Here is a 72089-nt window from a genome sequence, read left to right as displayed (position 1 = left end):
AGTCGAATGGGCTTGTTGAAAGGGCCAACGGCATTATAATGACAGGAATAATGAAGTTAATCTTCAATCAACCCAGGGGAAAGTGGCCAGACCAGTTAACCAAAGTGGTGTGGAGCCACAATACAACAGCATCAAGGTCTACAGGCTTTACCCCATTCAAGTTATTATTCGGAGACGAAGCAATAACCCCGGAAGAAGCCAAAGCTGGATCAATAAGAGTAGTAGCTTCGGCAGAATCAGGTCCCGAAGATGCTTGCCTTGTGGAAAAGGATGCTTTAGAAGGGACCAGGCTTCAGGCCGTGGAGAATATCAATAAATATCAGGCTGAAACAGTTAAATGGCGAGATAGAAAAGTCCGGCTAAAAAATATTGAGCCGGGACACTTGGTGCTTCGGAGAGTGGCTAACCCAGATACAGTGGGTAAGCTACAGTTGAAATGGGAAGGACCATTCTTAGTAGTATCTTCGTCAAGGCCTGGATCGTACAGATTGAAGGACATGGATGGCAACGAAATTCCAAGGTCTTGGAATGCGGATGAGCTTCGGCGATACTATGTATAACATGATGTAATTTTTTTATGTTTTTTCTTTTCTTTTTCATGGCACCCTTTTCCTTTCCGAAGGGGGAGAAAGGTTTTTAATGGGGCCATCATGTGTAATTTCCTTTTTTAGTCTTATAAGAGCAAAATCCCCCAAAAAATGTAAATGTAACAGCTGAGAACGCACCATCGAGTGCAGAAACTGAAAAAGAAAAAAGAGAAGAAGCTCCAAAGACGTCCCTAAGGGGATGCAGAGCTCTCAGCGAAAAGTCAACGCTGGTACCGTCTAAGTAAAAGACGAAGAAGCTCCAAAGACGTTCCTAAGGGAATGCAGAGCTTATACCGCCTAAGTAAAAGGCGAAGAAACTCCAAAGACGTTCCTAAGGGAATGCAGAGTTTATACCGTCTAAGTAAAAGACGAGGAAGCTCCAAAGTCGTTCCTAAGGGAATGCAGAGCTGATGTGTGGTTGATTCCAAGGAAATAATGGTTGAGTGTGGCTTCGGTTATATGTTTTGGACATTCATTCGCACAACTCATTACATCATAGCATTTGCATTCATAAGCATTCATTCATGGGATCTGTGTTACTAAGTGGTTGCTTCGGCAAAAAGGAGAAGTATTCTTTTATGTTTTGGAGTGTACAAAAAAGCAAAGCTTCCGCAGAAAGAAGAAGCAGTCTTTAATGCTTCGTTGTGTACGAAAAGAAGGGAAGGTGTTTTTTTCGCCTTCGGCTCAAAATATTGATTTCGTCCACATCAAAGCGTCTTAATAAAAGGGTAAGGATATATTACAAGGTATGAACAAAGTTCCTTGAGAACGGTTTAATTGTATTTACAACAAGTTGTTACAAATTTTCCTCAGTATTTTCTAGCCTACTACTACTAATCTTCTTCAGGCTTCCGCTTCGGCGGCATATTCTTTAATCACCTTCAGCTTCGTCATCCTACATGAATCCAGGTATCCAGAGTAAAAATCAAGTATGAAGGAGAAGGTAAGTACAAAGTAGGATTTCTTACTGGTTCAAGATGACTTCGAGCTTCGTCTCCAGCCTTCTCCCGCCCGCCTTTTGTCCATATCATTTTTATAAATCTATTTGAGATACTTCGGGCGAGGTCAGGTATGTCGTCCAGGATTGATGGAGACAGGGTGAAGTTGGGCCTGTTGACAATCTTTCCATGCTCGCAGCCAGCCTTCAGGAATGCTGCAGCAGTACCCCGAGAAGCTACCCAGGCACAGAAGTCACCGTGCCCAGCTATAACTTCGTCAAGTTCTTCAATTTCAGCTTCGATATGATCGAAGGCTTTTGGTAAATCTTCATCCGAAGGGGTAAATTTCCCGCTGCTGGCTCCAACTGAGTAAAAGATCTTCTTTAGTTGTTGGATACAATTGTTGCTAAAATTCAAACATTTATCCTGAAGGCTTGTTAATGATTTCTTCAAATTTGAGTTGGCTTGGACTTCGGCTTCAAGTTTAGAATTAAGCTCTAGCTTTTCTTGTTCAAACTGTTTTGATTGACCGATAAGCTTCGAATTCAATTCTGATATTTTAGCTTCGGTCTCTGCCAGCAAGCCTTCGGTTGATTGAAGTTCGAAGTCTTTCTTTTCGATGATGGCTGATTGTTCTTTTATTTTGCTCTCTAAATTTCCAATTATAGCTTCGTGTTTTTTGTCCTCCAAATCCTGCTGCATCTTCAGAGCTTTGCTCAGTAGCATGCTCTGCACAAAAACAGTTTTCGTTAGTAACATTTTCATTATCCAAAGCAATAAGGAACAGAGAAAAGATTGTTTACCTTGAAATTGGAATAAAATAAGCTGCCGACGATATGCTGTCGTCGGTAGCGGCTGATGTCTGTCTCTAGTTTCGGAAAACCGATACTCTTTGATAGAGTACCGATGACCTTAGCCCCAGCTGAGTCCCGGATGCAGCCCAGTTTTTCATCATCAATGCCTCCAAATAGAAGAGCTCCTGGCTTGTATCCGCAAGATTTGGCGTATTCCTTAAGCTCTTCTTTTTCGGCCTTCGACAGTTTTTGCCCGACTAAATTTTGAAATGAGTAGGCTTCGTCGTCCGAAGTGTCTTCGGCTATTTCTTTCCCTTTCCCAGGCACTGTGGCCATGGTTTCTTCAGCAGTGGTGGCAGCTTCTTCTGCAGCCATGTCTGTTAAAATTTTGTTGATGTCTTCAATAGTAGATTCTAAGTTTACATCTTCGGCTGTAGCGGCTTCGGTAGCCGCGATCTCCGAAGGTGCGACTTCGACATTTTCTGTGCCCTCAACAGCTGGTGTTTTCTGAATTGACGCCCTCGGTGGCGTCTTGTCAATAACTTCTGTTACGGCAATAATTCTTTGCCTTTTCGCTTTGGCTATCTTCGTTTTTTCCGGCTCCGCCACCTTTTGAAAAAGCTTCGTCAGTCGAGGCCCTAATGGACTTAGCTTCGTGGGCATGGGTTCAGTCATTACCTTTAGAATTTCCTCCACGTCGCTAGTAGAAGGTGGTGTGGGGGTCCCCTCTTCTTCGGATAGTTTTCGCTTTGGAGTTGATATTTTTCTCTTGACAATTTTCTTCTTTTTTGGTGGTTGTTCTTCATCCTTGTTTAAAGCTTCGGCCGCTCTTTTTCTTCTCTGGCCCTCAGCACCCTTGTTCAGCTGCGCATAGTCAGGATATTCGAAACCCAGTGCATCAAGCACTCGGTTCAGCCTTCGCTTCGGACGGGTGCCGAAGGCTGCTGTCATCAGTTGATCTTCTTTTTTCGAATAATTTCCAAGAATTTCATTACACATCACCTCAACTGTATCCAGCCACTCTTGGCAGGGCTTCTTAAAATATTTCTTGAATTTGAAGTGGTAAGGAAGCCTGACAAGATCCCCTTCCTTCTTCTCCCCCTTTAACTTTGGCATTTCCCATTTTTTCAGAGTAGGGAAGACTTTGAATGCTAAGAATTCTTGAACCAGATCCCTGGTACCAATATGCTCTGCAATGATTCTGAATTCATCCATTGCCCGTTGAGTTTGACCCTCTGGTGTCATGTTGCAGTGGGGTCGGGTTTCTCCGAAAGTTAGCTCGAGTGGACTTTGCACAAGCTTCTCCTTGTCCTCATCAACCTTGACATAGAACCATTCTGATTTCCAGCCTGCCGGCCATTTGCTTCGGTAGCTGATTACAGGAAACTTTGCGGTTTTCCGGTAGGCAAAATTGTAGCAACCGAAGTTTTCATGAAGCCCATCTTTTCTGGCCTTTGTTTGATAATGCAATTCATGAACTCGACAGAAACTGTCAGCAAAAGGCTCCACTGCTTGGCTTCGGAGGGCCCAAATATAAACGCTAAGCCTAACGATAGCGTTAGGAGTTAACTGGTGAAGGTAGATGCCAAACCTCTTCAATATCTCCGCAACAATCTCGTGAACAGGGAATCTTAGCCCAGCCTTTAAAAAGCTTTTGAAGATGACAACCTCGTCCTTCTCTGGCTTCGGGGTGGTCTCTTCTCCCCCGAAGCGAAGTAGCTTCTTCTGATCTTCACTGAAAAAACCTGCTTTCACCATCTTGGCGAGATCAACCTTTGAAACAGTCGATTTTCCGAAGTCTAGGTGGCTGGGTTTGCTGGGCATGGCAATACGGTAGTCATCTTCGGAGTCGGTTTCTTCAATGTTCCCTTCTCCTTCGGCAGCTGTCAGGTTTGCTTCGGCAGCAGGCATTTCTTCCGCAGTCACCAGTCCGGAGCGCTGCATCGCTTCGGAGATGGGCACAGTCTCCGAAGCTTCAGTTTCGTCCCCCTCACGCTCAACCCTAGCTGTAGAGCGAACTCTGGCCATTTAATTATGAACTTGTGAAACTTTGATACTTTTTTCTCCGAAGCAGGCTTCAAGATGGAGCTTCGTTCAAATCTGACAAACAAGCTTCGGCGATGGTTAAAAATTTTGGCAGCAAAACAGTGCAAATAGCAGTAAATGCTGTGGTAACTTCACACCTACTCGTCTGTTTATATAGTGCCGCAGGTAAGAAGGTGAAGTGCCAGGAGTTTTACACCAGGCGGACACCCGCTCGCACTCGCTGTACGGTGGACCGCAGTGACCGAACAGTAACTCTGCAAGGTGGGGCCGCTGCGCGCAGGGAAATCCAATCGTTTCTCGACAACGAGCTCAGGGAAGGTGTTTTTTGAGACCTTCGGCGCTCTGAAGCTTAAGAAACTTTTTTCACGGATCAAGCTCGTTACGAAAAACGATCTAGCACCGCGAAAGGGGCTACTGTTGGGTCTATGCTTCGTCGCCGAAGGTCTTATAGAAAGAAGTGATCCTCGGATGAAGCTGTTCGCACAAGATAGCCGAAGGTGCCTTTTCGCAGAGCTTCGGCATTACAAACCGACTTAAAGATAGAATGACCTTTTAGTCCATAAAGGTCTGAGTCAACGTTGTGAGTTCTTATAAGGGGCATACTTGTAATTCCTCACAGGCTGCGTCCTGTGCCTATAAATAGTGAACAGTATTCCGTTACTGTTCACGCATTTTTCTGACATTTGCAATCGCATTTCTCGGAATACAACCTTTGTCAAGGCATAGGTATCATTGTATTTTATGATTCAATATATTAAGTGAATATTATATAATCCATCTGTGAATCATTTATTCATTCTTACCTTTTATTTTACATTATTCTACAACGTTTATTGAAAGTTTATTACGAAGGTTCAACTTCGTAATAAGACGCTTATCAACCTTCGTCTAAGATCCATTATCCTCAAAGGAATAATGCTTCGCGGACGAAGGACAGTATCATTTAACATTCTATGTTTCCTTGTTCTTAATTCATAGCATTTGAGAACAAGTCCCCAACAACTGTCTCTCGTGCGATCGGCACGAACCATTTTGCTACAGTCGTTGACACCGTCCTACTCCTAGAAAACACCTTGAGGGGCAACCCCGGGTGTGCGGTCGGACCCAAAACACCGACAGCTGGCGCGCCAGGTAGGGGGTGTGTCGACGATCCAAGCTAGCTCAATGGCCGTCACCTTCCATAGCAAAATCGCCGTGCGTCCTGGATCTGTATTCTGCTTCGGGACAATCTCGTCCGTAGCAGATGAAGAAGGAATTCTACACCACCTCGCAGATCTGCCGGAACAGAAGTCTCCTCCAACAAACTCCGAAAATGCTGGAAAGACGCTACTTCCGGCTCTTCGGAAAAAGATCGTCTCCGGGGAAGCTGGAGCTAGAAGCTCGCTGACCCGGAAGAGTCCGCTGTCTACTTCCCCGACGAAAGAATGGACACGGGTCGTGAGAAAGAAGGAGACCAGGGAGAGGCAAATCGTTCTTCCCGTTCCTCCGATCTCAAAGGAGAACGGAAAGAAAGTCGCCGCGGCAGCAATGCCGTTCTACCCCGACGTCCTCTTCATCGGGAGAGCAGAGTCGCTCGTCGTCTCCGACGATGAACCGACCGCGCCTGGAGAAGAACCGCCTCAGCGAGAATCCCGCCGACGAAGGAACCGACGCAGGAACGTTCGACGACATCACGCGGCCGGAGAGCGGGATCCGGAGCAGCCTGTCTCGCGAGACGAGGTCTCGGAGGTAGGAGAAACTCCGGAAGAACGCGTCTTCAGGGAACGAAGGAACTCCCGACGACGTGATCGCCGACGGATTCAGGAGCAAGCCGAGCAAGATGCAAGGCAACGCCGGGAGAATCCGCTCTTCGGGCGCAACTTGAACCCCGACTTTGCTCGAGCTATGAACACGCCGAGCGAAGTCGGAGGCGTTCTAGCTCGGATAGCTGACGGACTTCCTCGGACTCCCGACGCCGAAGGATACCGACGCCTGTTTACTCAGGCGGCCAACCATCTTCTACCGCTCGCTCACCCGCCGAACGATTTGCGACACACCATCAACAGTCGCCGAGACGCGCGAAGCTCCATCAATGCTTCGCGCGAACGGCGGCATGAGAACGAAATTCGCCGTCGGGAGGAGTATGACCGAGATCATGGCTTCCCGACTCAAAGCCAGGCCACCAGGACTGAGTCGGCAACAGCTTCAACTGGCGGTACCACCCGGGGGCGGTCGAGGGACCGCCACCACCACTCCCCTCCCCGGGACAGACGTCATCCCCGACGACAGGAGGACACGTGCGGAGTATCTGCACTTACTCCGCGCCTTAGGGCCATCCAATGGCCTCCCAACTTCAAGGTATCCAATGTTGACAAATATGAACCTAAGCAGGATCCAGGGGGTTGGTTAGCCGTCTACACCACTGCCGCTCGAGCTGCCGGAGCATCCGAAGACGTCATGACCGCGTATCTGCCCATCGTCCTTGGGCAAGATGCGCTGCAGTGGCTGCGACATCTACCCCGACACTGCATCGACGACTGGGGAGACTTCAGTCGACGTTTCATCGCCAACTTCCAGTCCCTCTCTGACAAGCCGGCGCAACCATGGGACCTCAAATCCATCAAGCGAAGGGGGACGAGACTCTCCGATCATACCTTAAAAGGTTCCAGACCATGAGAAACCGCATCCCCGAGGTCACGGAGGCAGCCGTGATCGAGGACTTCTACAGAGGATCCAATGACTCGGTTTTCGTCCGAGCCATACTACAAAAGGCGCCGACTACCTCCGAGGAGCTGTTCCGGGAAGCCGACCTCTACATCACCGCCGACGAGCGGGCCCAAGATCTCATCGGAGGAGCAAAGCCTGCACCAGCAGCGCCACGACGTGACGCGAACCAGCCGTCCGACAAACGCTGGGAGAAGAGGCCTCGAGAAGAAGTACACGCCGCCGGACCACCCGCCTCTCGCGCCCGAGGAGGACCTCGTGGAGGCGAGCGCACGCTGGACGACATCCTCGATGCCCAGTGCCCGTACCACAAGGACATGCGCCACACCCTTCGAAACTGCCGGGATTTCAAGCACTCCGTCGGGCACGGCCGACCCTTCCAACCTCTACCGCCTCCTCCGCCGAGGGGAGGACCTGATGAACCACAACAGCCCCGTCGGCAGGGGGAGGGGGGAGGAGGAGCTTTCCCGCGCGTTGACAGGGAGGTCAACGTCATCTTCGGCGGACATGGGTCGCAGGAGAACAAAAGACAACAAAAGCTCAACGACCGCCAGATACTGGTGGCAACCACCGGACCTCCCGCCCCGTACCGGTGGTCGGAGCACCCGATCACTTTCACTCGGGAGGATCAGTGGCTCAACTTCGACCATCCAGGCAAATACCCGCTCCTCGTCGATCCGGTGATCCGAGAGAGCCGGGTAAAGAAGGTGCTAGTGGACGGGGGGAGCAGCATCAACGTCACCTTCCCCCGTACACTCCAAGGCTTGGGAGTTCACCTCAAAGAGCTCCACGAGTCGGACACTCCTTTCTTCGGCATCGTGCCGACGGAAGGGGAATACCCGCTGGGTCACATCTACATGCCGGTCACCTTCGGAACTCCGGAGAACTACAGAACCGAGTTCCTGAGGTTCGAGGTGGCGAACTTCGACTGCGGGTACAACGCCATCATCGGGAGGCCGGGACTGGCCAAATTTATGGCCATTCCGCACTATACATACATGATACTGAAGATGCCAGGACCACGAGGAATCATAACTGTGCGTGCCGACTTCCAAGGCGCTGCAGAGTGTTTCAGAGTGGCCATTCAGGCAGCCCTCACCACCAAGCCGTCGGCGGTTCCTTCTACATCAGCGAACTCTAAGCCTGAGGAAGGCCTCACGGTACCAGCGAATGAAACTCAGGCCGCGACCTCTATGCGGCTGACTGAAGAAACCAAAAGAATCAACCTGGGGTTCGCTGACGAGCGCAAGACGGCTGTCATCAGCTCCAGTTTGAATGACAAATAGGAAAGCGCGCTCGTCCAGTTTCTGCAAGATAATCGGGATGTATTCGCGTGGCAACCTGCGGATATGCCGGGAGTCCCAAGAGAACTGGCCGAGCACAAACTGAAAGTCTACCCCCAGGCGAGGCCGATTCGACAAAAGCTACGTCGTTTTACGCCCGACAAGAGAGATGAAGCCACTTCTGGGGTGGAAGCACCCTGTGATTTCAGTTGACTGGCCAATCCATTCACCAAAGCCTGACGAGAAGAACAGATGAGCATAATGACAGCAATTCATGCAACATAAAGATCAAACTAAAGCACAGCACAGCACCTGGAGGTTGGAAAAGAACGAAGGGATCCCCAAGTCAGGAGAAATCAACTGATAATCAGGTGTCAGACCACCACCCGAAGCAGTTTGCAGTAGACCAGCAGGAACGAGCTCAGTACATTCAGCAGAGCCTAACGCCAGACCAGTGGGGATGCTGCCCTCTAAAGCGACCCCCTGATCTGGAGTTTGAGCCACCACCATGCCGCCAGAGTGTGGAGGTGAACCCACGTGAACGTCCATAGAAGTGCAGGAAGGAGACCCTGCTCGGGCACCCTCGGGGGCTGGGTCACAGTCGGCGCTGCCCACCTGAGCCGGATCATCCCCGGCAACACCCTCGGGGGCTGGGCAGTGGTCTACACTCTTAACCCGAGCTAAGTCACTCCCGACGACATCCTCGGGGGCTGGGCATATATCAGTGCCATTCTTGGGACCCAGGCTCTCTGCCGTGACCACCTCTAAGGTTGACGGGCCTTCAGCTACTTCCATGGGATCAGAACGATCCAGGTCAGCATCCCGACCCTCGAGACCATGCTCTAAGGTCGACGAGGCACGGGATGACCTCAACCCAGCATCTGGCACGGCTGCACAAGTTTCTGACGCATCAGCATCTGCAGGCTCCGATAGCAAGTCTTCTGGGACCATATCCTCTAGAGTTTTATCAAAGTCGGCCATGGACAGCTCTTGCAAGCCAATAAGGGCAGACAAAGCAGGAGAAGGAACTCCACTACTTCCACCGCTAGCAATGAATTGCTGACTGTTTTTCCGAGTTAAAGGAATTTCATCTTCTTCCTCTTCATCCTCTACAGTGGCAACACAAGCAGCACTCCCACTGGGATCACCAACAGTTTGGGCACACCCATTGGGATCAACGACAGTTTGGGCACACCCATTGGGATCAACGACAGTTTGGGCACACCCATTGGGTTCAGTATCAGTAAGACCGATAACAGGCACTTCTTCAGCAGCAGGAACTAAAATGCCGGCGTCCTCATCGAAACTGGATACTCGCCGGAGGCGTCTTCTCTTTTTCTTTTGCTCATCAGCAGAAGGCTCGGGACGACTAGCTCGGCTAGGGCGCCTCGGACGAGTGCTGACAGTTTTTGAGACATCCAAAGTTGTATCAACCTCTGGAAGGGGCACCACTGCCAAGGTACCAACAGGAGCAGCATCGGACGAATCCTCAGCTAATAGATCAAGCATATCATTTATGTCAGCATCACTGGGATTCAGAGGCACTTCAAAATAAACCTGCCGTTCATCATCAGAAATCGCCCCGAGCGAAACAACTAAAGAATTGACTTCCTCAGCAGAGGGTCGCACTCTAAGGCCCAAATTGTTGTCAGTCACAGGCGGATTTGACACAAAAAAGGGTGAAATCTTTGGGAGGAGGCAGGTTCCAAGCCGAGTATGCCACTGGAGCACCAACATTCGAAACTTTACCTCTGAGGATCATTTCAAGTCGGCTTACCAAATCAACAGAAGGAATTCTCCTATTGGTAACTCGGGTTGAGTCGGCCAGCCCTCGGTAAAGATATGCCGGATAGGCCCTGTCTTTCAGCGACTGAATGTTTTTGAAAACGAAATCTGTGACCACAGCTTCGGCAGTCAGACCTCTCTCTTTCAGTAATCCGATTTCAGTAAGCAACACACCCGCCTCGGCCACTTCTTGATCCGTGGGAGACTCAGTCCAACTCAGAGTACGAACATCTGGCTGTCTTCCTGAGCGGGGAGGGAGAGAATTTCCATAATTATCAATTATAAACCACTCCAGACGCCAACCTTTAATGCTGTCCTTGAGGGGTATCTCGAGATACTCGGTCTTCCGTCCACGGCGCATTTCCAAACTAGCACCTCCAACCAGCTGATGTTGCCCCCCGGCCATCCCAGGGCGACAATGGTACAGATACTTCCACAAACCAAAATGCGGCAGCACACCGAGGTAGGCTTTGCATAGGTGGACGAAGATGGAGATTTGGAGAATAGAATTAGGGTTCAAATGGGTCAAGTTGATATGATAAAAGTCAAGAAGGCCACGGAAAAAAGGAGAGATTGGAAGGCCGAGGCCGCGGAGAAGGAAAGGAGCGTAAACTACTGATTCGTGGGTATCTTCGGTTGTGACAGTAGTCCCGTGGCAAACTCGCCAAGAGCAGAGTTCCCGCGGAGGGAGAACCCCGATGGAGACAAGACGGAGAAGCTCATCTTCGGAAATTACGGACATGTGGTTACCTGCGAAAGGTAACTGACTGTTGGGGTCGATTGGGGGGATCACCGCAGCAGACGAGCTCGCAGTTTTCCTCTTGGGCGCCATCTTGCTTCTCACTGGTGAAACAGAGTAGGAGGCGAGTAGCAAAGAAGATTCAGATGCGGAAATGCAAGAACTAGGGCACGGAAAGCAAAGGCGGCTAAAAGCGCGACTCTTAAGGGATATTCTTGAGCCAGATACCCTTTTAAAAGTGCCCAGTCATCACCCGGCGGTCATCTCCGAAATTCCAGCATGCCACGTAGATATCTGACAGTTATTTCCAAGAGAGCCGACGTGCCACCTCATCACTCGGTTATTTTCCTCAAAATAACTTGTAAAGCTGGCTATCATTCGGCGTTACCTCTAAAACGCCGACAACGTGTTCAATCACTCGGCATTACTTCTAAAATGCCGATGCCGACCTTCAATCACTCGGCATTACCTCTAAAATGCCGACCACATGTTCAATCGCTCGGCATTACTTCTAAAATGCCGATGCCGACCTTCAATCACTCGGCGTTACCTCTAAAACGCCGACCACGTGTTCAATCGCGCGGCATTACTTCTAAAATGCCGATGCCGACCTTCAATCACTCGGCATTACCTCTAAAATGCCGACCACGTGTTCAATCGCTCGGCATTACTTCTAAAATGCCGATGCCGACCTTCAATCACTCGGCGTTACCTCTAAAACGCCGACCACGTGTTCAATCGCTCGGCATTACTTCTACAATGCCGATGCCGACCTTCACTCACTCGGCATTGCTTCTAAAACGCCGACCACGTGTTCAATCGCTCGGCATTACTTCAAAAATACCGACGCCGACCTTCAATCACTCGGCATTGTTTCTAAAGCGCCGACCCTGTATTCTGTCGCTCGGCATTACTTCTAAAATGCCGATGCCGACTTTCTATCATTCGGCATTGCCTCTAAAACGCGGATCTTGTGTTCGATTGCTTGGTGTTACTTCTAAAACGCCGATGATAACCTACACATCGCTCGGCGTTGTTTCTACTACATTAAAAGAATCGGTTCAACATTCAGGGAAAGCAACGACAAGTCATCGAAAAGGGGGGATCAACGATAGTTCTTCATTAAAGGGAAGTTAACGAGTTTACAAACCAACTCTTCATGAGTTGGTACCTCCCTACTTCTACTCTACATTATTACTACTACTAAACTACACTAATTACTACTACATTATTCTAACTATACTAAACTATACTAACATCTAAGAAGACCAGTGGCGTCTAGCCACTGGCCCTGCCCCTGCCGCCGCCGCCGCCCTTGGTGCTGCCCTTGCTGCTGCCACCCTTGGTGCTGTCCCTGCTGCCGTCGCCGCCGCCCCTGCCACTGCCGCTGCCGTCACCGTCGCCGTCGCCGTCGTCGTCGTCGTCATCGTCGTCGTCGCCTTCACCCTCGTCGCCGCCGTCCGAGTCCTCCTCATCCGAGGAGTACTCCGACTCATCCGAGCCTTCGAGCCCGGAGCGCTCGACGGCCCGGATGTACGTCCAGACCTCCGCGGCTATCCCCTGGGAGTCGTCCGAGTCATCGGACGACGCCGGGGGAGAGACGGGGGCTGGGGATCCCTCGGACTCAGAGGAGAACTCCTCCTCTGAGTATTCCGAGTCACCGAACTTGTCCGACGGAGGAGTCGGCTCGCGCTTGCGCTTGGTGCCCTTGCCCATGGTGGAAGCAGACAGAAGGGAGGAGAAGAAGGCAGCAAGTAACAGCGAAGAGATGTGAAAAAACCAGAGAAGCAAAGGCGTTATTTATAGAGGGGAAGGCAACCGCTCACTTCCAACCGCGGTCACTGAACAGTCGCAAAGCATTCAATAAGCACTCCCACCCATCTGAAGACACGTCAGACAGCGGACGCCGTTTCATGCATCACTACACCCATTGGGACTCCAGTCAACAGCGCAAAGGATATGATTACACTAGCCGTCCCATCGCATTACTACTCAGAGGCAACCGGCTAAAACACTCAGCGTACCAAGCTGTCCCTTGCCCACACCCATTGGGGGGGGGGACGCCCAGGAATTATCAGTATATTTTTCAAAACGGTCACATCCGTGCAGGGCACGCAGTGAATACCTCGAGACAAAAATGAGATATCAACAAGAGTTAGAGGGAAGCCAAATATAGCCAGTAGAGTGCAAAATATGGTCGACAGAAATGACTTGAAGACTAGACAGAGAACGTCCATCAAATGTCCAATCAGTCACAGAGCAAATAAATTACACTACCTAGCGAGATATGGATGGATTGCGAACTCGGCTGCAAAAGACAAAATACATGCTGACCTCTGAAGCATAATATTGATGACATAGCGCGGATGACATCATGCCAATTTTTTACAAGCAGAAAGGATAATTTTCAGCAAAAGGACACAGAAGGAAGACCTTCGAGTGGATTATCCTCAAAAATCCACTTGAAGGTCGGGGGCTACACCCATTGGGTGCACCTTCGGTGCACCCCATGGATTATCATTCTAAATCAATATAGTGCCGACCTCTAAGGCGTGGAACAAGATTGGAAAGATCAATCCTCAACTGAGATGCAGGAACGCGAATGGAGATAATCTTTGGAGAAGACCTTTAAGTAGATTATCTTCTAAAATCTACTCAAAGGTCGGGGGCTACACCCATTGGGTGCACCTCCGGTGCACCCAATGAAGTCCAGAATCTTACAATCCAAAATGCTGATTTCTAAGGCACAGGCACAAAACTAAACTTTGGTCGAACAAGTGATCAGAGCAAGAGAAAACAGCAGGGAGTCATTTTTGGACCTTGGATCTTTGAGTTGATTACCTCCAAATCAACCCAAAGATCGGGGGCTTGTGGGAGATAGATATCCCCCGGGTCCACTAAAAGAGTAAAGGACCTCACGAAAGGCCCAAGGGCCCAATAAATCGTAAGGTCATTCTTTCGTGGGCCTGGGGAGAAACAACCGGCAAAGCAGAACGACATGAGGCTGGATTGGTGCAAACCCGGACGGCCCACAGCGTCGAGCGAATGGCTGCAACAGAGATCCGACTTTCCCGCGCTGGAGTCTCCATGCAACGAAGCCATGCGAGGATAAGTCGGCGAGGGTTACGTAGGGATAATCTCAAGAGGTTCACTATCTTTTAGCTACTTGTTGTTATCTTACCCACGTGTACTGCCCCACGGTCGAGTATATAAGGCCTAGGGGGCACCCCTTCAGAACGATCGACCCTATCCTACTTAGCCACCCACGTAAACTCTCTGTGCCTTCAACCCAGAGAGCCCTCTTGTAACCACAGCCGAATTCTCATCAGGACGTAGGGTGTTACGCATCTCTAAGCGGCCCGAACCTGTAAATCTTGTTCACTGTCTCTCGTGCGATCGGCACGAACCATTTTGCTACAGTCGTTGACACCGTCCTACTCCTAGAAAGCACCTTGAGGGGCAACCCCGGGTGTGCGGTCGGACCCAAAACACCGACAGATCTCCAACACAGACCACACAGCTTCTCAGATAAAGAGGAGAGTGGAATAAAAGGTTTTCCCAATTATATAACTAACTCCATTGACATATAACAGGTAAACCATAATGCAGGGGGTACCCACACTCTGGTGACAGTCATTACAAAGATCCAAACCAAACATAGTTCATCATGACAAACATAAATGCACAGGATATAGCAAACTACCCTGTCTAACTAAGACTAACTAAAAGCGAGACTAACGCTAAGACTGTAGCTTCTACGTATATATTTTGTATTAATTACAGGATCCAACTCTAACGATCTATGGTTCTAGATTTATCTTGGTCTTGCAGTCGGGATTGCCATAAGACTGGCGTCCACGCCGAGGTGAGCGGTACGGGTGCTGAGTCCCAACGGGGGCAGGGGAACCATCATCCAAGTGACGACGTTCAGCGCGCTCAGCCCGCAGCAGGGCGATCTCAGCACGAGCCCTACTCAGCTCGTCTAGTGCATGGTCCAGCTCCGTGTTTAGCACGGCGGCTAGGTTGACTGTGCTGCTCAACCTAGGATTGTCCTCACCAGCAGGTGAAACAATCACGCCTCCTGTGCTGCCAGATGGACGGCGGGGGTAATACTTCAGGTCGAGACCGTCAGCTACCCCACCGAGAACTGAGCAGTAGTGCGAAAGCGCACGCCGTGCGACATCTTGCATGGCCGCCTCAGCTGAGTCCCGCTCAGAGATAGAATAGTGCTCTGAGCAGGCCTCTGCACCCTGGAGACTGTTCTCCGGACGGCGCACCAAGCAGGTCGCCTCCCAGCGGTCCGGGTAAACCCCGCGACTATGCTGGTAGACCACACAGCGATACTCGATGGACCAAGTACGCCGGTCAAGTGCCCGACGTAGCAGGGTGTCGAGCGCATCATGGAAGTGACACCCGCGAGCAGCGTCACGAGTGATGGGTCGAGCAACCCATCCTTCCAGCTCATGGTCAGCAGGGAAGTCGGTGTCGTGGCTCGGGCTGTCGTCGTCATCTCCGTCGTCTGGGTCTCCTCCAGCAGCTACTCCAGAGGCTGGGGCGCCCAGTGGTGATGCAGGGGGCACCTCCAGAGGAAGCACAGGGGAGCAGCTCCTCACAGACTCTATCTCCTGCTGGAGCGAGAAAGAAGAGCCCTGTTGCTCCTGTCGTCGACGTTCCTGCTCCTCATGCAGACAGTGGTGCAGTCTCTCCAAGTGGCTGGACTGACCGGCCACGGGACGACGAAGCGGACGCTCCGCAAGGCGGGAGGGTAAGAAGGGGATGACGGACTTTCGTGCAGTGTGTCTAAGTCGAGCCATCTACGAAAGACACCGCAAGCAAAAGAGTGAGAACAGAATTAATATGACCAGCAAATAATGAACCATAAATAAATGAAGGATTAGAATAAAACAAAATTTTCAGCAAGGTATAATATATAGTAGAACATAGATTTGGTCAATATGACCAACTTTTGAAGGGGTACCAAAGTCAAGGCAGGGGCAGAGGTCTATAATCCTTAGAACGACCATTCTACTCTAGGTTAGCGGTCCTACAGTCAGCACGGCTTTGATACCACTTATGTCACACCCGGTTTTAGAAGGTAAACCGAATGCGAACCATGTACGTGCCAGGATCAGTTATTCAGGTACACAGCAGTTACATAACATGGACATCATCACATAGTGCTCAAATAGTATTATAAAGGGAAATAATAGTCGATTACATCATACGTCTGAGACGTCCACATAGTCCTTACAATAAATCAAAGTGCGAAAACGAAACGTAGATAACCGCGGCCTTCACAGGCAGCCGACTGGGGGTTGCCGCTAACCCACGCCTAGAACTCATCGTAGTCTTGGAACTCCTGGAAGTCTCCTTCCACAGCTTCGTCTTCTCCTGAGCAGTGGTTGCAATGCTGACAACCTGGGAATGGGGGGTTTGGTGTGTAGAGCAAGGGTGAGTACACATCAACATACTCAGCAAGTATCCTGTTTGGCTGTAGTGGACTAGCTTTATGTGGGGATAAGTCAAGCAGTTGCTTTTAGTTGGTCAGATTATTATTTACTAATAGAAAGCCAGGTTTTAGTATTAACCCAAGTTATTAGCCCGATGTACCCTTTCCAAACGGAAAGAATACCACTTACCAGCACCATAGTCATAACCAGAACCATCGATCTCATAGCCACCTGTACCATAATGTCTCTGATCAAGTACCACTAATCACTGGAGCTCCCTTGGCCGCTCATAACCGCGAGCACGGCTGATATATCAGTTTTCAAACACTCTGCAGAGGTTGTGCACTTTACCCACAAGCCGTGATTCCCTTTCTGCCCGGAGATCATGACTCTCCATTGATCACTACCAAGGTGACCCAGCAGGGCATCACTACGTAGCCTTTACAAAGATTCCTCGGGGTTGTAGCCACCCGTTAGGTTTCCTAAATGCACCGCACTCCTCCCCAAGGGGCGAACCCAAACTTGGCAGAGCGAGCCGCATACACCGAGCCCCATTGACGGCACGACGGCTAAGTGAACTACACCCCGGATCCTCTAATTATTCAGCTAAGGGCATCCCATTCCACCCTCATGGTTGCAATGTTTTCCCGGGCGGTCATCCATAGAACAGGTCCTTACGGAGAGGCACTCGAGAAACCGCTCGAGCCCCCTTGAAGACCACAAGTATAACATCATCATAAGAAAGGGGAAAACAACGTATCATAGATAATCTCATCATATTCATTGATTAGAGTTAAGCAATAGCATAAAGCTAAGCAATAATAATCTAACCCAAATAGGTAACCAAGGACATGGATAACAAAGCTAGTCAATCCTTAGGCATAAATGTGTAAAGCGGGAGGTGAATTAAAGAATGAGTAGGACAGAGATAGGTCAAGGGACACTTGCCTCCACCAACCGACTGCTGCTCAGGGGCTTCTCCTGCGAGTTCCTCGGGCTCTTCGACCGGATCGTTCTCTATGCGGTTGCAAGCATACATACATCCATCCATTCAAATTAGGGAACAAACAGTACACCATACAAGAGAACAAATGAAGTAAATATGCATAGAATATCATGTACGATAATGAACTTACCATGGTTAGAAAGGAATGAGAAAAGGTCTCGCGAGAGTTAAAGCTTATGCCCGAGACGCACTATGGGTTGATGAATAACTAGACGTCACGTGTTCTAATTCCAATTGGTTCTAACAAAAGAATTAGCTACATGCACTAATGTAAACGTGACCACTTTTAGTAGATTATCATTGAATGAGATAGATGATTAGCTGTACAAATTAACTAACGCAACCAATTTCCAAATTGAGACTCCTATCTTATTAATATAAACAACGTGATTAGCGCAGATAGGATACGGGGGGGTAGACGGGGCTAGGGGGTAGACGATCATGTCGCGAGCGCGACAGGGCGCTATGCGTCGCGTCGCGAGCACGACGAGCTACGCCAGAACGCTGCGCGAGCACGCGCACGCGCAAAACCACACTTAACGTGCCGCGAACGAGTCGCGCACGCGTCGGGGCCGTGCGCTGGCCGAGCTCGAGGCCGCGCGCCGAGGGCACGCTGGGCCGAGCTCAAGGCCACGCCGAGGGCCGACACGACACGAGCAAGGCACGGCGGGGCGAGCGGGCAAACACGGCGCACGGACGGGGCGAAGCACGGGTAGGACGGGGGCACGGCCGAGGCCGGGCGCGGGGGCGCGGGCGGTTGGGCCGGGGTCGGGGCGCGGGCGGCCGAGCCGAGGCCGGGGCGGGGCGGTTGGGCCGAACGCGGGGGAGGGGCGGCGCGGGCGGCCGAGCCGGGGCCGGGGCGGTTGAACCGGGGGGAAGCTCGCTGGAGGGGGCGAGCGGACGAGGGGGCGGGCTCGCCGGAGGGGGCGGGCGTGGGACGGGGCTCGCTGGAGCGGCCGAGCCGGGGCGGCTGGGGCCGGGCCGAGCTGGGCGGGGTCGGGGGCGCGAGCGGCCGGGGTGGCCGGGGCCGGAGCCGGCCGGGCGCGGGCGAGGCCGGGGCGGCCGGGGCCGGGCCGAGCTCGCCGGAGCGGCCGAGCCGAGCGGCGCGGGTGAGGGGAGGGCGCCGGAGGGAGGAGAGAGAGGAGGGAGAGGGAGGAGAGGAGGGAGGAGGAGGGGGGGCCTCACCAGAGGGGGACGGCGCGGCGGCGGCGCCGGGGAGGGGAGAGGCAGCGGCGGCGCTAGGCAGGGGAGAGGGTGAGGGAGAGAGAGAGAGAGAGAGGGAGAGGGAGGGGATTTTTGGAAAAAGAAAAAAAAGAGAGGGGGGGAACGGTTGGGCCGACTGGGCCCAAAGGGGGGGAAGGGGGGCGCGGCTGGGCCGGCGCGGGGCCCACGCAGGAAGGGGGGGAAGGGGGGCGGCTGGGCCGCCAGCTGGGCCGGCCGAAGGGGGGGCGGTTGGGCCAAAAGGGGAGAAGGGGGGAAGAGAAAAGAAAAAAAAGAAAAGGCTTTTTCTTTTTTCTAATTTCTAATTTTCCTCTAGATGAAAGCATTCACATTTTTAATCAATCAAAAAGTATGCATGGTTCGGCATGGTGCATCACACAAAATAAAGTGTTTTAAGGTTTTGCTTTACACGAGGTCTAAAGCCAAAACCCGTTGTGACTTTGGAAAAGATCAAGGCTTAGCGAGAAGAAAAGGGAAAAAGGAAAGAGTAACGCCTGAATTTGGTGAGAGAAAAGAAGAAAAAATTCTACCCCCAAATTCAGGGCGTTACACCCGACCACCTCGAACGTGAGGGTCTCCCTTCGGAAGTTGGAGGGTGTTCCAAAGCAGACGGGAAGGTCGAGTTGTCCGAGGGGCTGGACACGCTTCCCGGGGATGATCCCGTGGAAAGGCGCAGCGCCTGCCCGGACCGAGGACAGATCAACACGGAGGAGCCCGAGGGTCTCGGCGTAGATGATGTTGAGGCTGCTGCCTCCGTCCATGAGGACCTTGGTGAGCCTGACGTCGCCGATGATGGGGTCAACAACGAGCGGGTATTTCCCCGGGCTCGGCACGTGGTCGGGGTGGTCGGCTTGGTCGAAGGTGATGGGCTTGTCGGACCAGTCTAGGTAGACTGGCGCCGCCACCTTTACCGAACAGACCTCCCGACGCTCTTGCTTGCGGTGCCGAGCCGAGGCGTTCGCCGCTTGCCCACCGTAGATCATGAAGCAGTCACGGACCTCGGGGAACTCTCCTGCCTGGTGATCTTCCTTCTTGTCGTCGTCGCGAGCCCTGCCACCCTCCGCGGGTGGCTCGGCCCTGTGGATGTGGCGCCGAAGCATGGTGCACTCCTCAAGGGTGTGCTTGACGGGCCCCTGATGATAGGGGCACGGCTCCTTGAGCATCTTGTCGAAGAGGTTGGCACCTCCGGGGGGTTTCCGAGGGTTCTTGTACTCGGCGGCAGCGACAAGGTCCACGTCGGTGGCGTCGCGTTTCGCTTGCGACTTCTTCTTGCCCTTCTTCTTGGCGCCGCGCTGAGTTGATGCCTTGGGGGCATCTTCCGATGGGCGACCCTAGGGCTGCTTGTCCTTCCGGAAGATAGCCTCAACCGCCTCCTGGCCAGAGGCGAACTTGGTAGCGATGTCCATCAGCTCGCTCGCCCTGGTGGGGGTCTTTCGACCCAGCTTGCTGACCAGGTCGCGGCAAGTGGTGCCGGCGAGGAACGCGCCGATGACATCCGAATCGGTGATGTCGGGCAGCTCGGTGCGCTGCTTCGAGAATCACCGGATGTAGTCCCGGAGAGACTCTCCCGGCTGCTGTCGGCAGCTTCGGAGGTCCCAGGAGTTCCCAGGGCGCACGTACGTGCCCTGGAAATTGCCGGCGAAGGCTTGGACCAGGTCGTCCCAGTTGGAGATCTGCCCCGGAGGCAGGTGCTCTAACCAGGCGCGAGCGGTGTCGGAGAGGAACAGGGGGAGGTTGCGGATGATGAGGTTGTCATCGTCCGTTCCACCCAGTTGGTAGGCCAGCCCGTAGTCTGCAAGCCACAGTTCCGGTCTCGTCTCCCCCGAGTACTTTGTGATAGTAGTCGGGGGTCGGAACTGGGTCGGGAACGGCGCCCGTCGTATGGCGCGGCTGAAAGCCTGCGGACCGGGTGGTTCGGGCGAGGGACTCCGATCCTCCCCGCTGTCGTAGCGTCCCCCACGCTTGGGGCGGTAGCCTCGGCGCACCCTCTCGTCGAGGTGGGCCCGACGGTCACGGTGATGGTGCTCGTTGCCGAGGCGACCCGGGGCCGCAGGCACTGTGTTGCGCGTGCGCCCGGTGTGGACCGAGGCTTCCCGCATGAATCAGGAAGTCGCGGCGCGATGTTCCGAGGGGTACCCCTGCCTTCGGGAGGCGGAGCTTTCGGCCCGTCGGACCGCGGCGCCCTCCAGGAGATTCTTGAGCTCTCCCTGGATACGCCGCCCCTCGGTGGTTGATGGCTCCGGCATCGCGCGGAGAAGTATTGCCGCTGCAGCCAGGTTCTGGCCGACTCCACTGGAAGCGGGTGGCGGCCTCACCCTGACATCGTCGGCGATGCGGTGCTGGAAGCCCTGGGGTAGATGACGCACTTCCCCGGCCGGAGGTTGGCCCGCCCATTCCTGCCCGACGTCCCGGCGGATCGGCTCAAGTGTTCCTGCTCCCTCGTCGAGCCTGGCCTGCACCCCGCGGATTTGCTCGAGCTGTGGGTCATGACCCCCCGCCTGAACGGGGACCACAGCTAGCTCCCGTAGGATGTCAACGCGAGGCACATGCCTAGGGAGATCACCGTTCTCTGGCATACCAAGATGGTTGCCTTCGGAGGGACCCCCTAGATCGACGTGGAAACATTCACGACTTGGGCCGCGGTCCTCGTCGCCGAGGCTGCGGCTACCGTCGGAACAGTCGGAAAGGCAGTAGTCGCATGCGGTCATGAAGTCCAGCATGGCACTGGGGTTACGAAGTCCGGAGAAATCCCAACAGAAGTCGGGCATGTCGTCTTCCTCGGACCCCGAGGGCCCGTAGGTCGAGGCATCCGTTAGCCGGTCCCAGGGCAACCGCATACGATACCCCAGAGGGTTTGGACTCGCCTCTACGAGAGCGCCCGCCAAAGCGAAGTCGCTTGGCGGGTTGAGGCTGAATCCAAAAGGTGTGAGATGGGAATCGGTGGGTACCTCTTGGTCGACGGGCGGTGACGAAGTCACGTCAGGGACGGACTGCACCGTCGTCTCAGGTACGAGGGTGACACCCAGCAAGTCCTTCGCGAGCGTGCTAGCGTCGTCCGTTTGCTTGGGATTGGCGTGTTGCGGGGAGACGGCGCTCGTCTTCGTCTCAGACGCGAGGTCGAGGCCCGACGTGCCCCCTTTGGGGCACCGGCGCCGTCGACTCGCTCGACAGCCGACGAGGCACTGCCTCCTGCTTGGCCTTGGTTGCCCCGCCTCCTCCTCCGTCGGCGGGGGAGAGGGCGGGGTGAGCTCGAATGTCGTTCTTCCACCGCGCGGGGAAGACGTCGTCGATTCCGCCGCCGGCGGGCGGGCTGTCGGCCGCCATTGTCGTTGTCGCACGGCAGGGGAAGGAGTATCATGTCGTAGCTGCCGTCGAAGGACATGAACTCAAGACTCCCGAAACGGAGCACCGTCCCGGGCTGGAAAGGTTGCTGAAGACTACCCATCTGGAGCTTGACGGGAAGCTGTTCATCAACATGCAGCAGGCCCCTACCTGGCGCGCCAACTGTCGGCGTTTCGAGACCGGGGGGTCCCTGGACCGACGAGTAAACTGTCGCCGCGTGCCCCAGCCCAGATGGGTCGGCGCGAGACGGAGCGCGAAGGGGGGAAAAGGCAGCCGGAGAGAGAGAGAGGTGGAAATCCCGCGGCCTTCGTGTTTGTCCCGCGCCCAGGTCGGGTGCGCTTGCAGTAGGGGGTTACAAGCGTCCACGCGGGAGGGAGCGAGCGGCCTCACGCGAGCGCCTGTCCCGTTCTCTTCCCCGCGCTACCAACCCTCTGTAAGAGGGCCCTGGTCCTTCCTTTTATAGGCGTAAGGAGAGGATCCAGGTGTACAATGGGGGGTGTAGCAGAGTGCTAACGTGTCTAGCGGAGGGGAGCTAGCGCCCTAAGTACATGCCATCGTGGCAGCCGGAGAGGTTTTGGCACCCGGTTCGTGTGGTGTCGTGGCCGTCGGAGGAGCGCTGGAGTCTGGCGGAAGGACAGCTGTCGGAGCTGTCGAGTCCTTGCTGACGTCCTCTTGCTTCCGTAAGGGGGCTGAGAGCCGCCGTCGTCATAGAGCGTGCGGGGCGCCATCATTGCTTGTCTGGCGGAGCGAGCCAGATGGGACGCTGGTCTTGTTTCCCGTAGCCTGAGTCAGCTTGGGGTAGGGTAATGATGGCGCCTCCTGTTGACGTGGTCGGTCTGTGCCCTAGGTTGGGCGATGTGGAGGCTCCTCCGAGGTCGAGTCTGTCTTCCGAGGCCGAGGTCGAGTCCGAGCCACTGGGTCGGGCGAGGCGGAGACCGTCGGCTGAGGCCAGGGCTGAGTCCGAGCCCTGGGGTCGGGCGAAATGGAGTTCGTCGTCTTCCGGGGCTGAGCCCGAGTCCGAGCCCTGGGTCGGGTGGAGCGGAGTTCGCCGTCTTCCGGGGCTGAGCCCGAGTCCGAGCCCTGGGTCGGGCGGACCGGAGTTCGCCGTCTTCCGGGGCTGAGCCCGAGTCCGAGCCCTGGGTCGGGCGGAGCGGAGTTCGCCGTCTTCCGGGGCTGAGCCCGAGTCCGAGCCCTGGGTCGGGCGAAGCGCAGTTTCCTATGGTGCCTGAGGCCGGGCCTGGCTGCCTGCCAGCCTCACTGTCGAGTGGCACAGCAGTCGGAGCGGCGCAGGCGGCTGTCCTTCTGTCAGGCCGGTCAGTGGAGCAGCGAAGTGACTGCGGTCACTTCGGCTCTGTCGACTGAAGGGCGCGCGTCAGGATAAAGGTGTCAGACCACCTTTGCATTAAATGCCCCTGCGATTTGGTCGGTTGGCGTGGTGATTTGGCCAGGGTTGCTTCTTGGCGAAGACTGGACCTCGGGCGAGCCGGAAGTATGTTCGTCGCTGGAGGGGGGCATCGGGCGAGACGTAGATCCTCCGGGGTCGGCTGCCCTTGCCCGAGGCTGGGTTCGGGCGAGGCGTGATCGAGTCCCTCGAATGGACAGATCCCTGACTTAGTCGCACCCATCAGGCCTTTGCAGCTTTGTGCTGATGGGGGTTACCAGCTAAGAATTAGGAGTCTTGAGGGTACCTCTAATTATGGTCCCCGACCTATAGTGATCCCCAACATATCTCGAATAGATCCGTGACAGTGAGAAATACACAGAGGTTGTCTCGGTCTTGACTAGACCATCTGGAATGCTACATATCAAATTTCACCAGGGGACATCACCAACTACTTCTCTCTTTTTTGCTTTGTGTTTCGAGTTGTGTTTGCACCCAAAAAAACGGCAACGACAAGCAAGCAAGCAAAAAAAAAACAAGTTTGACCACCCAATTTGCCGTAGAGACTTGTCGAGAACTTGATAAATGCCAATGATACGGATTAAAAAGGTGCCGTAAAAGTGGCAAAGAAAAATCGAAAGCACATTTTATAACGCACATCATACGTCCTTTCCTACAAAATTTATGCTGTGTTTCCGTTCCTTTTGTTTTAGCAACTCATACGCGAGCACGAATGAGGAATAATGCCAGGATATGCTAGTGTTGTTGGCGAGTTCATTCTAGAGATTCCATATGCTTTGTTATTTACGTATATTATTCCTGGCCAAAAACAAGGAAGTTTAATGCTTCAAGCATTGCAGAGAAGACAAAAGCGTTGCATGCATATGGCACCACCCTCACTGGGACTGGGTGGGATGAGCGCCCGTCATTGCATTGCGTACACCACCACTGGGCTTCTCACCGTATGCTCGTCGTTGTACCATACCACGGTGAAAGAGTAGACCGTGCCCTCCTCCAGCGCCGCGCCGGACACAGTCACGGTGAACGAGACCTTCTGGTTCTGCTCGCTGAACACTAGCCTGGCCGGCGAAACCTGAACCGAGACGACACTGGCCGCCTCGGCAGGAACCCCGACCCTGACGTCGTACACGGCGGTGGCGGCCCCGACGTTGGTGACGGTCCGCGGGAACACCGCGGTGAAGTTCTTCCCCGGCTCCACGGGGGCCGCCATGGTCGGGTAGTTGAGGTCGCCGGGAGAGCCAGGCGTCGTCGAGCCGTTGGAGCAGGCGGCGGTGGCGTTGGAGCCGGTGACGAGCGCGAGCTGCGTGGCGTTGTACCCCTGCGCGCACAGCATGGCCACGTAGTCGCTCTCCGATGCGTCGTACACGAGCCCTGGGTCGTGCGCGCTCACCGGGTTGAGCTGCCCGGCGCCGTACTTGAGCGCGCTGGCGTTGGAGTTGGCCGCCGTGTCCATCGGAGTGGCTGCATAGCATAGCATTTGCATTGCATTGCATCACGACGAGCTAGCGCCATGTGTGGTAACTATTATTGACGAACGGAATGGATCTTAATTTGATGTCGTCGTTGGAATGCAGCGTACAATACATACCGGTGGTGATGAGAGCCGACATGATCATCGCTGGCGACCAGTCACGGTGGAACGACCTGACGTACGCCGCGGCTCCGCTCGCGTGCGGGCACGCCATGGATGTGCCGGAGATGATGTTGTACTGAACCTTCCTCGTGTCGTTGGGAATGCCTGTAGGCGACGACAGCAGCGACCACGAGGCTATGATGTCAATCCCCGGTGCAGACAGATCAGGCTGCATTATTGGTTTAATTTGAGACAGTTTTAACCACACGCACGCGATATTATTTATATTTGCAGTGAATGACGGCAGGCAGGCAGGCAGGCACTCACTCACCTTCAAGACTTGAGGGGTGATCAGGTTGGGGCCTGGAGAAGAGAAGGAGGCGGCTACCGGAGCTTGTGGAATGTGGATCCACAGTTGTCTCGGTGCGGTCTATGGTGCCCACAGGATGACTGCAAAATTAACAGAGACCAGCAGGATTATTGGTTGTTTTCAGGCAATTGATCAAGACAGTACAGTTCACCCTAAACCCTAAACCACGATCTCACTCACTCACTCACCTTGTGCTGTTGACATAGGCCATGGTTTGGTCGAACTGATCCTGAGATACCGTCAGACCGGGGAGAGGCAGAGCGAAGGCCACATCGGGTATTCGGCTGACTATGACGACGCCTGCTGCACCGGCCAACAGAGGACCTGAACCGTCGTTTGCAGCGGCATTCTGGCAGAGGACGATCTTGCCTTTGTATGAGCCTCCGGCGAGGTTCTCTGGATCACAGGACCTACACTTCACAGCAAAAGAAACCATGCATATATATAAAAACGCACTAGCTGTTTATTTTCAAGAGTTTTGCGGCCGTCGTCGAACTGATTTTGATATGAACGAACTTGTGCAACATTAATTCCAGATACCCAAATGACTCAACACATGCTTTGTCATCATCTTCTTACCCGTTGACGGGGAATGCAAGCGTGGCATTTGATAGCGTTGGGAAGGTGTTAATGGAGGCTCCCTGCAAAAGAAGAACAATGCAGCAGTACTGCATAGTTTGTCACAGTACAAGGAAGCAAGTACATGTCGATTTCAGTTTCAGCGCTGACCACGATGGTCTTGCCATTCCCAAGGACAATCCTGTCGACGAATCGGCGATCGATGCTGCTCGCCGCCACAGACAGCATCCACGGCGCGACGTTGCAGACGTTCCCCAAATCCAGCCCCGAGTTCCCGGCCGCCGCGGACGTGACCACCCCACGCCTCATGGCGTGGAAGGAGCCGATGGCTATCACGTCGCCGAAGTAGTCAAACGGGAAGGGGCTACCGATGGAGATGGAGATCACGTCCACGCCGTCGGCGATGGCGTCGTCGAACCCCGCGAGGATGTCGGCCTCGCCGCAGCAAACCTTGTAGATGGCGAGCCTGGCGCCGGGCACCCCGCCGCGAGCTGTGCCGCCGGCCAAGCCGTACATGCTCACGTTGCCCACCGCGCGCCCGGCCGCGGTGGATGCCGTGTGGCTGCCGTGGCCGTCATCGTCCAGTGGCGACTGGCCAGAGCTGCTGGATCCTCCGTTGTAGGCGCGTGCTCCGATGATTTTACTGCATGCAAGCAATGCAAAAATGAATTTTAGAAGATATCTACTCTCGCACGAGCTACTAGAGAATTTTAGAAGATATAAGTATTATTTACTATTTAATGATCCTTTATTTAATAATGATTTTATTCTACATTATAAGACATTCTATTTTTAAAAGATATATATTATTTTTTGATATATATCTAGACAGTAATATAAGTGTATAGCAAAAATTATGCATTTTAAAACTCAAAACATCTTATAGATTAAAATGAAGAGTGTACTTTTGATAAATAAAAACATTTATATTATATTAAATCATTTTTTCTTTATTTATTTTCTTACAAAATAAGCCATATAGCTTAACAACCATAGATTATGATCCATTGGTTTAGAACAAGAGGTAATAACAACAATAGATTAACGTTGAGCATACTCGAGCTAGATAGACACTAAAAACAAAAAAAGCCTTTTCGTACTTGTTACACGTGAAGTTGTGGCATGTACCCTTCCACCTGCTCGGCGGTGGGCCAAAGCCTTCATCGGAGAAAGATGGCGAGTCAGGCCACACACCGGTGTCGAGCATACCGACGATGACATCACCCTCCAGTGGCAGCTCTTGAATGGGCGTTTGAGGGAAGCCCAGGAAGTCCCAGGATCTCGTGGTCAAAAGATCGAGGGTCCTACTTGGGAAGACTGAGACAACACCATTCATGCCTAAAGGTAATTAACAAATTAAAGGAAAAATAGTATAAGATTGAGGCCTAAATAAACCTCAATGCACGTACAATCACACAAAAATGATGGGGAAGAAGAGCATGTTAATTGTCAGTGTCACAAACCAGACAGTTTATGTGCCTCTTCTTTGCTCAACTTGGCGGCAAAGCCATTTAAGCTTCTCTTGTAACTACGCAGAATCCTGTCTGAAGCAGAGCTGCAAAAGACAAAAAAAAACACTGGCTCTTAATTTTACAAAGACAATATTTTTTTTCTTATATGCTTTCTTTTGCTCTGGAAGCCGGCAGTATTGGCTCTTGGGAGCATCGATTCCAATACGTTGGGACACTAACGTACGTTTCTAGCTCTAATCCATTATATCTGTCTCTTGTTTTTAATTCGTGTCGTTAGCATATATTATCTTTTCTTTTCTTTTTTCTCTAATTAATTCATTGTCTATTAACTCTAGTCTGTTACGTCATGATAAAAATCCAATTAATATTGTATATTCTAACGATACAGTAATCAAGGAGAGTTTTCGACCTGCCGCCGTCGAGGACCTGATCCAGCATGTCGTGATGAGCAAGTTCTACAGCAGAGAAGCCTTCAGTATGTTCTGACGCATCCGCGCTGCTGGGTAGATGCCCCAAGTACACGATGTAGACCTGCATGCTTATCACACGCACGATCAAACAACATAGTATATATTTGATGAAGTTGTTGCCTAGATCTATGTTAGATGATCCTGCAGGAAAACAAAACACAAGACAAGACAGTACAGCCAGCAAGCTATTGCTAGCTCGATCTACGTACTGGCTGCAAAACCATGCACATGCATGCATATGCTGGTCGCGAGCCACGTACGATCGATCCGTCTGACCTGACCTGGTCTCCATCGCCGACGGTTTCAGAGGCGCTGAGGTCTTTTGCGGCGATGGCGGTGACGAGGAGCAGAAGCAGCAGACGAGGCATCGTATCCTAGCTCCGTGTTGGAAGCTTGCGCGGCAGTGCTGCTCACGGAATGCATGAACACTTCCCGTAGTGCAGTGGGTCGGTCAATATGTACATGCGATGATAGGCTGAGATCGAGCAGCCGTGCAACAGCGCGCATTGCTTGATCCGTAGCCTTGTGCACGAAACATCGCAAGTGCGCGTGGCGCTCAGCGTCCAGCTGGCCGCCCTGTCCCTGTCCGTCGGGAAGCACGTCCTTGTCCTCTCCACGATCGAGATATCTCGGGCTCCTCGTGCATGGCGTGATATATAGTATTTAGAGCCCTGGGCTCTTTTTAACTACAGGAAGCCCCAACCACCCGCTTGGTTGACCAGACGACCATCCGGTCCACCCACTATAATGTTTACGCTTAGTTATACACAAGTTTACGCTCATGTACCATTGTATAAAACCAACCGCTCTACCTGGCCTTCCGCGCGATAGCTGAGACTAGGGTTTCAGTGGCGGCTGTTGCGCGACACGAGCGAGCACGGCGGACAAGCATCCCATAGACAAGATCCATGGCGATCGCCTCCCTGTCATCGTTCCAGAGGTGCCTCCTAGCCCAGATCTGTTCGCCCCTCGCCCTCTCCAGACTCGGTGATTCGCAGACTCGGCCAGCTGCCTAGGCACCGGCCACCGGCGTCCGGATCTCCTGCTTTGCTGCTCGCCACCACGGGGGCTCTCCGGCGTTGGCTCGACGCGGCAGTGCCCCCCGGTTACTCTGCCTCCTCGTCCGACCCCAGCGCCAGCCCCAATATCTCCTCCGCGATGCCATCTCCGACACCCTCTCCTGTTCCCGCGCCATCACCGACCAAGAATCCAGCTCCGGGCATCCCTGCGTCACCGCCTACACCGAGCTCCATTGGCCAGATGCCGACCGCCGCCTGCACCGAGGTCCATTGGCAATTCTCTATGATTCCTCTTTCTTGTCTCTCTAGTGACGGGTGTGGATTTTGTGGAATCTACGATTGATGGGGTTACGATTTGGGGGTTTTCTGCGCTTAAGGCAGCTGGCGGGGTTCGGGAGCTTCGGATCTGGTTTGTGGATTTCCATCCGCAAGGGCTGTTTGGGGTTCCGAGGTTGTGGGTTTCTGCTGGAATATATTTTCTAACCATAGAATTTGTTTAGAGGAGTTCAGATCTGTTCGTATTTGAGTCTGGATGTTTAACATCCGATACCGCATCCATATCAGAACAAATAAATTTGTATATGATGTCGATATCCATTTGTATCCTATCCCGCATAGCTAGTTGATACTATCCATATTCAAATCCGAATAGAAATCTGGAAACAAATGTAATATTAGTGATATACGATTGTGTCCGATCCATGTGCACCCTTAGCTTTATGATTTCACTGGGTTATTTGTGGGTATAGTTTCACTTATTTTTTTGCCTGGCTCCAGTTTTCTTCATTTAAGAGCAGTGCACGTATTCAGAAGCTGACTATGTAATTTCTTATATGTTGCTTTGAGGCAAATTGAACAGGGATTTGTTTGGCTTCCAAATGGTTTGTTGGTCCTAAAATAGTCAGAATAACATGACATTTGTGCTATAGGTAATATGATCTTCTAACTCAAGTTTGCATTCAGTTTAGACTTTAGGTTATGTTAGTCATAACAAGCTTGAAAAGACATATTAACAAGGAAAGATCATATTAACAGTTCATGTTACGTTTGCAGATATGGACCTCAGTGGTTTTCTCCACATTAGGAAAGCTGGAAGAGCCTTTTGAACTCAGTTTTTTGCTAACAGTGGTGTTATGGTGAAACCGAGTTTTGTGTGTATGTACCAACAGCTAAAATGTAAACACGACATTATCATAGCTGAGTACAGGAATAATTATCTTTTATATCTTATTGTAAAATCTGAAACAGTTCTCCTGTAGATGGTTAGCTTGCATTTTACGCTACAATTACCTCAGATCACTTCTTGTTGTATCTTACACCAATTTACGAAATTTCTTGATGCATTTTATGACAATCTCATGCGCTGAGAGATACATTCGATCTACATTCGTTATTATGAAACAGATGGACGATTTACGCTAAAATTTATACTCATTTACGTTGTTTTGGTTCACGATTTACGCTTAAATCCGTCCGAGCCGTAAATTTGGGCTCCATTCGCCATTACGAAACAGATATACGATTTATGGTAAAATTTGTGCTAATTTACAATGTTTTGGTTCACGTTTTTACGCTGAAATCCATTCGAGCCAGAACCCGCGCTCAATCGGCCGCACGCGATTTTCACGCCGTAATTCAGGCCTCATTTGCTGTTACGAAACATGTATACGATTTACGCTAAATTGTGTACTCATTTACACTGTTTTAGCTCACGTTTTACGCTAAAATCTATTTGAGCCAAAACCCGCGCACGATCGGACGCACGCGATTATTACGCCGTAATTTTCGGGACCCATTTACGGTTTCGAAACAGATATACGATTTACGCTAAATTTCGTACTCGTTTACGCTGTTTTGGTTCATGTTTTACGCTAAAATCTTTCTGAGTCAGAACCCGATCACGATGGGACGCGCGAGATTTTTACGCCGTAATTTTCGGGCCGCATTCGCAGTTTCAAAACAGATCTACGATTTACGCTAAAACTCGTAATCATTTACGCTGTTTTTGTTTACGTTTTACGCTAAAATCTGTCCGAGTCAGAACCCGTGCCCGATGGGACGCCCGCTGGTACGGGACGTGGCTATACCTGGCTGGGGCTTCCTGGTACTAATGGAAGCCCAGGGCTTCCATTACCTCGTCCCTATATATATATATATATATATATATATATATATATATATATATATATATATATATATACTAGGTGAGTGCGTTGCAACGGAACTGTATAATAACACAATAACTTATGTACATATGTATGTTATAGGTATATGTCCGTGCATTGCTACGGAGTTAATATTATAAAACACAATATTTTTTATATATTAATGTATTTTACCATAGCAACACACGAGCATATATCTAGTTAGATTCTTATGTGGTTAGGTCACAACTATTTAATTCCATTATGCTCTATAGATTGCATGTACACGAGATAGTTCACGGGCAACGTACTGATGAAGTGGTTCCTAAAGAGCTTCGGGCTATATGATAGTAACATACTGATGAGGTGGTTCCTAATACAAGGACTGAAGAAGTGGTGACTGGAGGGCTGGGGGTGTCTCATCACAGATTGCTACGACAGAAGCCGGTAGTACTATTTCAGCAGGAGCAACATCGTCTCCACACATTCTTAGATGTTTAGTTAAAAATCACCCCGAAGAAGAAGAAAGTGTAATCTAGCCACTTAAATTGTAATATGTGAAGTGCAGTGTGTACCGGTATGTGAACTTGTTTGAAACTGTAATTTGTGAAATGAACTACTGTTCTCTAGTGAAAATAGTCTAGAATTCATTCATGATCTCAAGCACTACTTTCTAGTGAAAATACTCCTCTATTTCCCTTGTACTCTATGAACTGCAGTTATTTCAGATTTCGGTAAAAATAGTCACTTAAATCTGTAGTTATTTCATATTTCTATGAAAATAGTCACTTGAATCTGCAGTTATTTCAGATTTCTATGAAACTGAACAATATTTATTTCTAAGAAACTATACAATAGTTCAAGACAAACTCAACAATAGTTCCTGAGAAACAGAAAAATAGTACATGAGAGATTGAATAATAGTTCCTAAGAAACTGAAGAATAGGTCCTGAGAAACTATACAATAGTTCATGAGAAAATAGTCTCTAGTTCTTGAGAAACTTAAAAATAGTTTAGTTGAAACTGAACAAAAGTTCCCAAGATACTGAAGAATAGTTTTCGAGAAACTATAAATAGCCTCAGTAGTACTGAGAAAATAGCCTCAACAGATATTTCAGATTTCATATAAACACAAGTACACAGACTTAGCCATTTAGAGCCATAATGTACACAGATTGCTAGTACCTCATTCACAGAAAGCAGTATTTTCTTAAACATATGCTTTTTAGCCACAACAGGCACAAGTACATAGATTTAGCTCAGTAGTACAAGTGCAATGCATTACCTCATCACTACTACACTTAATACAAAAGGAACTACAGTGTGTACGCAGTACCACACAATTCACTAAATACAGAAGGAACCGCATTACCAAACAGTTCACTGAATACAAAAGTAACTGCATTACCAAACACACAGTACAACACTTAATGCAACCAACCAAAAGTAATACAAACAGATAGCATCCATGGCGCAGCCCGCCTTGTGCGCAGCAACGGCGACAAGCTACACAGACGCGACAACCTTCTTCTCAACGACCATAGCTGCGCTGTCGGCTTCCTCCGCAGCAACTGCAGTAAAGAACATTCATAATATTTTAGCATGTATTTTCAATGCGTCTACTGTAATGCCAATATTCATTGGCCATTCAGCTTTATAACCCAACAAGATGTCATCCAGCAAATCAAGGCCTAGCAGTAAAGAATCAAGTAGTTAGCAGTTTGAGAAATAGAACTTTTTTAGTAAACAAGCTGCATATATAGTAGGTAGAGACAATCTCAGATGAAACTATTACCACATGTAGAGACATCAAAAGAATCAATAGGTGGCTCCCTCATGTATATAAATTATCTTTCCTTATAAGGATCCGAATCACATGAAGATCTTTGCAATACCAATTCCATAAGCCCTTGGATTTCCGATCTTTTCTGCTCAGATTTAACAAATGACCATTTCTGCATGGGAGAAGTTCAAAATTGAGTGGACTCGTACAGGTTGAAAAAAACATGACCTATAACTAAAATCATAATTTAGAATGAGGGACCATATATAGGTTGCAAGCCATCTGTTGAAGATTGCAGACTTACATTAATGAGAATGTTCACGAAACGTTTTGAAGTTCAACGATAAATTGGTGTTTGAGAGATCTATTTTCATGTTTGGTTTTTAAACAAACTATTTGTTTTATTATCCAAAAAACAGACTATATGTTTCTTCAACCTACAATAACTAATTGCTATGTGCATATTTTTAGCTTAAACAATCTTATTCATTGATCTAAAAGGGTAGCTTGTACTCCCTCCATTCCAAATTGTAAGTCATTTGGGACTGTGCTAGCCAAAATGCTTGAGATAGCCCATTGTTCAACCTACCTTATCTACAATGTGAAAAAGCTATCTGAACCAAGAGCGTTATCTTAGTGGTGTCAGTGACTTACCTCAAGTAGTTCATTTAACTATCTTTGAACCTCAATTTGCATCTGAAGTACTTCACCAATTTGAATGGTCATGTTATCATCACATTCTTGAGACTGACATGGTAGTAGTCCGAGATGTGTTGTGGTTGTGAGGTGTCACCATCAGGATCTTCTAGAATCGAATCATGCCTAATGGTTGGCATCTAGATCTGCACACGAATAAGTCAGTGTCTCTTCCATGATAACTACAAGGTTCAGTTAGATACACAAATCATGTAATTCACTTGTAACATAATTTCTCTACACAGTATCATCCTATCTCTTTCTATTTCATCCTAACCAATTTCTCTACACAGTTCCTGATTCAAAATTATGGTATTTATTAGTAATGTATGCAGGCTGAACTGGAAGTAGAGAGAACCATCCAACATGGCACATAAAGAGAGAAAGCGCCCATAAGTGTACAACCTATCTCTTTCTATTTCATCCTAACCAATTTCTCTACACAGTTCCAGATTCACTTATAAAGCAAGTGATCTGAAGTCACTATATTCACCAGTTGACGACTAAGAAAGCGCCCATAAGTGTACAGCATTGCCGTGAAAAAAAGTGCCTACAATAGGAAATAATACTTGGGCATAAACGTCATAACGGGAAAAAATACTGCTGAAAGCATGGTAGCTGTGAAATTGACAAATTTCTGTTTAAACTTGGTAGAATCAAAATGAACCATTGCTTACCAATTCAGGACCCTGAACCCTGGCAGTTGTTTCTCTTCACTGGATTTTCTGAGTAAGTTGAAAAGTTCTCTTGCCATGTATATTTGAATCACAACCACCATAGCCCAGATATATAGATGACCCATATAAATAATAAAGGCAAAGCCTCCAATCATCCATACTGTAGAATACGTATGGGTAAGCACTGATTTATATTTGTCCTGATCACTGACAAGCAATGGTTGTCCATTAACTCTATTCCCATCTATGGTAGCCTGAAAAAATGACCAATATTAGTACGAAAAAGAACACCTAAAACAGGTTGTTGCTCTAGGTTGAACCATGTTTCAGTGTATTAGCTGAAATCTAAAGAGGGAGAGAGAGAGAGAGATCAAAGCGCAATAAAGAGCAAAAGGAACAAGAAATTACTAACCTCAGTTGGATGTTTGCGACGTCTTACACGGCCTACATGAGAAGCAGAAACATTGCTAGAGCTTGTGTCCCTTTACATCATTGGTACTCAAAAAGTTACTAAAAAGAAAATAAAAGGCAACAGTCAATCAGACCAGATTTGATTATAAGATGAAATTCAAAATGTGTAGAAATCAACACATGTATGAGATAATCTATGGGCATTAGAACTGATTAAAAAATCCGTGGAACAAAACACTTGATCAGTGCTCTGCTAAAAATTCAATGGTACACTAATTGAACACCGGCAAGCAAAACTCATTATAACAATAAATCCAAAGGGGTCTCAAACACAGAGCATGCGGACAGCGGGTTCAGATGAAACTGAACCCCAGACAGTTTTGGAAAAACGAACACAAACCAGTATTCCCCAAAAGGCAAACTGCTTTAGATGAACTGGAGCATCGTACCAGTCCCACGAAGGAATGCTTGGATTTGAGGGACGATAAAGGAACTAACAAAACGAGCAAGCATCCATCTAACTCCAATCAATCTAGGGTTCCTCGCCACTCCAGAACATCCAACTCCAATCAATCTAGGGTTTCTCACCAAAACAGCTAGGTGCCATGTTTTAAACGGAGGAGACCTGCAAAGCTGGCTAAGCGCGACCTCGCCAGGCCAGGGTACGGGAAGAGCAATGGAGGAAGCGGATTGGTGTGAAGAGCCGCCTATGATTAATTTTTCCTCGGTAGTCTCCCGTAACCGTAACCCAGAAAAAATATGTATTGCTTACTTCCTGTGGCACGTTAGTACTTTGTCAAGTTGAAAGGGAAATGTGCCCTTGGGCCATTTCTAAGTATTTTGGTGATTAAGTGTCCAACACAAATGGTTATGTGTTAAACTATGCCAAATGATGGACAAAGTGCAAATCAATACAAAGATATGATTCTAGACTTAGTACATTGGTTTTAGTGTACTAACATATTTGTCTAAGTGCTAGAATCAGAGAAAAGACAAATGGAAAAGACTTGGCTCGAGCAGCCAAGACTCTGCTCAGTCTAGGTGCACCGGACAGTGTCCGGTGCGCCAGGCTGGCTCTGGTGAAAAGGCCGCTCTCGGGATTTCGTCGGCGGCGTACGGCTAAAAATCACCAGACTGTCCGGTGGTGCACCGGACTGTCCGGTGAGCCAACGGTCGGCCGAGCCAACGGTCGGCCGCGCAATCCGCGCGTGACGCGTGGCCGGGCCACTGGTCTGATGGGGGCACCGGACTGTCTGGTGTGCACCGGACAGTGTCCGGTGCGCCAACGGCTCCAAATCTTCAACGGTCGGCTGCGCCAGAACAGGAAAGAAATCTGCACCGGACAGTGTCCGGTGGTGCACCGGACTGTCCGATGCACCAGTCGACAAAAGGCAAGAATTGCCTTCCTGGATTGCTCTCAACGACTCCTAGCTGCCTTGGGGCTATAAAAGGGACTCCTAGGCGCATGAAGGAGTAAACCAAGCATTCTTTGATCATCTCTTAGCACCAAGACATCTCTCTAGCGCATTTGATTCGTTGTGATAGCAATTTGAGCTCCTCTTGAGTTGAGAACTCCGTGTGTGATCTTAGAGCTCGAGTTGTGACTTGTGTGCGTGTTTGTGCGTGTGCTTTGAGGCTTGTGTGTGTTGTCTTCCCAATCTTACATCTGTGCTTCTTTGTGATCATCTCATTGTAAGGGCGAGAGGCTCCAAGTTGTGGAGATTCCTCGCAAATAGGAAAGAGAAAAGAAAGAAGAACACCGTGGTATTCAAGTTGATCATTGGATCACTTGAAAGGAGTTGAGTGCAACTCTCGTCCATTGGGACGCCACAACGTGGACTAGGCAAGTATTGCACTTGGCCGAACCACGGGATAAATCCTTGTGTCTCTTGTGCTTGTTCTCACTGTGTCAATTGTGGTTCACAAGAGCTCTCCTTAGCCACTTGATTTCATTGTGCTAACACTTAATCAAGTTTGTGGCTTTAACTTTCAAGTTTTTACAGGATCACCTATTCACCCCCCTCTAGGTGCTCTCAATTGGTATCAAAGCCATTCTCTTCACGAAAGGGACTAATCGCCCGAAGAAATGGATTCTAAGGGAAAGGGGATGGTGGTCAACGATAAGGAGAAGGAGTCCATCTTCAACGAGCCGAGGGACGACAAAGCCACTAACTCCGGCTCGAGTCAAAAGAAGAAGGACAGGAAGAAGAAGAGGTGGATCAAGAAGATAGTCTACTACGACAGCGACGAGTCTTCCTCTTCCCAAAAGGATGATGAATACGAGAAGAAAAAGAAAACGGTTAACTCGAACTTCTCTTTCGATTATTCTTGTATTATGCAAAGTTCCAATGCTCATTTGCTTTCCATTCCACTTGGTAAACCTCCTCACTTTGATGGAGAGGACTACGGATTTTGGAGTCACAAAATGCGTAGTCACTTGTTCTCTCTCCATCCAAGTATATGGGAGATAGTAGAAAATGGAATGCAATTTGATAGTACGGATAGTCCCATATTTATCAATGAACAAATTCACAAAAATGCACAAGCTACTACTGTTTTGTTAGCATCATTGTGCAGGAAAGAATATCATAAGATGAGCGGCTTGGATAACGCCAAACAGATTTGGGACACCCTCAAGCATGAGGGAAACGACGTCACCATGCTCACCAAGATGGAGTTGGTGGAAGGCGAACTAGGAAGGTTCGCGATGATCAAGGGGGAGGAGCCAACTCAAACCTACAACAGGCTCAAGACCCTGGTCAACAAAATAAGGAGCTATGGAAGCACGAGATGGACGGACCACGACATCGTCAGGCTTATGCTAAGGTCCTTCACCATCCTTGATCCGCATCTTGTAAACTCTATTTGTGAAAATCCTAGGTACAACAAGATGACGCCCGAGGAGATACTTGGAAAGTTCGTAAGCGGGCGAATGATGATCAAGGAGGCAAGATATGTTGATGAGGCGTTAAATGGCCCAATCCACGAGCCTCAAACCATTGCTCTAAAAGCAACAAGTAGCAGGGAGGCGCTACCTAGAAAGGTGGCGCAAGTTGAGGCGGCCGGGCTAAATGAAGATGAAATGGCCCTCATCATCAAGCGCTTCAAGACGGCGCTCAAAGGTCGCAAGGAGCATCCCAACAAGAGCAAGACGAAGGGGAAGCGCTCCTGCTTCAAGTGTGGTAAGGTTGGTCACTTTATTGCTAATTGTCCTGATAATGATAGTGACCAGGATCAAGAAAAGAAGAGGGAAAAGAAGAAGACTTACAAGAAAGCGAAGGGCGAGGCACACCTTGGCAAAGAGTGGGACTCGGATTGCTCTTCATCCGACGACGAAGGACTTGCTGCCTCTGCCTTCAACAAATCATCCCTCTTCCCCAATGAGCATCACACCTGCCTCATGGCAAAGGAAAAGAAGGTATGCACTAGGAATAATACTACATATGCTTCTTCAAGTGATGATGAATCTAGCGATGATGAAATAGACTATGCAAGTTTATTCAAAGGTTTAGATAGAACTAAAATTGATAAAATCAATGAATTAATTGATGCTTTGAATGACAAGAATAGATTGTTAGAAAAGCAAGAGGATCTTTTGTATGAAGAGCATGATAATTTTGTAGATGTCCAAAAATCTCTTGCTTTAGAAGTTAAAAGGAATGAAATGCTTTCTTGTGAATTATCTACTTGCCATGAGACTATTTCTAGTTTAAAAAGTGTTAATGATGATTTAAATGCTAAGCTAGAAGTAGCAAATATAGATCTAATTCTTGTGTAGAACATGTAGTGATATGCAATAGGTGTAAGGACTTTAATGTTGATGCATGTGTTGAGCACCTTACTTCTATTGCAAAACTAAATGGTGAAGTGGCTAGTCTTAATGCCCAACTTAAGACTAGCAAAAATGAATTTGATAAACTAAAATTTGCAAGGGATGCCTACACTGTTGGTAGACACCCCTCAATTAAGGATGGGCTTGGCTTTAAGAGGGAAGTCAAGAACTTAACAAGTCATAAGGCTCCCATCTCCGCCAAGGAGAAAGGGAAGGCCCCTATGGCTAATAGTGTTCAAAAGAATCATGCTTTCATTTATAGTGATAGAAAATTCTCTAGAAATGCTTATAGGAATTACTCTTATGATTCATATGCTATGCATGCTTCTAGTTCTTCTATTGTGCATGATATGCCTAGGAAAAATGTTATTCATCATATGCCTAGGAGAAATGTTGTTCATATACCTAGGAAAGCAAGTAATGAACCTTCTACAATTTATCATGCTTGCAATGCTTCCTTTGCAATTTGTAGAAAGGATAAGAAAGTAATTGCTAGGAAATTAGGGGCAAAATGCAAGGGAGATAAAACTTGCATTTGGGTTCCTAAGGCTATTGTCACTAACCTTGTAGGACCCAACAAGAGTTGGGTACCTAAGACCCAAGCCTAAATTTGCCTTGAAGGTTTATGCATCCGGGGGCTCAAGCTGGATTATCGACAGCGGATGCACAAACCACATGACGGGGGAGAAGAAGATGTTCACCTCCTACGTCAAGAACAAGGATTCCCAAGATTCAATCATATTCGGTGATGGGAACCAAGGCAAGGTTAAAGGACTAGGAAAAATAGCAATTTCGTCCGAGCATTCCATTTCTAATGTGTTTTTAGTAGAATCGCTCGGATATAACTTGTTGTCCGTTAGTCAATTTTGTAATATGGGGTATAATTGCTTATTTACAAATGTAGATGTGTCTGTCTTTAGACGGAGTGATGGTTCATTAGCTTTTAAGGGTGTACTAGACGGCAAACTCTATTTAGTTGATTTTGCAAAGGAGGAGGCCGGTCTAGATGCATGTTTAATTGCTAAGACTAGCATGGGCTGGCTGTGGCATCGCCGTCTAGCACATGTGGGGATGAAGAACCTTCACAAACTTCTAAAGGGAGAACATGTGTTAGGACCAACAAATGTGACTTTCAAAAAAGATAGACCTTGTGTAGCTTGTCAAGTAGGTAAACAGGTGGGAAGTGCTCATCACAGCAAGAATGTAATTACCACATCAATTCCTCTGGAGTTACTTCATATGGACCTCTTCGGACCCGTCGCCTACCTAAGCATAGGAGGAAGTAAGTATGGTCTTGTTATAGTTGATGATTTTTCCCGCTTCACTTGGGTATTCTTTTTGCAGGATAAAACAGAAACCCAAGGGACCCTCAAGCGCTTCCTAAGGAGAGCTCAAAATGAGTTTGAGCTCAAGGTGAAGAAGATAAGGAGCGACAACGGGTCCGAGTTCAAGAACCTTCAAGTGGAGGAGTACCTTGAGGAGGAAGGAATCAAGCACGAGTTCTCCGCTCCCTACACACCACAGCAAAATGGTGTGGTAGAAAGGAAGAACAGGACACTCATTGACATGGCGAGGATGATGCTTGGAGAGTTCAAGACCCCCGATGTGGCAGAACCTCCCAAGTTATCGGGCCCACATGCACCTGTCCTTGTCTCAAAGACCTCAGACGGCTATGCTTGTGCACCAAATAACTTAACAGGATCCGTCCGAGTGTCCCAAGGACCTCAGATAAACCACTTACAACCAGAACCGGGATTAAGTAAACACAAATCACACACCAAAAATTTTACAGCGGAAATCTTATTACCAAATTTTACATGTTACATCAAGTTTTACAATGTACATGATCGGAGTGGTTACAAAAGTGATTCAAAGAAATAAGTTTGAATTGTTATAAATTGTTTATAAGTTTGAAATATATGCTAGCTCAAGTGACCATCCTCAATAAGATAAAGATGGGGTATACTTATATAAGAAGGCCGAGCCCACCGACACTTAACACCATCAACAGCAGCACAAAACTATAACCTGAAAAAAAAACAGGGAATAAAACCCTGAGTATGGAATTACTCAGCAAGACTTACCCGACTAAAGAAAAGACTCTCAAGGATATGCTGGATTTGGGAATCAAGGAGAGGCTTTAGCAAAAATCAACTTAGATACTTTTGCAGAATTAGCTTACTAAAGTGAGTCCTTACTTTCAATATTTTAACGCCAGATTAAATATTAATAGACTCTGTTTGCATCTGGTCTAATTTCACCATCTCATCAATACAACATCATTTTTATTCATGAGGTTCACATCCTGACTTAGGTTGCAGGGCAGCGATCAAGTCTCCACTCTCCGGGGATATAACGGCGATCCGAATCGATTTACTCAGCTGAGGATCTCTAACCACACGACATATGTAGCACTTAACCCTTGCATATGTCAACCGTTCCCACAGATCCTCCACAACGTGAACCGGTTCGCGCTACCCGGGAGCACAGTACTCCTCCATCCAGCCTCTAGCCAGGAGGGTACACGCTACTCCCACCATCTCCCACGCCCAGTGCGCGGTTGTCTTTTCACGTATGGAATAGCCGGGTTCAAGCTTACCCTGTCCCATTTCCAGGGCATGTGGCCAGTTAAGATAGTCCTTGATCATACAGGCCTACATACGCATCCAATCCTTAATTGACCCGGACGGAACATCACCTGTTCCTAGCCCAAGTCCCGATTTAAGTATTTCCACCCTTAGGATTGTTTTGTGTTCCTAAGGATGAAAAGAGCATTATAGGGAACCTTGCAGTAAGATCCCACCATGCTCCCAATGAAAATATCCGTGCAGGTAGAAGTCATCCTTCCTCAGGATCATCCTGAGCTAGGCATAAGTGCAAAGGACAAACTCTATCTGCCTATAAGCAGGGCTAAGCATTTTTTTGTAAATCATATTTTGATACTTCACCAGAAGTATCTATAAAAGGGATGGATATCAAGGTAGCCAATGCATCAAAGGGTTTTCAAGCAACTCCTATAAACTTAATGCACATTCACTAGACTTAAAGTGTGTAAAAATAATTTAAAAATACAAGGAAGGGGTTGCATGCACCGGGGCTTGCCTGGGTAACACTAGGTTAGTGTTTGTTAGGCGACCACTTGACGAGCACCCATTGGCTTGGCACTCGTTCAGATTATCCATCTTCCGGTTCGTTCATCAGCATCATCCTGCGGATTAGCCCGCGCTTGGTATCGACTTGACTCTTTTCCTTCGTCTTACTTGATTAATTATCGTACCTCATGAGATGCACAATGCACATGTATGAGCATAAAGTATCCGGATGATACAAAAAAGAGAATCAAATATTTAGCGGCAAGACATCGACACAATCCTACGAAAGCACTAGACATCTATAACTCACTAAACACAACAATCACGATTTTTCTAGTTTTACTAGATTTAACTAGCGGGAATAATAGATCAGCTTACCCTGATCGAATCGACCTGATAACCGCGAGGGCGACGACAACTTGGCGATGAGGTGAGCGAGACGTCGCAGCACGCGGAGTGAACTCAGGACGATATCGAGAGCGCCGATGCTGCCGTAGCGAGATCGAGACAAGGACGAGGATGACAATCAGGTGTAGCGAGACAACAGAGAATAGATGGCACAATAGACGCCTCCACGGCGGCATCACAGTACCACTGTGAGGTCTAGTAGTAGCTGACAACGCCGGCGAGTTCCACAAGCCGGAACGTGCACAACATCAAAACGGACGAGCATGTGACCCGGCGACCCAGCACAGGCACACACGAAACCGAGCTCCATGGCCAAGCGCTTGAGTCGGTGAGCGTGCAGCCGTGGAAAAGAAACGACGACTGGAGGTGCTGCCTGGCGAAGGAAAGAACGCGCCCGACTTTGGCTAGAACCAGCGGCACGATGGCTTGAAGACTGAGCGAGGCGAGCAACGTGTTGGAGTTGCTGGGGAGCTCGCGCGTCTGGGAAAATCTAACGTCGACGAGCAGGAGCGAGCGTTCCTGGTGCTGGAGCAGCCCGGCCAGCAGTACGAAGCGCGCAGTGGTGCAGTGGTGAGATGGGTGGCGTGGGTGATTCCCAGGGTGTTCAACGCATCTTGTGAAGGAAGTTTCCAGGAGCTGAATACGTGGGAAATAAATGACGTGAATGAGATGCAGAGGTGGCGTGAGGAAGAGCTTCAGTACGTGGCCGGTTGCACAGCACAGAGGGAGAGATACGTGAGGAAATTCTCCTTCCAGCTATCTCTATCCGTATGAGAGAAAAAGAATACGGTAGCTCTTGGGATAAGAAGAAGAGTAGGCGGTGGGGATATTCCATGGAGATAGACATGCTCTAGAAAATAAAAGGGATGAGGATGGCTGAGACATAGGCGAGCATGTTGAACCCTGGCCCCCAAAACTGACACAAGTTTCAGTTTCCAACTTGCAAAACAGAGGGAATTGAAGGACGATTTTCTTCCAGTTCTAAGTAATGACAGGAAATCAATGCTTAATAAGAATGGTTCTCCGATAATAACTCTTTATATTTGGTGTAATGATCATCCACCAAAGTTCAGGAATTAATAATTAGAAGGGTCCAAAACTGAGAGGAATATGTGTCTTCTAAAAATTCAGAAAAGCTGAATCACGTTTCAGATTCCAAAACTGCACCTGGCGCCAAATGAACCCCCATCTTTAAACCCCTTTGATCCTCACTAGTGCAAGCAATACATGCCAATCTTAGTTAACAAAGATTGTTCCCAACACATAGATTTAAATGTTTGCTGCAGCAGCCTTAGGTCAAAGATTCATGGATCAAAAGTTATGGTGCTTCAAAGTGGGATGAAAATACTGAAATTCAGATTCAGCTAACTGAACCAAAAGCTGAACTCGCACCTGACAGAGAGAGTTTGAACACAATTTACTCCAACACCAGTGCATCAACCTACAACGGACCTATACCAAGATTGCTCACTGATACACAGTCTTCAACTTTGTTTTAATGGTTACTATCAAAAGCTCAACTGACCTCAAGTTATCGAGCACCAAAGTTGGGGCAGCACCAGCGAACTCAACAATTCAGCCTAGCTGAATTTGGTTCAGCACACCAATGTCTGACATAGCGACTTGGAGCAGCATTTTCTCCCCTTTCTAAACAAGCTCAAGGAGATGAAACTTAATAGAAGTTACTCACCACACTACCCTCTAAGACTTCTCTGTGGAGAGTGCATGCCATAACATCAAAAGTTTATCACAACAGAGATCTGAAGTTTGCTAAAAATGCTGAAACTGCACATCAATTTCTGAATCGAAGTCCAGAAATCACAAGTCTGACAGCTCCACTTTGGACCACCTTTTCTCCAAGTTCCAAGTAGCTTTAGGGATATGACCTTTAACCAAAGTTACACACCAACATGTGGTCTTCAAACTTGATACATCAATCTTAGCCCAAAACCACATGGATCAGGCACCACAAAGCTCCAAAGTTGAGCCAAACACACTGAAATTCTGACTTGGACAATTACACCAAGTCTGAAATCCAAACCTGTCAGCCTCTCTTTGGACCAGATTTACACCCAGTTGCACATGGTTTTAGGGGCAGGTTGCCTAAGCAAATTTGTATCCCTAGTATAGCTCTACAACCTTGTTATAATGTCCACCTTCAAACTGTTTATAGATCAAAAGTTATGAGGACCCAAAAACAGCTAGTTGATATTATTTTCAGCATACTTCAAATCTGATTCAAAACTGAATTAAGCATTTTACTCGGTTCGGTTCTAATTACCTCGGTCTGCTTAATTGTTAAATAACGACAAAACCTGTGAACCCCTTTTAATTACATAGATTATCGAAATGAAAATGGCACCAAACTCGAACCCTTGCGAGATAATTAAAATTTAGTGTCCATTTTATTCATCGCTATCACGTGTTAAGGTCCGCACTCGTGGTCGAGCAGACGATAAACACCTGGGGTGTTACAACCCTCCCCCCTTAAAAGAATCTCGTCCCGAGATTCAGAACGAAAGACTTTTAAGAGCAGAGAATAATGTAACTCCTGTCCATATCAGCGGTAACCATAAAACAGCTCCAAGCAAAGGCGGGTGTCTCAGAATATGGTTTCTCTAGTGGACATAACATGCATTGCCTTAAGCTAATTTAGAAATGTCCACCAATAGAGACGATGTCTGCCAGAGGAACACATAAGGTTCCATGTGCAGTTTGCTTTTTCTGATAACACTGTACTATTTGAGTCTGTTGGGCGAGCGGTGGATACACGATTTTACCCAAAAATAATCAGATGCAACCTCTTGGGTAAAACACACAGAAAGAGGTTTACCAACAAGTGGTTACAGGAAATTCATAGCACAGGGGACGTGTGTGGATGTCGAATACGGTCGCGGTTAACATGTGGCTAACCCGAGAATTCAAGTCCACGAAATATGGTATAGATTCTAGAGAATTACCAGCGGAGGGATCTGTAGATACGGACTTTACAACCAGTCCATTTTATCGAGCACTAGGCATGGCTCGACCTGATCGCACATGCTGGAAAAGCACACGTGAGGCGATCGGGGCATGACTAGAGCGATGATTAGGGGGTTATCAGTCGATTTTAACTTAATCTTTGTAATAACTTTCTTAGGATGGGTTGAACCAAAGTGAGTTTAGACAACTCGATAAAACGATCTCTAAACTCAACATTCGTTCATTGGGCAGTTACAAGTTAGTAAAAACCAACTTGTTGAACTACTTTTGACATCGAGCAAGTCCTCTCAGTACCATCGGTAAGCCAATGTTTGAGAGTTCACTCATATCACCAGGTGATCATGCACATGGGTAGTAATCCATTTGGTCATGTTGTTCATCCGTTTTTGCATGCGAGATGAACCATCCACTTGGTTAGGGAATACATGGATTAAATAGGAGAGCGAATGAACAAACTCCTGCATCTCAGCAGCAGGGAAAACCAATCTCCATTTTGAGAGCTAATTACCTGTCTTCCAACACTAAAAAGCTCCAAGGGTTCACCTTTACACAAAGGATGCAAAGGGAACGTGTATGTGTGAAGTCACCATCAAAGTCAAGGAAAAGAGACCACACATGAAAGGGATATGCCCTTTTGATCCAACAGAGATGATAGATGTTGCTTGATCACTTGACAAACAACATAGAAATTTTTTTAAGGGAAAGTCCACGAAAGATTACACATCAGTGTAATTCCATAGTGGATCATGACTAGAGACTTCGGTACCGGCACACGCCAAGCAGCATAACCTTGCGTGTACATTCACAAGGGGCTCTCAGTTCCGCAGCGGCACCATAAGTCATTAATCATGACACCATCACCGAACTGGCACCAATAATGAATCTCACATGGTAAAACTAGATTGTGCCAGGATAACACATTGATATAGTCTCATAATGGATTACAACTACTAACCATGATACCAGCGCGTGCCGAGCAGCACAACCATGTGTATGCATCCACAGGAGGCCCTCGATTTTGTCGCGGCACCATCAGTTTTAATCACAACACCATTATTAGACATAACCAATAAGAAATCTCACGCGACACAAATGAATTGGGCAAGGGTGACATTATACAAGGAGATACTCCACCTGTAAGAATGGTTACAAGTAGAGAACCAAATAGATTATGGCCCGATGAAATGAACAAGACATGACCATAACTTAAACTTGATGAGAGAAGTACGATGGGAGACCGATACTTCAGCCACAAGCATATTTCTATGCCCATCACAGAGATTACAAGGTCAAGGATTAGTATCTGATTAGATACAGAGGAAAACAATCATAAGATTGAGTTGATATGCCTTAGATAGATATGAGGAAACCAAAGGCATCAAAGTCAAGAAAATGGTCGGACATGCCTTTCCTAGGTTAGGTTGATGAAGCAACATGGCCATTCTTAAGAACAGGCAAACTGGATAAGAGACATCAGCTTGTACCAATTGTCAAGGGCATGGTCTAAGATGGAAATATGAGTCGAGATTCTTATTTTAAGCTTAAGTACCCTTTTTTGTCCAATGAAGAAATTATCTAAGCATTGTTTGTATAAGTTTGGGTCAAGGAGGGGTAACGGAAAAATGAACTTTGGGTCATGGTTCATCAACTAAGAACATGGCCTAGATTTGGGTTTAGGCAAACAAGTCACTAACTTTCTATTAGTATATCAAGCACAAGAGCAAACACCATTTGCACTAATGGTCAAATTAAAACAGCCTGAAAGCTATCTAAACATGTAGCTTTAAAACACCATATTATTTACAATCAATGGTTACTGGAATAAAGATGAGAGAAGCATTTTGGGTGTATAAGTGACAAACATAATGTGACAATCAGGATGCATGCTCGTCCTACACGTCCTCACTGATTTTGCCAACATACTGTGGCAATAGTGTTCTATCTCGGTGGCATACTTACGACTCTCACGGTGTTTTTCTAGTCGTCAACTACACATACGTTTTCGAGGTTAGTGTACCTGCAGAAAATTCCATCACAGCCCATTTTCCCAATGATGCAATTCAAACATGACAGTTTATCACAATTTATACTCCATATATTTCTATATGGAGGCCAGCTCATCATTAAGCGTCGAGCCACGCATAGGCGCCGTTGCCACACTTTAACCATAGGGCAACTCATTATGGTAACTCACCTTCTTACCTGAGCGTAGGTGCGTCGTTGCAAGTACATTACACTTCTCAGTATTCCCATGTCTGTATACCCATACACATCCATGGGGTACTGAATTCCTAGAAAAGTAAATACTCCACATCGCAGCCTTCATATATACATATGTGGAACATGTATATAATCAAGCGCTACAATTAAGCACTTCCCTAGACCAACGTTTGTTCGGTCATGCTCTCACATCTCACCTTACCTTGAGCGTCGATCCATTCAGTACTGAATGGCCTCAAAAATAACAATACACATGTATGCAATACCCCCGGTTGTGGGTTAGTGGTTTTCAAATAAGGCACCTAATAGTCCTTAATTTAGGGCTTAATAGAGGATGTCACTAGCATTATAGTTTTTTTTCAAAGCTGTTTTTCAAAGCCAAACAATCTGTTTAGTCGAAAATAGGTTTTTCGAAACCAAAACTTTTGTTTTGAAAATAGTATGTGACCGTATATACTTAATCCTGCTCCGATACCAGCTGTGGCAGAACCTCCCAAGTTATCGGGCCCACATGCACCTGTCCTTGTCTCAAAGACCTCAGACGGCTATGCTTGTGCACCAAATAACTTAACAGGATCCGTCCGAGTGTCCCAAGGACCTCAGATAAACCACTTACAACCAGAACCGGGATTAAGTAAACACAAATCACACACCAAAAATTTTACAGCGGAAATCTTATTACCAAATTTTACATGTTACATCAAGTTTTACAATGTACATGATCGGAGTGGTTACAAAAGTGATTCAAAGAAATAAGTTTGAATTGTTATAAATTGTTTATAAGTTTGAAATATATGCTAGCTCAAGTGACCATCCTCAATAAGATAAAGATGGGGTATACTTATATAAGAAGGTCGAGCCCACCGACACTTAACACCATCAACAGCAGCACAAAACTATAACCTGAAAAAAAACAGGGAATAAAACCCTGAGTATGGAATTACTCAGCAAGACTTACCCGACTAAAGAAAAGACTCTCAAGGATATGCTGGATTTGGGAATCAAGGAGAGGCTTTAGCAAAAATCAACTTAGATACTTTTGCAGAATTAGCTTACTAAAGTGAGTCCTTACTTTCAATATTTTAACGCCAGATTAAATATTAATAGACTCTGTTTGCATCTGGTCTAATTTCACCATCTCATCAATACAACATCATTTTTATTCATGAGGTTCACATCCTGACTTAGGTTGCAGGGCAGCGATCAAGTCTCCACTCTCCGGGGATATAACGGCGATCCGAATCGATTTACTCAGCTGAGGATCTCTAACCACACGACATATGTAGCACTTAACCCTTGCATATGTCAACCGTTCCCACAGATCCTCCACAACGTGAACCGGTTCGCGCTACCCGGGAGCACAGTACTCCTCCATCCAGCCTCTAGCCAGGAGGGTACACGCTACTCCCACCATCTCCCACGCCCAGTGCGCGGTTGTCTTTTCACGTATGGAATAGCCGGGTTCAAGCTTACCCTGTCCCATTTCCAGGGCATGTGGCCAGTTAAGATAGTCCTTGATCATACAGGCCTACATACGCATCCAATCCTTAATTGACCCGGACGGAACATCACCTGTTCCTAGCCCAAGTCCCGATTTAAGTATTTCCACCCTTAGGATTGTTTTGTGTTCCTAAGGATGAAAAGAGCATTATAGGGAACCTTGCAGTAAGATCCCACCATGCTCCCAATGAAAATATCCGTGCAGGTAGAAGTCATCCTTCCTCAGGATCATCCTGAGCTAGGCATAAGTGCAAAGGACAAACTCTATCTGCCTATAAGCAGGGCTAAGCATTTTTTTGTAAATCATATTTTGATACTTCACCAGAAGTATCTATAAAAGGGATGGATATCAAGGTAGCCAATGCATCAAAGGGTTTTCAAGCAACTCCTATAAACTTAATGCACATTCACTAGACTTAAAGTGTGTAAAAATAATTTAAAAATACAAGGAAGGGGTTGCATGCACCGGGGCTTGCCTGGGTAACACTAGGTTAGTGTTTGTTAGGCGACCACTTGACGAGCACCAATTGGCTTGGCACTCGTTCAGATTATCCATCTTCCGGTTCGTTCATCAGCATCATCCTGCGGATTAGCCCGCGCTTGGTATCGACTTGACTCTTTTCCTTCGTCTTACTTGATTAATTATCGTACCTCATGAGATGCACAATGCACATGTATGAGCATAAAGTATCCGGATGATACAAAAAAGAGAATCAAATATTTAGCGGCAAGACATCGACACAATCCTACGAAAGCACTAGACATCTATAACTCACTAAACACAACAATCACGATTTTTCTAGTTTTACTAGATTTAACTAGCGGGAATAATAGATCAGCTTACCCTGATCGAATCGACCCGATAACCGCGAGGGCGACGACGACTTGGCGATGAGGTGAGCGAGACGTCGCAGCACGCGGAGTGAACTCAGGACGATATCGAGAGCGCCGATGCTGCCGTAGCGAGATCGAGACAAGGACGAGGATGACAATCAGGTGTAGCGAGACAACAGAGAATAGATGGCACAGTAGACGTCTCCACGGCGGCATCACAGTACCACTGTGAGGTCTAGTAGTAGCTGACAACGCCGGCGAGTTCCACAAGCCGGAACGTGCACAACATCAAAACGGACGAGCATGTGACCCGGCGACCCAGCACAGGCACACACGAAACCGAGCTCCATGGCCAAGCGCTTGAGTCGGTGAGCGTGCAGCCGTGGAAAAGAAACGACGACTGGAGGTGCTGCCTGGCGAAGGAAAGAACGCGCCCGACTTTGGCTAGAACCAGCGGCACGATGGCTTGAAGACTGAGCGAGGCGAGCAACGTGTTGGAGTTGCTGGGGAGCTCGCGCGTCTGGGAAAATCTAACGTCGACGAGCAGGAGCGAGCGTTCCTGGTGCTGGAGCAGCCCGGCCAGCAGTACGAAGCGCGCAGTGGTGCAGTGGTGAGATGGGTGGCGTGGGTGATTCCCAGGGTGTTCAACGCATCTTGTGAAGGAAGTTTCCAGGAGCTAAATACGTGGGAAATAAATGACGTGAATGAGATGCAGAGGTGGCGTGAGGAAGAGCTTCAGTACGTGGCCGGTTGCACAGCACAGAGGGAGAGATACGTGAGGAAATTCTCCTTCCAGCTATCTCTATCCGTATGAGAGAAAAAGAATACGGTAGCTCTTGGGATAAGAAGAAGAGTAGGCGGTGGGGATATTCCATGGAGATAGACATGCTCTAGAAAATAAAAGGGATGAGGATGGCTGAGACATAGGCGAGCATGTTGAACCCTGGCCCCCAAAACTGACACAAGTTTCAGTTTCCAACTTGCAAAACAGAGGGAATTGAAGGACGATTTTCTTCCAGTTCTAAGTAATGACAGGAAATCAATGCTTAATAAGAATGGTTCTCCGATAATAACTCTTTATATTTGGTGTAATGATCATCCACCAAAGTTCAGGAATTAATAATTAGAAGGGTCCAAAACTGAGAGGAATATGTGTCTTCTAAAAATTCAGAAAAGCTGAATCACGTTTCAGATTCCAAAACTGCACCTGGCGCCAAATGAACCCCCATCTTTAAACCCCTTTGATCCTCACTAGTGCAAGCAATACATGCCAATCTTAGTTAACAAAGATTGTTCCCAACACATAGATTTAAATGTTTGCTGCAGCAGCCTTAGGTCAAAGATTCATGGATCAAAAGTTATGGTGCTTCAAAGTGGGATGAAAATACTGAAATTCAGATTCAGCTAACTGAACCAAAAGCTGAACTCGCACCTGACAGAGAGAGTTTGAACACAATTTACTCCAACACCAGTGCATCAACCTACAACGGACCTATACCAAGATTGCTCACTGATACACAGTCTTCAACTTTGTTTTAATGGTTACTATCAAAAGCTCAACTGACCTCAAGTTATCGAGCACCAAAGTTGGGGCAGCACCAGCGAACTCAACAATTCAGCCTAGCTGAATTTGGTTCAGCACACCAATGTCTGACATAGCGACTTGGAGCAGCATTTTCTCCCCTTTCTAAACAAGCTCAAGGAGATGAAACTTAATAGAAGTTACTCACCACACTACCCTCTAAGACTTCTCTGTGGAGAGTGCATGCCATAACATCAAAAGTTTATCACAACAGAGATCTGAAGTTTGCTAAAAATGCTGAAACTGCACATCAATTTCTGAATCGAAGTCCAGAAATCACAAGTCTGACAGCTCCACTTTGGACCACCTTTTCTCCAAGTTCCAAGTAGCTTTAGGGATATGACCTTTAACCAAAGTTACACACCAACATGTGGTCTTCAAACTTGATACATCAATCTTAGCCCAAAACCACATGGATCAGGCACCACAAAGCTCCAAAGTTGAGCCAAACACACTGAAATTCTGACTTGGACAATTACACCAAGTCTGAAATCCAAACCTGTCAGCCTCTCTTTGGACCAGATTTACACCCAGTTGCACATGGTTTTAGGGGCAGGTTGCCTAAGCAAATTTGTATCCCTAGTATAGCTCTACAACCTTGTTATAATGTCCACCTTCAAACTGTTTATAGATCAAAAGTTATGAGGACCCAAAAACAGCTAGTTGATATTATTTTCAGCATACTTCAAATCTGATTCAAAACTGAATTAAGCATTTTACTCGGTTCGGTTCTAATTACCTCGGTCTGCTTATTTGTTAAATAACGACAAAACCTGTGAACCCCTTTTAATTACATAGATTATCGAAATGAAAATGGCACCAAACTCGAACCCTTGCGAGATAATTAAAATTTAGTGTCCATTTTATTCATCGCTATCACGTGTTAAGGTCTGCACTCGTGGTCGAGCAGACGATAAACACCTGGGGTGTTACACCCGAGCGGTTTTGGTCGGAAGCCGTGAACACGGCTTGCCACGCTATAAACCGGGTCTACCTTCATCGCCTCCTCAAGAAGACGTCGTACGAACTCCTAACCGGTAACAAAGCCAATGTGTCATACTTTCGTGTCTTTGGGAGCAAATGTTATATTCTAGTGAAGAAAGGTAGAAATTCTAAGTTTGCTCCCAAAGCTGTAGAAGGGTTTTTGTTAGGTTATGACTCAAATACAAAGGCATATAGGGTCTTCAACAAATCATCGGGTTTGGTTGAAGTCTCTAGCGACGTTGTATTTGATGAGACTAATGGCTCTCCAAGAGAGCAAGTTGTTGATCTTGATGATGTAGATGAAGAAGACGTTCCAACGACCGCAATACGCACCATGGCAATTGGAGATGTGCGGCCACAGGAACAAAAAGAGCAAGATCAACCTTCTTCCTCAACAATGGTGCAACCCCCAACACAAGACGATGAACAGGTTCATCAAGAAGAGGCGTGTGATCAAGGGGGAGCACAAGATGATCATGTTATGGAGGAAGAAGCACAACATGCCCCTCCAACTCAAGTTCAAGCGAGGATTCAAAGGAATCATCCCGTCGACCAGATATTGGGTGATATTAGCAAGGGAGTAACTACTCGCTCTCGATTAGTTAATTTTTGTGAGCATTACTCTTTTGTCTCTTCTATTGAGCCTTTCAGGGTAGAAGAGGCCTTGCTAGATCCGGACTGGGTGTTGGCCATGCAGGAGGAGCTCAACAACTTCAAGCGAAATGAAGTTTGGACACTGGTGCCTCATCCCAAGGAAAACGTTGTGGGAACCAAGTGGGTGTTCCGCAATAAATAGGACGAGCACGGGGTGGTGACAAGGAACAAGGCACGACTTGTGGCAAAAGGTTATGCCCAAGTCGCAGGTTTGGACTTTGAGGAGACTTTTGCTCCTGTGGCTAGGCTAGAGTCAATTCGCATATTGTTAGCCTATGCTGCTCACCATTCTTTCAGGTTGTTCCAAATGGATGTGAAGAGTGCTTTCCTCAACGGGCCAATCAAGGAGGAGGTGTACGTAGAGCAACCCCCTGGCTTTGAGGATGAACGGTACCCCGACCACGTGTGTAAGCTCTCTAAGGCGCTCTATGGACTTAAGCAAGCCCCAAGAGCATGGTATGAATGCCTTAGAGACTTTTTAATTGCTAATGCTTTCAAGGTTGGGAAAGTCGATCCAACTTTATTCACTAAGACGTGTGATGGTGACTTATTTGTGTGCCAAATTTATGTCGATGACATAATATTTGGTTCTACTAACCAAAAGTCTTGTGAAGAGTTTACCAGGGTGATGACTCCAAAGTTTGAAATGTCGATGATGGGCGAGTTGAACTACTTCCTTGGGTTCCAAGTGAAGCAACTCAAGGACGGCACTTTCATCTCCCAAACAAAGTACACGCAAGACTTGATCAAGCGGTTTGGGATGAAGGACGCCAAGCCCGCAAAGACTCCAATGGGAACTGACGGACACATCGACCTCAACAAAGGAGGTAAGTCCGTTGATCAAAAAGCATACCGGTCTAGGATAGGTTCCTTGCTTTACTTATGTGCTAGTAGACCGGATATTATGCTTAGTCTATACATGTGTGCTAGATTTCAATCCAATCCAAGGGAGTGTCACTTAGTGGCCATGAAACGAATTCTTAGATATTTAGTCGCTACGCCTTGCTTCGGGATCTGGTATCCAAAGGGGTCTACCTTTGACTTAATTGGATATTCAGACTCCGATTATGCTGGATGTAAGGTTGATTGGAAGAGTACATCTGGGACGTGCCAATTCTTAGTAAGGTCCCTGGTGTCTTGGAGTTCTAAGAAACAAACTTCTGTTGCCCTATCCACTGCTGAGGCCGAGTATGTTGCCGCAGGTCAGTGTTGCGCGCAACTACTTTGGATGAGGCAAACCCTCTGGGACTTTCGCTACAATCTGAGCAAAGTCCCACTCCTATGTGATAATGAGAGTGCTATCCGCATGGCGGATAATCCTGTTGAACACAGCCGTACTAAGCACATAGACATCCGGCATCACTTTTTGAGAGACCACTAGCAAAAGGGAGATATCGAAGTGTTTTATGTTAGCACCGAGAACCAGCTAGCCGATATCTTTACCAAGCCTTTAGATGAGAAGACCTTTTGCAGGCTGCGTAGTGAGTTAAATGTCTTAGATTCACGGAACTTGGATTGATTTATAGCATACATGTGTTTTATGCCTTTGATCATGTTTCTTTATGCATTTTGTTGCTTAATTGTGGTGATCAAGTTGTACAAAGCAACCTCGGACCTCAAAAGTCCATGTGTAAGCGATGCACATATTTAGGGGGAGATGTGCTACAACTTGATCCTTTGAGACTAACCATGTGCTTGAGTTTTCTTAAATTAGTCTCAAAGGTGCATTGAAAGGGAAAGCTGGACTTGGACCATGAAAGACTTCCACTGCACTCCGATGAGAGGGTAACTTACTCCAAGTTCATCTCTATGATCTTATTGCCTCTTTACTCTAAGTTGAAAATTTTGGTGAGGTAATGGGGTTTAAGGGCCAAGATTGATCCCGTTTTGGTGCTTGATGCCAAAGGGGGAGAAAATAAGGCCAAAGCAAGAAATGGATCAGCTACCACTTGAGAATTTTGAAAATAGTAGAGTTAGAGCTTTTGTTTTGTCAAAATCCTCTTAATGTCTCTTCTTGTCAAAAGTTGGTCTCTTGTGGGGAGAATGTTTGATTATGGGAAAAAGGGGGAGTTTTTGAATCTTTGATCAATTTCTCTTGGAATACCTTTCTCTATGCCTCAACAAGTGAATTTGACTTAGAGATAGAAAATTGAGTTTGATTTGCAAAAACAAACCAAGTGGTGGCAAAGAATGATCCAAATACGCCAAATTTGAATCAAAACAAATTCTTGTTCTCATTTGCATTGATGTTGCACTTTTATATGTTGCTTTTTGTTGTGTTGGCATAAATCACCAAAAGGGGGAGATTGAAAGGGAAATGTGCCCTTGGGCCATTTCTAAGCATTTTGGTGATTAAGTGTCCAACACAAATGGTTATGTGTTAAACTATGCCAAATGATGGATAAAGTGCAAATCAATACAAAGGTATGATTCTAGACTTAGTACATTGGTTTTAGTGTACTAACATATTTGTCTAAGTGCTAGAATCAGAGAAAAGACAAATGGAAAAGACTTAGCTCGAGCAGCCAAGACTCTGCTCAGTCTGGGTGCACCGGACTGTCCGGTGGTGCACCGGACAGTGTCTGGTGCGCCAGGCTGGCTCTGGTGAAAAGGCAGCTCTCGGGATTTTGTCGGCGGCATACGGCTAAAAATCATCGGACTGTCCGGTGGTGCACTGGACTGTCCGGTGAGCCAACGGTCGGCCGCGCAATCCGCTCGTGACGTGTGGCCGGGCCGACGGTCTGATGGGGGCACCAGACTGTCCGGTGTGCACCGGACAGTGTCCGGTGCGCCAACGGCTCCAAATCTTCAACGGTCGGCTGCGCCAGAACAGGAAAGAAATCTGCACCGGACAGTGTCCGGTGGTGCACCGGACTGTCCGGTGCACCAGTCGACAGAAGGCAAGAATTGCCTTCCTGGATTGCTCTCAACGACTCCTAGCTGCCTTGGGGCTATAAAAGGGACCCCTAAGCGCATGAAGGAGTAAACCAAGCATTCTTTGATCATCTCTTAGCACCAAGACATCTCTCTAGCGCATTTGATTCGTTGTGATAGCAATTTGATCTCCTCTTGAGTTGAGAACTCCGTGTGTGATCTTAGAGCTCGAGTTGTGACTTGTGTGCGTGTTTGTCCGTGTGCTTTGAGGCTTGTGTGTGTTGCTCTTCCCAATCTTACATCTGTGCTTCTTTGTGATCATCTCATTGTAAGGGCGAGAGGCTCCAAGTTGTGGAGATTCCTCGCAAACGGGAAAGAGAAAAGAAAGAAGAACATCGTGGTATTCAAGTTGATCATTGGATCACTTGAAAGGAGTTGAGTGCAACTCTCGTCCATTGGAACGCCACTACGTGGACTAGGCAAGTATTGCACTTGGCCGAACCACGGGATAAATCCTTGTGTCTCTTGTGCTTCTTCTCACTGTGACAATTGTGGTTCACAAGAGCTCTCCTTAGCCACTTGATTTCATTGTGCTAACACTTAATCAAGTTTGTGGCTTTAAGTTTCAAGTTTTTACAGGATCACCTATTCACCCCCCCTCTAGGTGCTCTCACAAGTCTAATGGTGTTTCCTTGTTCCCGGCTTCCCGCGCCTATACAATGCTAATTTGTCCTTGTAGTCTCCTTAATTCTAGAGGTTAACTAACTAATTAAAAGTTCAGTCATCTCATCTATATAAGGATTGTACCTCTATTCGCCGTGAACCAAGAGTCCATCCCTGTAGCCATGCACGCAATTGCAGGCCTTGAGTACCACGGGGAACAGGAGTCCGTCCCTGCACCCTGCAGCCATTCACATAGTCACAGGCCTTGAATACCGTGGGGAACATGTAGGCGTCGGGCTGCACGCCACAATGGTGCATAAGCACAAAGTACATATTCATGTTCTTTCTCATGCATATGCTACAAGAAAATCATTTGTTAGCTGGATTTTTGTTTTCCATAATTGATTCTCATTGCATTTTGTACCATCAACTATGAAGTATGGTTGTTGTAGCTTGTTATATAACTAATTCATAAATGGACACAAGAGTGGGGTGCGGTAAGAGTTTGTTGTATAAGGATTATCCAATAAAATAATTAATCACCCTCACATTCTTTTTCCCTGGTGAAGGGTTGGAAACCAACAAATGAAGCCATATGGCTTATATTATGATAGTCAGAATGCTGAAATAAACAAAGAATTAAACCATTAAGAAAAAATAGCCACCTCAAGCAACAAAGGATGACTGACCCACGGGGTTCTTTTGTGAGTGGTGCTGCTAGCTGGTAACCTACTATAAAATTGGCTAACACACTATAGAGCATGACAGGTCCGAATATTAGAGCACTAACACAATAACACACTATGAAATTGTCTAGCAAGATCTGTGACATTAAAAGAACTTAGGAACTAACATAGTCATCTTTGTGCCATATAAAATTTTGGACCATAACTACAAGATCACAGTCACCAATTAAGTAACCTAAATGTAAGATATAGACAGAGCAAGGGTACCTCTACTTGAATGGCCTCGGTCCTCTAGAAGATAGATTTTAGTGGATAAATAGAAATTGAAACACTAACATTAAAAGTTAGGCTATAGGTCTACCAAGGGAAACACTAACAGGCTAATTACAAGTGGTGTCTGCACTTGAGGGGTGGTAAGGATAAATAGAAACTGAAACATACTACAAGCATGTTTTTCAATTTATGATTATGATTTGCCTATCAATAGTGTATGAAGATAGGTAAAATATATATAGAACACACATAAATAAAGTTTTCTTGGTATAATAACATGCCGCCAACTATAACAATTTTAAAAATAAACACAATTTTCTGGACTGGATTACCTGTACACTCAGCATGGTCTTGAAAAGATATCCAGAGCTTTAATCTTGATAATAGAGATGGTAAACGAAACATGATACACTACATGCACCAAAAAATGGGATGGAATCAAATGGCCTATTGTCAGCTAACTCAGTCCCTGCCAGTTATTGAACAAATCATTAGATGCGGTGCAGACTGGCGATGTAGATGCAGCTAAAACATATATTATTCTCCTTTTTTTCAAAAGAAAAACAAAAATGGAACATGAATACATTATTTAGTTGCTGCCAATGTAAAGGCCGATGTAGCTTCCGCAAAAGGTCTCCGTGTGCTCCTCCTCGTCTTCGTCATACTCCTTGGCGGCAGGAGGTGCTGCCCTGGAACTCTTGGCATGACCATCTTTTCCTCTCTGCGTGAGAAAGAAAGACACAACTCCTTCTGAGTAAGGTTTTCTACACGAACTGGAGGCAGAACCAAACACAGACTGGAGCGAAAGCAAACTGTTGGAAAGATTCATGTGGGCACCTTTGATGAAAACAAAAACATTTCCTTATATCGCAACCAGACAAGCGAGAAGATGTATGTTATCGGAGCCCTTGGACGAGAACAGAAGGTATTCCTTACAGCTGCTATGTGGTATGACCAATTCTAATCAGTATTAAGAAGGGGCCGCAGGGTAATATTTACACCAAAAGTCCTCTTCACACTTCAAAACTCTATCGGTTGTCGATCACGTTCTCCAGCTCCTGCACACAATCTAAAATTCAGAATCATTGCCAAAACAGATAAAGACAACTATTATGTACCTAGATGAACAATTAACGAGTAGTTTAGTTCAACTTATATGAAAACTGGATAATGAAACCAAACAAATGGTGAGATTGGCAAACCTACATTTAACACAGAGCAACCAAGGACAATGGAACAAAGTGTCACGACTGTCAAAAGAATCTACTGGGGCAGCATTTTTTGAAGAGAACACTTTGTACAGTTCAACCAGCAGGCAATCACCCCTAGAAAATCAGAAGTTGCTGGCTGGCGAATGTCATTTTCTCTTCTTTGTAATGACCTCAAGAACTCCTCTGAGCTCATGTTACCATCACAGTTAGCATCAAATACATGGAAAATTATGTCCACTACTTTGTCAGTCAAGTCCACTCCACAAACCTATAAAGCAAACAGTATGAAATTAATAAGAAAACAAATCTAATATTTGTGAATAACTGGAGCATGTAAGCTATAAACAAATCGGCTAGCTAGCAGCCTAGGGCAGAACTGTACATACACCTGAATCCCCAAGTGCCATTATTCTCCACACTCCTGCTATATCTTTTTTGTCGTCATTTGTCGCAAGTCTTCACGCATCAGGATCAGTAGCAGCTCATGACAGCGGATCTGAACTGCCACTGCAGCTCCACCTACACATGCCTCCCTCCCAAATCCGTAGCAAGTCTGTCGGGAGAAAGGTTGACAACAAACAAACATTAGTCACCTTCAATCAGTATCCACCACCATTTAAATCTCAGAAAAAGGGAAAAAGGTTTCGAAAAATCTATTCGCGTGTAGTTTCCCAAGTTCGGTACGACGCTTCATCACTTAATAGCCAATGCGGTGCTCTACATCGCTACCGGGACACAGATTGGTATTTTCATGTGATTTTAGAAAAAAGGTATAATTGAAAAGTATCTAAAATCACAAGAGATGGTGTATGTATAATTATAGTCATTAGATATGTGTTTATTTTCTGTTCTTTTCTTATGAACCAAGATCAAAATTAACACAGAATGTGTATATATCAGAAACGAAAAATGAATCTAGTTTAGTTTGTGCAAGATGATGGAGTAGTTCGGTATGTTGTATCGGCAGGGGATTGATGATCGACTGACCTGTCGGAAAATCAGGCACGCCTTTCTCGGAGCAGCATGACAGAAAGTCTGATGGCGATGCCGAAGAGGCTGCGATAGGTGAGGATCGCCAAGGTTTGCTGAATGGACTACAATTCCAATTACGGGATAACAGTAAAAAAATATACACACCTATTGCGACCTAAAGAATGGTCGGTTGGGTGGGGAGGGGGAGTATTGTACCTTGCTGTTGCGCTAGAACGAGAAGCGTAGCTCAGGGTCGATCAACTCCTCATCAAAGTCATCGATGGCGAGCTCGAGATCCTGGTGGCGGCCGTGGGGCATGCTCATGGTGGCAGTCTCACCAAGGTTGTGGTCTTGCAGGTGACGCTCACCTTCCCCTCATGGCTCCGCCAGGCAGCCTCGTCGTCCTCCCTCGCTCTCCTCCTCCTCCACCACCCACCTTAGAGTTCTGCGAGAATCAAAATTAGGATAGGACTATTGCATCTAATAATACTGAATTCAAACAAGAAAACTCACATGTCCAGCCCAAAACGCTTTCTCCTTCCCCAATTAGCTATTACCGCTGATGCTATTGACAGGGCATACACCGCTGCAGCCATTTTCCGCACGAGATGCTGACATGCTGTGTTATCCGGCCAAACATAGCAAACTCAGTTTCACCCGTTTCGTCCCCAGCCACGATGACAAGTTTGTACCTGATCCGATTAAGAACAATTTAGTAACCATAGATGTTTCGATGCAGGTCATTAGGTACAAAACCCAAAGAATGAGAAGTATAACTGGGAAGTAAAGCTCAAATAAAAAAACATGGAATCCTAGGCACACAACCCAATCCCGAGTATCGACAAAACATCTGAGAAAAAAAACAATAGGGAATTCCTCACTATAATTAACAAAGGCACTCGAAGAATAGTGTCCCTAATTATGTTTGCAAGTCTCCATGCTACAACGGTCAAGCTAATCAGAACATTCAACTGGTAAAGTATTGCCTTCATAGTTCAGAGGGGACGTGACATATTGTTGGGCTAATGGGACAAATACAGTGCATAAGGAATATGCTGCATTTTCACTTTATCTTGATTATAATTGGAACAACCATAGTCTTGACTGTATGCCTGTGTGGCTGTGGTTGTGCGACATACCAACCTGTTGCGGTGGTGCAAATCCTCATGCACCAGCTATTTTTTTACTGGCCTATGGTGTCTCAGTAAACACCACAATAATTTTGCTATCTGGGCACCAGGCAGAGACATTGCTCGAGGCTTCTACATGTCCTAAATTATTTGCTAAAAACACTATTCAGGCATGCTTGTATATATCTAGCATCCAATTATTGATAAAACAACCAAACTTAGTTCAACCAATAACCAATTTTAAAAGCAGAAATATCCTGCAATAATTCACTGTTTGGGGCTTAGGAACTTCATAGCCCGAGATTGTGCTGATCCTGGTTGAAGCTTATAAGTTGGCGAAGGAACAATCCAAATAATCCAAGCATGGCAACAACATATAACTTGATATTCTTTTTGACATAGTTTTCCAACACAGACAAGGATATTGCTGATAGCAGCAGAGATATAGCAATACCCAAACTAACCTCTCCAACATTGCTAAATGCATAGCAAACTGTCCTGAAAATAGCGAGTCCCATTGCATCAGGTAACCTACATATGTAAAAGTTGCGGCTATCTGGAAGTCAGCACATTGCATCAGGTAACCTAGGCTGTAAAATGATTTTTGCTAGTTTCATCTAGTGATGCTTCTAATAAGTAGATTTGCATGCTTATAATTACAAGCAAATAAATGGATGAATCAAACAAACTGAAACTATTTTTTGTTGATTGAAGCACGTGATTGCATGACACAACACACAAGGCCCAAATGATGCCGGTGTTTAGTACATATGTGTAGCTAATTTGGTTAACATAAACTGGGATGAACAGTTAGCCCACTTGGTCCAACTCTCTTGTATAGACCCAAATACAGTTTTGCCAAGAACTTTTTGTTTATTTTTATCTGTATAGAAACCAATTACAATTCTTTCGTGAGTGTTATGTGTCACCTACAGTTGAGTAGGACAAAATTATTTATCATTATGCCACCAAGCAGAAGTACCTGTTAGATATTCTCTGGAGATGCTAATTTAAGACCATTAATTTCAATAAAACAATATGGTGTCAGTGTTGTAGAATTTAATCCAGATCTCAGCCTCCTTATAGCAGCAAGTACATTCATAGTCTGTTGATCGACAAAAATAAATGCAGAAAAAATGGCTTAATGTTTGGCCACAGCAGATGAGATAAAACCATAAATGTCGCAAGAAAAGTTAGTTTGTTACCTTGCTAGTACCAGGTACACCATGTATATAAGGCAGCGTCCTAGGCATTGATCATTGCAGATTGCACATCCTTTACAAATATCAACATCTCCATTTCTCTGAAATCAGACTTTTGGTGGCACCAAACATGCTCAGGAATGTTTTGTATCCCAGTCTTTTGTAGGCCATATATTCTAGCTTTTCTTGAATTCTGTGTGTAAATATTTCATTTTAGTAAAACAATACAAAATAATAGATGAATAGAGAAGGGTTGTTTGTTACCGGTGCCAATTCATGTGATTGATTCCCTCTAACAGAAAAAGAAGATGTAAGTTCTTCCTCCTCGTCATACTTTGAATCTTCATCAGTGTCACTATTATAATCATCACCGACATTGTAAGGCTCATTAATGGGATCTTTCTTTGCCTATAAAAAATGAATAGGAACAAGCTTGGTCAAGGGGAAGATTGGAATGGTGTCCAAGCTTCAAACAAGACTGATTTTCATCTCAAGAGTGTCCAAGGTCAAGAATGAAGCTGCAATTTTTTTTTTTCAAAACAGACAGGATAATCTACTATCATTATAACTTTAAAAGTGCCATTTAAATTACATTTGCAATAGATAACTAAAATTGATTGAGTATCCTTGCCTCAACAAACTCCAAAAACTTAAATAGACATGTCACACAACAATTTCCATTCCTCTCGTAATGCCTACTTTCTGTACACGACTAAACATCTCTAGAGCTTGTAATGTGCAGCAATAAACAAGTGCTTAATATATTTAACAGAAGGCACGCGTTCGGTATATTGATAGGTGTCGAACATTCACCTGGGCATGGTGCTGGCGCAACTGCACGATGCGCGCTGGCGAAACTGCATGACGGCGGGCCACTGGTCTGGGTCGGCCTGGGACCGGTCGCAAGCGTCACAGAGGCGGTCGTGCACGGTGAGCTCAACGATGGCTCCGTCTTGCCCGCGTCGTGCTCTCGACGGATGTGGAGGCGGAGGTCGAAGCGCCTGGGGCAGGGCGTGGTGGAGACAAACCTCCTGCATCACTTCTTCAGGTTGGGCACGTCGAACAAGGGAGGCAAAACAGGGAGAAAAAAATCATTACCAAATTTAATACATACACATTTTAAAATATTAAATTTGTTTTAACCATTCAGATATCCACTTTCATCCTCCTTACATCTAATTCGATTTTAACCTCTAGTATCTTCATCCAAACGCACTCAGATTAGACAGATGTTGTTCAGTTCAGTTGACTGCACGAAGTCTGCTCATCCGGTCGCCAAGTCAATGCCTCCTGCCTCCCAAGGTATTGCCCAGATCAACAAGTATTGCCCAGATCACAGACAACTGACAGCGTATCCATCGTTGCAAATTTCCAGAAATTTCTGCACATCCAATTAAACTTCTCCACTCCTACAAATATTCTTCAAAGCACACACAAGTACACAACACTACAACAGCTATCAATCTCTTGGAAAAAGAGAAGCAAGAAGAGGAACAAATCTTATGTCTTGAAGAAACAATCAGTTAATTACACAGGAAGGAAAGAAAGATATAAATGAGACGAGCAGATGTGACCTCCCGCATGGAGTTCCTTAATACACAACGCAACTAACTGGATGCAGTGGCCGTGGGCATTGCACGGGGGAGGAAGGGGAACAGAGGGAGGGGGGACATATTTATCACGTTTTTAATTATTAGGAAACTAAATTAGAGGGGGTTGGAGTTAGTAGCTGAGGATCCCACCACCCCTAGTCCCGGAAGAGCGTGAAGAGGTTGGGTTAGTGCTGTTGTGAGGCCGCTCGCTGGGGATGACGGGAATGGATGGTGCTCCCTCCCTGGTTAGTGCTGTTGTGAGGCCGCTCGCAGGGGATGATGGCATTGGGGAAGAAGAAAATTACCAAAGCAGAAGAAGCCGCGGAACAGGACGAGCATCACCTGCGCCTCGCCGCGCCGAGAGGGAGGGGGTCGATCGGTCGGGGCCGTTGGTCAGATCTGCGGTTGCGACGACGCGAGGAGGCATGAAGGTGGGGTGGGACCGGCCCTTGTACTGGAGCACCGTGTCCAGCCACATCTCCGCGCCGAAGCTGCCCGTGTCGTTCTCCGCCTGAAACTCACCCACCCCGGGCCTGGTCAGCTTGATGGGCTTGCCCACGCCGCCGATTCTCATGCTCTGTGTCGCCGTCTTCCGCGCCTTATGCTTGAACCCCGACACGAACGCAGAGTCATTGAAGCGGGTGCCGTTGAAGGAGAAGGTCACGGCGAGCGCGCCGTACTTGAGAGCACCTAGAGGGGGGTGAATAGGTGATCCTGTAAAAACTTAAGACTTAAAGCCACAAACTTGATTCAGTGTTAGAGCAATAAAGCCGAGTAGCTAGAGAGGAGTTCTTGCAAAACACAATAACCACAAAGATATCAACACAAAGAGGCACAGTGGTTTATCCCGTGGTTCGGCCAAGTTCAACACTTGCCTACTCCACGTTGTGGCGTCCCAACGGACGAGGGTGGCAATCAACCCCTCTCAAGTGATCTAAAGATCCACTTGAATACCACGGTGTTTCTCTTCCTTTCACTATTATCCCGTTTGCGAGGAATCTCCAGAACTTGGAGTCTCTCGCCCTTACAAAAGATGATCACAAATGAACACGGAAGTAAGGATGGGATGAGCAACACACACAAATCCACAGCAATACGCACACACACACGGCCAAGACTTGAGCTCAAATGAATATCACAAAGTTCTCATTAGAACGGAGCTCAAATCACTAAGAATGTCAAACGAGTGTAAAAGACGAAGTGTGAATGATCAAGACTGCTCAAAGTATGCTTGGTGTCTTCCTCCATGCGCCTAGGGGTCCCTTTTATAGCCCCAAGGTAGCTAGGAGCCGTTGAGAGCATTCCAGGAAGGCAATTCTTGCCTTTTGTCGACTGGCGCACCGGACAGTCCGGTGCACCACCGGACACTGTCCGGTGCGGATTTCTTTCCTGTTCTGGCGCAGCCGACCGTTGAAGGTTTGGAGTCGTTGGCGCATCGGACACTGTCCGGTGCACACCGGACAGTCCGGTGCCCCCTTCAGACCGTTGGCCCGGCCACGCGTCACACGCAGATTACGCGGCCGACCGTTGGCACGGTCGACTGTTGGCTCACCGGACAGTCCGGTGAATTTTAGCCGTACGCCGCCGACGAATTCCCGAGAGCGGCCTTTTCACCAGAGCCAGCCTGGCGCACCGGACACTGTTCGGTGCACCACCGTACAGTCCGGTGCACCCAGACTGAGCAGAGTCTTGGCTGCTCGAGCCAAGTCTTTTCCAATTGTCTTTTCTCTGATTCTAGCACTTAGACAAATATGTTAGTACACAAAAACCAATGTACTAAGTCTAGAATCATACCTTTGTATTGATTTGCACTTTGTCCACCCTTTGGCATATACTCATTCCCTTAATGTGTGTTGGGCACTTAATCACCAACATCTTATAGAAATGGCCCAAGGGCACATTTCCCTTTCAATGTCCCCCTTTTTGGTGATTTATGCCAACACAACAAAAAGCAACTAAAAGAAGTGCAACATCAATGCAAATGAGAACACAAATTTGTTTTGATTCAAATTTAGCATATTTGGATCATTCTTTGCCACCACTAGGTTTGTTTTTGCAAATCAAACACAATTTCCTATCTCTAAGTCAAATTCACTTGTTGAGGCATAGAGAAAGGTATTCCAAGAGAAATTGATCACTGATTCAAAAACTCCCCCTATTTCCCATAATCAAACATTCTCCCCACAAGAGACCAACTTTTGACAAAAAGAGACATTTAGAATTTTGGCAAATCAAAAGTCCTAACTCTACTATTTTCAAAAATTCTCAAGTGGTAGCTGATCCATTTGTTGCTTTGGCCCTTAACTTCTCCCCCTTTGGCATCAAGCACCAAAACGGGATCATTTTTGGCCCTTAAACCCCATTGCCTCACCAAAATTGTCAATTAAGAGCAAAAGGCAATGAGAGACATGGAGATGAACTTGGAGTAAGTTACCCTCTTATCAGAGTGCAGTGGAAGTCTTTCATGGTCCAAGTACACCTTTCCCTTTCAATCCACCTTTGAGACTAATTTAAGAACACTCAAACACATGGTTAGTCCCAAAGAGTCAAGTTGTAGCACATCTCCCCCTAAATATGTGCATCACTTGCAAATGGACTTGTGAGGTCCGGAGAGTGCTTGTACAACTTGAGCACCATAAATGAACAACAAAATGCATAAGGAACATGATCAAGGCATAAAACACATGTATGCTATAGATCAATCCAAGTTTCGCGAATCTAAGACATTTAGCTCACTACGCAGCCTGCAAAAGGTCTTCTCATCTAAAGGCTTGGTAAAGATATCGGCTAGCTGGTTCTCGGTGCTAACATAAAACACTTCGATATCTCCCTTTTGCTGGTGGTCTCTCAAAAAGTGATGCCGGATGTCTATGTGCTTAGTGCGGCTGTGTTCAACAGGATTATCCGCCATGTGGATTGCACTCTCATTATCACATAGGAGTGGGACTTTGCTCAGATTGTAGCCAAAGTCCCGGAGGGTTTGCCTCATCCAAAGTAGTTGCGCGCAACACTGACCTGCGGCAACATACTCGGCCTCAGCGGTGGATAGGGCAACGGAAGTTTGTTTCTTAGAACTCCAAGACACCAGGAACCTTCCTAAGAATTGGCACGTCCCTGATGTACTCTTCCTATCGACCTTGCATCCAGCATAATTGGAGTCTGAATATCCAATTAAGTCAAAGGTAGACCCCTTTGGATACCAGATCCCGAAGCAAGGCGTAGCGACTAGATATCTAAGAATTCGCTTCACGGCCACTAAGTGACACTCCCTTGGATCGGATTGAAATCTAGCACACATGCATACACTAAGCATAATATCCGGTCTACTAGCACATAAGTAAAGCAAGGAACCTATCATAGACCGGTATGCTTTTTGATCAATGGACTTACCTCCTTTGTTGAGGTCGACGTGTCCGTCGGTTCCCATTGGAGTCTTTGTGGGCTTGGCGTCCTTCATCCCAAACCGCTTGATCAAGTCTTGCGTGTACTTCGTTTGGGAGATGAAAGTGTCGTCCTTGAGTTGCTTCACTTGGAACCCAAGGAAGTAGTTCAACTCGCCCATCATCGACATTTCAAACTTTTGAGTCATCACCCTGCTAAATTCTTCACAAGGCTTTTGGTTGGTAGAACCAAATATTATGTCATCGACATAAATTTGGCACACAAATAAGTCACCATCACAAGTCTTAGTGAATAAAGTTGGATCGGCTTTCCCAACCTTGAAAGCATTAGCAATTAAAAAGTCTCTAAGGCATTCATACCATGCTCTTGGGGCTTGCTTAAGTCCATAGAGCGCCTTAGAGAGCTTACACACGTGGTCGGGGTACCGTTCGTCCTCAAAGCCAGGGGGTTGCTCTACGTACACCTCCTCCTTGATTGGCCCGTTGAGGAAAGCGCTCTTTACATCCATTTGGAACAACCTGAAAGAATGGTGAGCGGCATAGGCTAACAATATGCGAATTGACTCTAGCCTAGCCACAGGAGCAAAAGTCTCATCAAAGTCCAAACCTGCGACTTGGGCATAACCTTTTTCCACAAGTCGTGCCTTGTTCCTTGTCACCACCCCGTGCTCGTCCTGTTTGTTGCGGAACACCCACTTGGTTTCCACAACGTTTTGCTTGGGACGTGGTACCAGTGTCCAAACTTCATTTCTCTTGAAGTTGTTGAGCTCCTCCTGCATGGCCAACACCCAGTCCGGATCTAGCAAGGCCTCTTCTACCCCTGAAAGGCTCAATAGAAGAGACAAAAGAGTAATGCTCACAAAAATTAACTAATCTAGAGCGAGTAGTTACTCCCTTGCTAATATCACCTAGAATCTGGTCGACGGGATGATTCCTTTGGATCGTCGCTCGAACCTGGGTTGGAGGGGCTTGAGGTGCTTCTTCCTCCATAACATGATCATCTTGTGCTCCCCCTTGATCACACGCCTCTTCTTGATGAACATGTTCATCATCTTGAGTTGGGGGATGCACCATTGTTGAGGAAGAAGGTTGATCTTGCTCCTTTTGTTCCTGTGGTCACACATCTCCAATCGTCATGGTGCGAATTGCGTCCGTTGGAACATCTTCTTCATCTACATCATCAAGATCAACAACTTGCTCTCTTGGAGAGCCATTAGTCTCATCAAATACAACGTCGCTAGAGACTTCAACCAAACCTGATGATTTGTTGAAGACCCTATACGCCTTTGTATTTGAGTCATAACCTAACAAAAACCCTTCTACAGCTTTGGGAGCAAATTTAGAATTCCTACCTTTCTTCACTAGAATGTAGCATTTACTCTCAAATACACGAAAGTATGAAACATTGGGTTTGTTACCGGTTAGAAGCTCATACGAAGTCTTCTTGAGGAGGCGATGAAGGTAGACCCGGTTTATGGCGTGACAAGCCGAGTTCACGGCTTCCGACCAAAACTGCTCGGGCGTCTTGAACTCTCCAAGCATCATCCTTGCCATGTCTATGAGTGTCATGTTCTTCCTCTCTACCACACCGTTTTGCTGTGGTGTGTAGGGAGCGGAGAACTCGTGCTTGATTCCTTCCTCCTCAAGGTACTCCTCCACTTGAAGGTTCTTGAATTCGGACCCGTTGTCGCTCCTTATCTTCTTCACTTTGAGCTCAAACTCATTTTGAGCTCTCCTTAAGAAGCGCTTGAGGGTCCCTTGGGTTTCTGTTTTATCCTGCAAGAAGAATACCCAAGTGAAGCGGGAAAAATCATCAACTATAACAAGACCATACTTACTTCCCCTGATGCTAAGGTAGGCGACGGGTCCGAAGAGGTACATATGCAGCAGCTCTAGGGGTCTTGATGTGGTCATCATGTTCTTGCTGTGATGAGCATTTCCCACTTGTTTACCTGCTTGACAAGCTACACAAGGTCTATCTTTTTCGAAAGTCACATTTGTTAGACCTAACACATGTTCTCCCTTTAGAAGTTTGTGAAGGTTCTTCATCCCCATATGTGCTAAACGGCGATGCCACAGCCAGCCCATGCTAGTCTTAGCAATTAAGCATGCATCTAGACCGGCCTCCTCTTTTACAAAATCAACTAAATAAAGTTTGTCGTCTAGTACACCCTTAAAAGCTAATGAACCATCACTTCTTCTAAAGACAGACACATCTATATTTGTGAATAAGCAATTATAACCCATATTACAAAGTTGACTAACGGACAACAAGTTATACCCGAGCGACTCAACTAAAAACACATTAGAAATGGAGTGCTCGGATGAAATAGCAATATTTCCTAGTCCTTTAACCTTGCCTTGATTCCCGTCACCGAATATGATTGAATTTTGGGAATCTTTGTTCTTGACGTAGGAGGTGAACATCTTCTTCTCCCCCGTCATGTGGTTTGTGCATCCGTTGTCGATAATCCAGCTTGAGCCCCCGAATGCATAAACCTGCAAGGCAATTTAGGCTTGGGTCTTAGGTACCCAACTCTTGTTGGGTCCTACAAGATTAGTAACAATGGTCTTAGGGACCCAAATGCAAGTTTTATCTCCCTTGCATTTTGCCCCTAATTTCCTAGCAATCACCTTCTTATCCTTTCTACAAATTGCAAAGGAAGCATTGCAAGCATGATAAATTGTAGAAGGTTCATTAATTATTTTCCTAGGAACATGAGCAACATTTCTCCTAGGCATATGATGAATGACATTTTTCTTATGCATATCTCTACCATGCACATAGGAAGAACTTGAAGCAAACATGGCATTTGAATCATAAGCATTGTAACTCCTATCATGATGAACATCATAAGCATTACAACTCCTATCATGATGAACATTTCTAGAATATCTCCTATCATGGTACATGAAAGCATGGTTCTTTTGAGCACTATTAGTCATAGGAGCCTTCCCTTTCTCCTTGGCGGGAATGGGAGCCTTATGACTTGTTAAGTTCTTGGCTTCTCTCTTAAAGCCAAGCCCATCCTTAATTGAGGGGTGTCTACCAATAGTGTAGGCATCCCTAGCGAATTTTAGTTTATCAAATTCACTTTTGCTAGTCTTAAGTTGGGCATTAAGACTAGCCACTTCACCATTTAATTTTGCAATAGAGGTAAGGTGCTCAACACAAGCATCAATATTAAAGTCCTTACACCTATTACAAATCACTACATGTTCTACACAAGAGTTAGATTTGTTAACTACTTCTAGCTTAGCATTCAAGTCATCATTAATACTCTTTAAGTTAGAAATAGATTCATGGCATGTAGATAGTTCACATGAAAGCATTTCATTTCTTTTAACTTCTAGAACAAGAGAATTTTCTACACTAACAAATTTGTCATGCTCTTCATATAAAAGATCCTCTTGTTTTTCTAACAATCTATTTTTCTCATTCAAGGCATCAATTAATTCATTGATCTTATCAATTTTAGTTCTATCTAAACCTTTGAATAAACTAGCATAGTCTACTTCATCATCACTAGGCTCATCATCACTTGAGGAAGCATATGTAATAGTACTTCTACTATTTACCTTCTTTTCCTTTGCCATGAGGCATGTGTGATGCTCGTTGGGAAAGAGAGCCGACTTGTTGAAGGCTGAGGCGGCGAGTCCTTCGTTGTCGGAGTCGGACGAGGAGCAATCCGAATCCCACTCCTTTCCAAGGTGTGCCTCGCCCTTCGCCTTTTTGTAGGTCTTCTTCTTTTCCCACTTTCCGCTCTTTCCTTGTTCCTGGTCACTATCATTATTGGGACAGTTAGCAATAAAGTGACCAATCTTACCACACTTGAAGCAGGAGCGCTTTCCCTTCGTTTTGCTCTTGTTGGGATGCTCCTTGCGACCTTTGAGCGCCGTCTTGAAGCGCTTGATGATGAGGGCCATTTCATCTTCATTCAGCCCGGTCGCCTCAACTTGCGCCACCTTGCTAGGTAGCGTCTCCCTGCTATTTGTTGCTTTGAGAGCAACGGTTTGAGGCTCGTAGATTGGGTCATTCAACGCCTCATCAACGTATCTCGCCTCCTTGATCATCATTCGTCCGCTTACAAACTTTCCAAGTATTTCTTTGGGTGTCATCTTGATGTACCTAGGATTCTCACGAATAGAGTTAACAAGATGAGGATCAAGGACGGTGAAGGACCTTAGCATAAGTCGGACGACGTCGTGGTCCGTCCATCGCGTGCTTCCATAGCTCCTTATTTTGTTGACGAGGGTCTTGAGCCTGTTGTACGTTTGGGTTGGCTCCTCCCCCCTGATCATCGCGAACCTTCCTAGTTTGCCTTCCACCAACTCCATCTTGGTGAGCATGGTGACGTCATTCCCCTCATGTGAGATCTTGAGGGTGTCCCAGATTTGCTTGGCATTGTCCAAGCCGCTCACCTTATTGTATTCTTCCCTGCACAATGATGCTAAAAGAACAGTAGTAGCTTGTGCATTCTTATGGATTTGTTCATTGATAAACATAGAATTATCTGAACTATCAAATTGCATTCCGTTTTCTACTATCTCCCATATACTTGGATGAAGAGATAACAAATGACTATGCATTTTGTGACTCCAAAATCCATAGTCCTCTCCATCAAAGTGAGGAGGTTTACCAAGTGGAATAGAAAGCAAATGAGCATTGGAATTATGCGGAATATGAGAGTAATCAAAAGAAAAGTTTGAGTTAACCGTTTTCTTTTTCTCCTCGTATTCGTCGTCCTTTTGAGAAGAGGAAGATTCGTCGCTGTCGTAGTAGACAACCTTCCTGATGCGCCTCTTCTCCGTTCCGTCTTTCTTCTTTTGACTCGAGCCGGAGTCATTGACTTTGTCGTCCCTTGGCTCGTTGAAGATGGACTCCTTCTCATTGTCGTTGACCACCATCCCCTTTCCCTTAGGATCCATCCCTTCGGGCGATTAGTCCCTTTCGTGAAGAGAACGGCTCTGATACCAATTGAGAGCACCTAGAGGGGGGTGAATAGGTGATCCTGTAAAAACTTAAGACTTAAAGCCACAAACTTGATTCAGTGTTAGAGCAATAAAGACGAGTAGCTAGAGAGGAGTTCTTGCAAAACACAATAACCACAAAGATATCAACACAGAGAGGCACAGTGGTTTATCTCGTGGTTCGGCCAAGTTCAACACTTGCCTACTCCACGTTGTGGCGTCCCAACGGACGAGGGTGGCAATCAACCCCTCTCAAGTGATCTAAAGATCCACTTGAATACCATGGTGTTTCTCTTCCTTTCACTATTATCCCGTTTGCGAGGAATCTCCAGAACTTGGAGTCTCTCGCCCTTACAAAAGATGATCACAAATGAACATGGAAGTAAGGATGAGATGAGCAACACACACAAGTCCACAGCAATACGCACACACACACGGCCAAGACTTGAGCTCAAATGAATATCACAAAGTTCTCACTAGAACGGGGCTCAAATCACTAAGAATGTCAAACGAGTGTAAAAGACGAAGTGTGAATG

The 72089-nt window shown here is 46.9% G+C and overlaps 1 protein-coding gene and 2 long non-coding RNA genes across 9 annotated transcripts; all 3 read right to left on the bottom strand.

The window, feature by feature from the left end:
- Positions 1-24200: 24200 nt before the first annotated feature.
- Positions 24201-28128, bottom strand: LOC103633735 (subtilisin-like protease SBT4.3). The gene is given in 11 exon segments (XM_035961219.1): positions 24201-24757; positions 24885-25098; positions 25201-25284; positions 25286-25319; positions 25428-25649; positions 25819-25880; positions 25969-26461; positions 26919-27156; positions 27282-27373; positions 27700-27821; positions 28042-28128. Coding segments are annotated over 11 exon segments (2205 nt in total).
- Positions 28129-32112: 3984 nt separating this feature from the next.
- LOC103632078 (uncharacterized) lies at positions 32113-44511 on the bottom strand. 7 transcript variants are annotated; one of them, XR_004851364.1, is made up of 7 exons: positions 42007-44511; positions 37759-41902; positions 34492-34589; positions 34080-34333; positions 33361-33548; positions 32719-32878; positions 32113-32614 (listed from the first exon to the last, which is right to left on the bottom strand). It is a non-coding gene; the product is annotated as an uncharacterized lncRNA (long non-coding RNA). The 7 variants fall into 7 exon arrangements; XR_002263706.2 differs by having other exon boundaries at positions 37759-44495; XR_002263704.2 differs by having other exon boundaries at positions 41793-44495.
- A 4712-nt stretch (positions 44512-49223) lies between these two features.
- On the bottom strand, positions 49224-51816 carry LOC109940936 (uncharacterized). Its single transcript, XR_002263710.3, has 2 exons — positions 49583-51816; positions 49224-49478 (listed from the first exon to the last, which is right to left on the bottom strand). It is a non-coding gene; the product is annotated as an uncharacterized lncRNA (long non-coding RNA).
- Positions 51817-72089: the final 20273 nt, after the last annotated feature.

Source organism: Zea mays, chromosome 7, assembly GCF_902167145.1.
Source record: "Zea mays cultivar B73 chromosome 7, Zm-B73-REFERENCE-NAM-5.0, whole genome shotgun sequence".
Classification (NCBI taxonomy): Eukaryota; Viridiplantae; Streptophyta; class Magnoliopsida; order Poales; family Poaceae; genus Zea; species Zea mays.
The sequence above is the reverse complement of the archived record's forward strand: the minus strand, read 5'-3'. Positions and strand labels throughout refer to the sequence as shown.